Source organism: Mixophyes fleayi, chromosome 11 (assembly GCF_038048845.1).
Source record: "Mixophyes fleayi isolate aMixFle1 chromosome 11, aMixFle1.hap1, whole genome shotgun sequence".
Taxonomy (NCBI): domain Eukaryota; kingdom Metazoa; phylum Chordata; class Amphibia; order Anura; family Limnodynastidae; genus Mixophyes; species Mixophyes fleayi.
The window spans coordinates 2,266,223-2,337,078 of NC_134412.1; the positions used below are offsets into that span (position 1 = coordinate 2,266,223).

Here is a 70,856-nt window from a genome sequence, read left to right on the forward strand (position 1 = left end):
CCACCCCAATACACTGAGGATTACACAGGTAAGGTCTCTCCATTCACCGGGCTGGACGGCCGTGAGATCTGTGACCTTGGGGGAACATTGCTCTGTGCACATGGATAAAATAAATTGTCAGCTCTTGGGGCTAGCTGGCCGTTTGCTGCAGCGCTGTGAATGGATCATGGGACATATTGGAATCTCTGGTTACTTTGTAGCGTAGGCAGTATCGTAGTTATACTGTAACACTGAGGATCTATGTTTATACGGAGTTAGGGAACCTGTGTGGGGGAACTACAAATCTCAGCATGTCCTGCCTCTGTGTTATAGGAATTAGATTGTTCCTCTGTAGACACGTACATGGCAATGTCCAGACTGTATAACTGGCTGTTTGCAGGGGGTCTGGGCTGGGCTGTACCCTACACATTCCAGCCAGAGACCCCCTGCTGGGTCCCTAATTCCCAGACAGAGGTAAATGTATATATAGTAATATATACTGTACTCTGCATGGCTGTATACTGTATGGAGGTGATACAGGCTGTATATACAGGTAAATGTGTATATATATTAATATATACTGTACTCTGCATGGCTGTATACTGTATGGAGGTGATACAGGCTGTATATACAGGTAAATGTATATATAGTAATAGATACTGTACTATGGCTGTATACTGTATGGAGGTGATACAGACTGTATATACAGGTAAATGTGTATATAGTAATATATACTGTACTATGGCTGTATACTGTATGGAGGTGATGCAGGCTGTATGAGCAGGTAAATGTGTATATATAGTAATATATACTGTACTATGGCTGTATACTGTATGGAGGTGATGCAGGCTGTATATACAGGTAAATGTGTATATAGTAATATATACTGTACTATGGCTGTAAACTGTATGGAGGTAATACAGGCTGTATGAGCAGGTAAATGTATATATAGTAATATATACTGTACTATGGCTGTATACTGTATGGAGGTGATACAGGCTGTATGAGCAGGTAAATGTGTATATGGTAATATATACTGTACTATGGCTGTATACTGTATGGAGGTGATACAGACTGTATATACAGGTAAATGTGTATATAGTAATATATACTGTACTGTGGCTTTATACTGTATGGAGGTGATGCAGGCTGTATATACAGGTAAATGTGTATATAGTAATATATACTGTACTCTGGCTGTATACTGTATGGAGGTGATACAGGCTGTATGAGCAGGTAAATGTATATATAGTAATAGATACTGTACTATGGCTGTATACTGTATGGAGGTGATACAGACTGTATATACAGGTAAATGTATATATAGTAATATATACTGTACTATGGCTGTATACTGTATGGAGGTGATACAGACTGTATATACAGGTAAATGTATATATAGTAATATATACTGTACTATGGCTGTATACTGTATGGAGGTGATGCAGGCTGTATATACAGGTAAATGTGTATATAGTAATATATACTGTACTATGGCTGTATACTGTATGGAGGTGATACAGGGCTGTATGAGCAGGTAAATGTGTATATAGTAATATATACTGTACTATGGCTGTATACTGTATGGAGGTGATACAGGCTGTATGAGCAGGTAAATGTGTATGTATAGTAATATATACTGTACTCTGGCTGTATACTGTATGGAGGTGATACAGACTGTATGAGCAGGTAAATGTGTATATATAGTAATATATACTGTACTATGGCTGTATACTGTATGGAGGTGATACAGGCTGTATATACAGGTAAATGTGTATATGGTAATATATACTGTACTCTGGCTGTATACTGTATGGAGGTGGTGATACTGGCTGTATATACAGGTAAATGTATATATAGTAATATATACTGTACTATGGCTGTATACTGTATGGAGGTGATACAGGCTGTATATACAGGTAAATGTGTATATAGTAATATATACTGTACTATGGCTGTATACTGTATGGAGGTGATGCAGGCTGTATATACAGGTAAATGTATATATAGTAATATATACTGTACTATGGCTGTATACTGTATGGAGGTGATGCAGGCTGTATATACAGGTAAATGTATATATAGTAATATATACTGTACTATGGCTGTATACTGTATGGAGGTGATACAGGCTGTATATACAGGTAAATGTATATATAGTAATATATACTGTACTATGGCTGTATACTGTATGGAGGTGATACAGGCTGTATATACAGGTAAATGTCATATATAGTAATATATACTGTACTATGGCTGTATACTGTATGGAGGTGATACAGGCTGTATATACAGGTAAATGTGTATATGGTAATATATACTGTACTCTGGCTGTATACTGTATGGAGGTGATACAGGCTGTATGTGCAGGTAATGGAGATTACATTGTGCTAGTACAATGTGGGCGATAAGGGTTATATACTGGTTACACTGGGAATATAGGGATAAGAGTGGAGTAAATAAATAAATGATGATGATGATGAGTATGTGTTAGGGTATAAATAGTACATGATATATAATCGTATACACTTATAAATGTATACGTAGGATAAGCAGTGCAGTATAGTGATATATAGGATACATAGTACAATATCATCATCATCATCAACATTTATTTATATAGCGCCAGCAAATTCCGTAGCGCTTTACAAATGGGAACAACCAGTAATAAGACAATACTGGGTAATACATACAGACAGAGAGGTAAGACAATATGTAATATATAGGATACATAGTACATGAGATATGATATATACACTTATAAATGTATAAGTAGGATACGCAGTACAGTATAGGGATATATAGAATATGTAGTGCAGTATAGTGATATATAGGATACATAGTACATGAGATATGATATATACACTTATAAATATATATGTAGGATATGTAGTACAGTAAACTGATATATAGGATATGTGGTACAGTATAGTAATATATAGTATGTTTAGTACTGTATAATAATATATAGGTTATCTGGGGAATTATACCTAATGATGTGAGTGATTTGTATATTTCTTCTTTGGATATAATTCTGGTTCCAGCCTCTGGCCAGATAATTACATGCGGCCGGTAGGAGAAAACTAAGCTGTAATTAGTTTCCTTCCTGACACTTTGATGACTGTTTATATCTATGAGAGCAGTAATTTCCCTGCCGCTCTTTGTGGTGCATACAGGATACAGCAAGATGAAGGGTTATAATCTCCCAGAGTTTATGATTTGTTGCACCAAATCTCTCTCCCATATGTGCCAAATACACAATCCCAACACCGAGGACACAGACCCCTATCCCCCAACTACGTGTGTGACTGAGGAGTCAGATTCAGAGGGCCCATCTCTACCTCTCCACCTGGAGCGTGGGTCTCGCTTCAGTAGTCACCATACAGATATAATAATATAGTGCGCCCGTATCGCATATTTGATATAATTGGTTAGTACTTCTGTCTCACAGCGCTGGGTCATGGGTTTGATTGCTGACCACGGCCTTATCTGTGAGGAGTTTGTATGTTCTCCCCGTGCCAGGTGCTCTGGTTTCCTCCCACACTCCATAAACATTTGTGGATGTTAATTAGCTGCTGACAAAATTAACCCCAGTCTGCCTGTCTGTGTGTGTTAGGGAATTTAGAGTGTAAGCTCCAATGGGGCAGGGACTGATGTGAGTTTTCGTTACAGCGCTGTGGAATTGGTGGCGCTATATAAAGAAATGGTGATAAGGCCAATTGGGGGGAGTCAGACACCACAAGGGGTTTAATTTAATGTGGGCCGGGTCTCAGGTCTTCAGGGATCTCTAGTTTAACCAAATGATGCCGAGAGGTATCCTCTAGTTTACCGTCCGCTGCTCAGTTGTCTCGCCGAGTGCCGTGATCTGCGGGATTACGCAGCAAGATGGCGGCACCTGTAGAGCAGGAGAAGTTGACATAGGGTATGAAAGCAGTTGGGTGAAGGAAACGTTTAATGTAATGAAAGTGGTGGTACCAAGATGTTAGGAGGTTGGACTTTGATGTGATGTTCACACTTTTCATCATCATCATCATCATCATCATTTATTTATATAGAATTTTCCTGCACATCACTTAGGGGCTCTCCTACGTTGCGGATGGGTCTTCCAATAGCGGTGGGTAGGCGCAGACCTTGTAATGTGGTGGGCGGGACCATGCAGATGAGCTGCTACAAAATCAGTGCATTTTGTGGTGTACATCAGTCACATTTCCAGGGAATCTAGAAAAATATACTTTGGACTCTGGACAATCGTTCAGCATCTCAACGACAATCAGTAACCAGTCCTGGAATTTGGGTAATTCCCTTTGTCAGTCCGAGAGTCACTATGTCTTTTCTCCTGTCTGGAAATAGTCATATTGTCGTTAAATACCCAGGGCCCTGCAGATCTGTATCTTCATATAAGACTCATAAGGCAAAGTCTGTGCACTTTGTAACTAGTAACAACACCTACAGCAAACACACACACCCAGTCACACCCAACGCAGCTGTGTGATGACACAACACTCACATAACTGGGTGCAAAGGGCATCTGCCAGCGGGACCAGACCTTCTGTATCTGCTCTGCAAGTGGGGATGTATAGGATATAATTGTGTATTACTGCAGAAGCAACATATTCTGTGACTGTAAAATCTTATCGGATATATATGTAACTACAACAGGAAACAAAGCAGATCCTGGTCACAAAGAGCTTACAATCTAAAGAGTAAGTGAGAGAGGATGGGAGGACGGAGGTGTGACTGCCCTGCCGTATCACCAGTGTATGGTGTGCGGGCACTCTCAGACTGGCACACATCACTCTTTAATCATCCCACCAATAAAGAGCAAATTCCATCAAATTCGACCATTTACCCTTATACCGTTTTTTTGCCTTAAACCAAACAGATTTTTTTGGGGATTCAAATTAACAGCTTAATTCAATTCTTAATCAACATTCCAAATATCATTTACATTGTCTGCATGTTATTATTCTTCTAATTTTATTTATGTTATATTGCAGAATACCCATGTCTAACCTCTCTGGCATGCCTTTCTATATCTCTACGACTACTGTCTGGATGAAAGAGCCTTTTTTCCAGTCTAAACTCCAATTAATGAGACTTCAAACCTCAAAAGTCACGGGGGACTCTCATACAGCAGATCGATCACCCCCCTAGAAGTTTCCTCACACAAACTCTGTGTCCAATGCATAATCATTTCTGCTTCTTGAATAATTTTGTTGCCATTCTTATAAAATGATTAGAAGTCATCCTGTGTCCGAGGTCAGGCTGTAAAATGATTAGAGGTCAGGCTTTATCTGAGGTCATTGTGAATAGAGGTCAGGCCGTATCGGGGGTCAGGCCGTATCGGGGGTCAGGCCGTATCGGGGGTCAGTCCGTATTGGGGGTCAGGCCGTATGGGAGGTCAGGCCGTATGGGAGGTCAGGCCGTATCGGGGGTCAGGCCGTATCGGAGGTCAGGCCGTATGGGAGGTCAGGCCGTATCGGAGGTCATGCTGTATCCGCTCTTTCTGTATTTTAGATGTTGATAGGTTTCCCATCTTCCCCCAGCAGGAGATGTCTGGTAAGCGGATGGTATCATCGGTTCAGATCACGTTGGCTCCTCCCTGGAGGGCAGAGCTTTCACAGAAGAAGCAAACGCACATCCAAAGTTCAGAATCCGTACCAAGGCGGTCAGAACCGCGGGGGCCTGACCTCAGACCTGCACCTGAGGACTCCTGGTCGGGCCTTCCTGACCTCAAAAATGGAGATAAAGACTGGACGACAGGTATATGATGACATATAAGCCACCCCATGTTGTACCTGCTCAAAGAGAGGGCTCATACAAAGCTTAGCACCTGGCTGGCACTGATGGGCATCACTGGGCATACTGATAGGTCACAAGCAGTAGTGTTACCTTCTGCCCAGATGGCAAAGAAAACAGAGCAGAGATGCGACACCACAAAATACTAGGTGAAAATGTTGATGCTATGTGGGAGCAGCCAATATAAGTAAAAATTGTGTGGAAGCGCCCCCCCTTCCTCCCCATATATCCAGTATTGTCCTGTTTGAGACCGCTCCTCTCTCCAGGTCAGTCAGATGTTATCAGTGTGAGGAGAGATAAAGACATTAGGACATAATCCTATCACTCCCCATTGTTTCCTGGGAGGGCTGCATTCCTCAGAACCTGGATACCATTATTATATCTGCTTCTCATTGTAATTCCTGGAATTCCCCCAACCACTCCCAGCTCTGCCCCAGTGGTCACTGTCTTATGATGAGGAGGGGGTCACTCAGAGCCTGGGGTGAGACCATAATCAGCAAATCACTTCATTATCTCTCATTCCAAGAATGTACACAGGGACCTCTCCCTATAATATACACAGGGATCTCTCTTTTTCTGTAACTTACACAGCTATCTCTCTGTATAATGTACACAGGGACCTCTCACTATAATGTACACAGCTATCTCTCTGTATAATATACACAGCTATCTCTCTGTATAATGTACACAGCTATCTCTGCCGCCCCCCCCCCCCCCCACATAACAGCTGTCAGTATATAGAATCCATTAACCATGTCTTAAATGAACCGATATGCAGTGTTCTATCCGATATGACCACGGCGGTGATTGGTGATCTCTTTTCTCTCCAGATCTCCCATCCTTCCCTCACACGTTCCTGGATGATATTCCCACTTCAGAAGATTTCCTCAGCCCGGACCTCCCGCCTCCACTCCCAGTTCTGCTGCCTCCGTCTCCGAAGCGGATCTCTCTAGACCCCTCCCCCGCTCCTCTCCCAGACACTTTAAGTTTGGAGTTAGAGAAATTGGAATTGGCTTATTCACCTTCTCTCCAGGCAAGTGATCCAGCGACACAATATTCCTCTGTGAACCGCCCACAAGATGGCGTCCTGACATCAGTATGCTTGGCGCTGGGTCATATACAGCTCACTTTTACCAAGAATCCTCCTTTCCTTGTATGTAGAAACCCGTGATGCAGCCCTCGCCCAGTCCAGTCAAACCGCCGTCTCTGCACAGTAACCATCACAAGAGAGAGGATCCGATGCCAGCAAAGCAGAGTCTGAACGGTTACAACGCAAAGCCGGAGAGTTCAGGTACGGCATCCGGCGTTGTCGGTAACAATCATGTGATCATGTGACTTCCTCCTCATCAAACGATGCAAGAAGTAGTGTCGTGTCTACAACAGGGCGGCTGTCTTTGACAGCATAACGTATATATAACATATATAATATGCATCTACTTCACTAGTCTATATTTTTTATATGTGTGCTTTACCTCTCTGGGCCTGAGTCATTAAGGAACGTATCTGCTGTATTTTTGCTGTGTTAAGAATAAATCAAAAGCGTTTCCCGAGATAAATGGGGTATCTGCTGTTTTTTTTGTGTATCGTTTGCAAAAAATCACCTTGCTCATGCTCGGAACCGGACCATACGCAACAGAACGCTGCCACGTCCAAGTCCATCTCAGATTAACATAGGCAATATACAATAAATAGAGCAGACTAAACCTATCTTTAGATCCGTTCCTTGTTGACATCGGGAGTACGGAGAGCTGATTTACATGCGGTTTATGACTCAGGCCCTCTGTGTATAATATATTTTTGAGTTAACTTTCCTCTTAGCTAACTCTGATCTGCTTCTCCTAGGTTCTCTTTCCCTAGCCTATTGTTCCCTTCCTAGGGATAAATGGTAAATTTAAAGCGGCAATGGCTTTAAAGGCAAAACTTGCCGCTTTACAGTTACCATGGAAAGTTGCCGGATATCGGCGATTTTCAAAAATCACTATTTGATACATTTACCCTCTAGAGTCTATTTTCCTACTGTCTAGTTACTGCTGTGTCCCTAGTTTCTGCTTTTCTTAATTAACCAGATTTTTTCCTGGTTACTGGCCTTCCTAGCTCTTTGTGTGTAGGGGAGAAGGTGGGGGGTGGGCGGGGAAGAGATCCGGCTTCTTTACTGAGTTTGTGGAGAGAGAGAGAGAGAGGGAAGTGCTGCTCTTACTTTTAAATGTATGCCCAGCATGCCTTGAAATCGTGTGTGTGTGATGACATCATCAGATGTGGGTGATGTTATCGGGGTCATGGACGCACCCACCACACCTGAGGTGCGGGGGAGAGGAGTGGTTTCGCTCCTTCACAGGGAATCCCTTAAAAGGCAGCTCGGGTGTGCCCCATAAATGGAAGCTCCGGTGTCTGGGCAATCTGGAGGTTATCTGTGGTCTAGTCTACTTCCACAGAGTACAGGGGGACATCCAGCTGTCCTGTTTCTGAAGGATCCTCACTCCCTATCCTAAATATTCATCTCCTGCCTTGGTCCAGGGAAGTGACTTTAAACCCCCCACTCATGGTCCAACTATTGGGGAAGCTCAACTGCCCAAAAGGTAATTGTCAGGTGCCGTCTCCGCGCTCTCCACAGGCGCCGGAGATGGGCACCTTCTCTCCGCAATCCACGTCCTGTTGTCTAGCAGCAGAACTCTCTCTCTACTCACCTGTCTGCAGCCAGCATGTCTAAACCGCCTAAATCTCCCTAACCCAATCAGGAGGCACCTTAGAGTACTTAAAGCAGCCTCTGACACCTGTCTAGTGCCAGAGTATTGGTTCTACCCTGCTACAGCATTTAGTTGGCATTCCTGTTCCTGAACTCCTGTGTATAGACTTCTTGGCTTGTTTGACCTTTCTTCCGGATTTCCTTTGTACTTCGCTGCCCGCACTGGTTTTGACCTTTGGACCGTCCCTGACTACTTTTGCCTACTCTCCGTGGTACCTCGCTTCCTTGGTTTCGATTCGGCCTGTCTGACTACCCTATTCGCTGCACTGGTGACTTCCTGGGAGAACTGCGACCTGCACATCGCAGGCAGCCAAGCCCAAACCTCCTTGCGGGGATCCCTGGTGAACACCGGTGGTGTGTTAGACTCTGCGTCTCTCAGGTTAGTAGCGCTAATACCAGTCGGTGATATTCTCTATGTAAACGTGTGACAGAATACTCTGGCCATGAGCGGACTTATTACTTCACCTGGGTCAGAGAGTGGAACGACAAGAATCCAACCAGACACAATTATTGCAATGCATTCAGGGAGTCATCTCCCGTCTGGACTCCTTACAAGCATCGCCACCTACCACTCCTTCGGCCGCCACATCCTCTGCTGCATCAGATCCTACCGTCCCTGCTAGGGGTGCTACCGTCAGAGGCCTCCGTCTTCCTCCTCCCGAGAAATACGATGGCGATCCGCTGAAATGCCGTGGCTTCCTCAACCAGTGCTCTATTCAATTCGAATTGGCTCCGGAGAATTTCTCGTCAGAAAGAGCTAAAGTGGCCTATTTGATTTTGCTCCTCTCAAGCCAAGCATTGGCCTGGGCTTCCACTCTCTGGGAACGGGATGACCCTATACTGCAAGATTCTGTGGTCTTCATTGAAATATTCCGCAAGGTATTTGATGAACCCGGAAGAATCTCTTCGGCCGCCTCCGGTCTCCTAGGATTACGCCAAGGCTCTCTTACAGCTGGACAATATGCGGTGCAATTTCGGATCCTTGCAGCCGAACTCCGATGGAACGATGAAGCTCTCATCGCTACCTTCTGGCAAGGTCTTAATGAGCGTATCAAGGATGATTTAGCTTCTCGTGATCTTCCTTCCAATCTGGATGACCTCATATCCCTGTGTATTAAGGTGGACATCCGCAACAGGGAACGTGCTCTCGAACGGGACCGCACTCGCCGGCCATCTCCTCGTCTAGCAACCAACTTTATTCCTCCTACTACACCTGCAGAAGAACCTATGCAGATCGGCCGTTCTCGTCTGTCCCCAGAGGAACATGAGAGACGTATAAAAAACCGCCTCTGTTTGTATTGCGGTGAACCAGGACATCTTCTATCCGTTTGTCCCAAGAGGCCGTGAAACGCCACCTCCTAGGTGATAATAGGGAGGTCAACCTAGGACCCCAGTCCCTTTCTCCCTACCTTCGGAAGGAGTCAGAGTTTTTGATGCCAGTCACCTTGGTTTTCCCTAATGGACCATTTACTACCTGGGCCTTTGTGGACTCGGGGTCCTCAGGGAATTTCATCTCCTCCAAACTTGTGACCGAACTCTGTCTGGATACTATCCTTTTCGCTCAATATTTGATGCTCACTGCTGTGGATGGAAATAGAGTCTCCAATGGCTCAATCTCTCTCTCTACTTCCCCACTCCGGATGGAGATAGGAGCACTTCACTCCGAGAGTATAAGTTTCCTTGTGCTACCCCCAATCGTTTAATCCTATCATCCTGGGGCTACCATGCCTGAAGCTCCATTCTCCACAATTCGACTGGCAGCGAGCTCAAGTTATCCTTTGGGGTTCATCCTGCAATAAAAGATGTCTGAGATCCGTTTTCCCATCAAAACCCAAGCTGGCCTGTCTCTGTACTTCTTCCCTGGTGGGCCTTCCTGAAGTCTACTCTGAGTTCGCTGATGTGTTCTCTAAAACCGCTTCCGAAATCCTTCCTCCTCATCGGCCTTGGGATTGCCCCATCGACCTCACCCCTGGAAAGAACATTCCTAGAGGCAGGGTATATCCGTTGTCTTTGCCCGAGACACAGGCTATGTCGGAGTATGTTACTGAGAACCTCAGGAGGGGATTCATTAGGAAATCATCTTCTCCAGCAGGGGCAGGCTTCTTTTTTGTAAAGAAGAAGGACGGCTCTCTCAGACCGTGCATTGATTACAGCAGACTAAATGCCATCACGATTAAAAATCGTTACCCACTTCCTTTAATGTCTGAGCTCTTTGACCGTATTCGAGGGGCACAAATCTTTACTAAGTTGGACCTCAGGGGAGCCTACAACCTAATCAGAATTCGCAGAGGAGACGAGTGGAAAACCACATTTAATACCAGAGACGGCCACTATGAATACCTGGTGATGCCGTTTGGGCTCTGTAACGCCCCAGCGGTCTTTCAGGACTTTGTGAATGAAATATTTAGGGATTTGCTCTACCAACCAGTGGGTATTTATTTGGATGATATCCTAATCTTTTCCCAAGACCTGTCTACTCATCTCATGCATGTCAAAGAGGTGTTTTCTCGTTTACGTGCTAATCTCCTATTCTGCAAACTCGAGAAATGTCTCTTCAATTGCTCTTAAGTACCCTTCCTAGGATATATTGTATCAGGCTCCGGCCTTCAGATGGATCCAAGCAAATTGGAGGCTATTCATAATTGGCCTCAACCTTCCAGTCTCAAGGCTACCCAGCGTTTTATTGGCTTTACTAATTATTATCGCCAATTCATTAAAGGGTTTTCTACGTTAATCTCTCCTATTACTCTCCTCACTCGGAGGGGCAGCCAATCCAAGTCTTGGCCCCCAGAGGCTGTACGAGCATTTCTAGCCATTAAGGAGGCCTTCTTGTCTGCTCCCGTCTTATCTCAACCCGATCAAAATAAACCGTTTTTCCTAGAGGTGGACACATCCTCTGTTGGGATTGGAGCAGTACTGTCCCAAAAGAATTCTGTAGGCCTTCCTGTTCCTTGTGGTTTTCTCTCCAAAAGATTTTCGGCCAGTGAAGCCAACTACGAGATTGGGGACAAGGAACTTCTCGCCATCAAGACCGCCCTGGAGGAATGGCGCTATCTGTTGGAGGGGGCCCTCGACAGGCCCGCTGGTCGCTATTTTTTAACAGATTCCAGCTGATACTAACTTTCCGGCCCGGTACCAAGAATTTGCGTGCTGACGCATTATCTCAATCTTTTGACTTCTCCGATGTCTCGTCATCTATGGTTGCCAAACCTATCCTCAATCCTTCCACAATTGTAGCCTTGACCAATTCCTCTTTCAAGACTCCTCCTCCTGGTCGTTCTTTTGTACAGGAACATCTACGCATTAAACTCCTAAGATGGGCGCATAACGCCAAATTCGCTGGTCATGCTGGGGTTAAGAAGACAGTTGCTCTTCTATCTCGCCTTTATTGGTGGCCCTCATTGCCCTCGGATGTCCTGAAATTCATCCGCGCTTGTGAGGTCTGCGCCCAACACAAGATCCCGAGGAGACCCCCTGCCGGTCTTCTCCATCCCCTGCCCATTCCGGACCTTCCATGGCTTAGTATCAGCATGGATTTCATTACAGACCTTCCTGCCAGTCATGGCTTTAACACCATCTGGGTGGTGGTGGACCGCTTTTTGAAATTAGCTCATTTCATTCCCCTCAAGGGATTACCTTCTGCCTCCCAGCTGGCTCTCCTGTTCATCTGAGAGATTTTTCGCCTTCACGGCTGCCCGAGGGACATCCTTTCTGATCGTGGAGTCCAATTTGTCTCCCAATTCTGGAGATCCTTTTGCAAACAGCTTGGGATCAGCCTAAAATTCTCCTTCGGGTACCACCCGCAAACTAATGGGCAGACCGAACGGACCAATCAGGACCTGGAGGCATTTCTGAGGTGCTACTGTTCGGATCAACAGTCGTCCTGGAGTGAACTTTTACCCTGGGCAGAGTTTACCCATAATAACCACCAACACGAGTCCACGGGTAACTCTCCCTTCTTTACCATCTATGGGAGACATCCCATTCTCCCAACCTTCTCTGATCTTTCGGATTCCTCGGTACCTGCTGCACAGAATATGGTACACAATTTTCTCAAATTTAGTCCCAAGTACGTTCCAGATTACTACAAGCTTCTGACCGTTACAAACACTTTTCAGATCGGCATAGAAGGAATCTCCCTGTACTTCGGGTAGGAGACAAAGTCTGGTTAGCTACCTGCAACCTTAGACTCAAGGTTCCCACTATGAAATTAGCTCCACGCTATATTGGACCCTTTTCCATCTCTCATGTGATCAACCCTGTCACCTACAGACTTCATCTACCAGCTTCCCTGTGGATTCATAATACCTTCCATATATCTCTGCTTAAACCACTCATTCTCAACTAATTCTCCAGCAAAACCTCTCCACCTCCTCCTGTCAAGACTATGCGTGGTGAAGAATTTCTGGTAGAACGCATTCTGCAATCTCGTATCTCTAGAGGAAAACGCCAATTTCTCATCCATTGGAAGGGCTACGGCCCAGAGGAGAGATATTGGGTCTATGAAGAGGATATTCATGCTCCACGTCTGTTGGCAAGATTTCTGCGGGATTCCTGCACCACCCGTAAGAAAGGGGAGGATACTGTCAGGTGCCGTCTCCGCGCTCTCCACAGGCGCCGGAGATGGACATCCTTCTCTCCGCAATCCACGTCCTGTTGCCTAGCAGCAGAACTCTATCTCTACTCACCTGTCTGCAGCCAGTATGTCTAAACCGCCTAATTCTCCCTAATCCAATCAGGAGGCACCTTAGGGTACTTCAAGCAGCCTCTGACACCTGTCTAGTGCCAGAGTATTGGTTCTACCCTGCTACAGCATTTACTTTGCATTCCTGTTCCTGAACTCCTGTGTATAGACTCCTTGGCTTGTTTGACCTCTCTTCCGGATTTCCCTTGTACTTCGCTGCCCGCACTGGTATTGACCTTTGGACCGTCCCTGACTACTTTTGCCTACTCTCCGTGGTACCTCGCTTCCTTGGTTTCGACTCGGCCTGTCTGACTACCCTATTCGCTGCACTGGTGACTTCCTGGGAGAACCGCGACCTGCACACCGCACGCAGCCAAGCCCAAACCTCCTTGCGGGGGTCCCTGGTGAACACCGGTGGGGTGTTAGACTCCGCGCCTCTCAGGTTAGTAGCGCTAATACCAGTCGGTGATATTCTCTGTGTAAAAGTGTGACAGTAATCCTTCAGGAGACATTACCAACGGGGAGGGATGACTGACTGGTACCAGGAGCAGAGTAATCCCAGCAACTCAGTGTCATGAGGATAGAGATCAACCTGTGTAGAATTACTTACTATAGATACTTTTATATTACTGTTTATTAACACCCCTCAAGCAGTTGTCCCTACACATGTCCCTTCCAGTTTGGTCTTGGGAGGAGAATGCTCCTGGGGTACCAGTCCTACACTTATAATATACTGAATTTCCTATAAGATCCCTGTATTATATAATGCAGCATGTCCCTGGTATGTGAATATCACTAATACTGATATCCTCTGCTTCTTACATCAGAGATCTGCGCATTTTGTCACAAAACCATCCTCCCCAACGCAGCCGCAATTGAAGCCATGAAGAAGCAGTATCACGCCAGTTGTTTCACGTGCCGAAAGTGTCACCGGCTGCTAGCCGGGCAGCAGTACTACCAGAAGGATGGGCAGCCGATCTGCGATCACTGCTATAAGGTATACGTAGTAACGGAGGCCGAGGAAAGAGGCGTTGTGGTCATTCATAAATCTGTTTCAACCCCATTTATCTCGGGAAACGCTTTTGATTTATTCTTAACACACCAAAAATACAGCACCAGAGGCAGCCATGTTGCTTGTGTGCAGAGCGCAGCTAAAGCCCTTGTGTAGGCAGTATTTATGTAAACAGCGGTCCTGGGTAATTTTCTCCCATAAACGACGAACACTCTCTTCTAGACTCTGAACAATGGTTGACACACTAGACTATGAGCAGAGATTGGTGGATCTGATCCAGCACAACACATCATGTTCATCTAGCATTACAAATATACTGAGCTGCTGCTGATTGGCCGGTCTGAGATTCGGGTGGTAATCTCAGTGTGACATAATCAGCCGGGTCTGACAGTCCGAGTATGTTATGTAGTATAATGAGATAGAAGCACTGAACATGTTGTAGGAACAGACTGCTGACCTTGGTGTTTTGCTGGGTGAACATTTTTCCTATAATCTCATATTTTGCACATTTTCCCAGGGAATGAATTGCTGATATTATACAGAGATGATAGCAGCTAATCGAGTAGTAGATTAAGACATATTTGGGATAAACATAAGGATGTCCTAAATATGAACATAGGTTATGGATCAAATAGAACAATCCCCCAGTACACTGCTATGAACCATTAAGAGCTGTGTTTCTGATTGTAAATAAAAATGCAGAATTCTCATACAAATGCATGATAAGCCACCTGCCCCGTCAAGGCCCTTCTGCTAATAGGGTGGACCTAACTCTAAACAATGAGTCCCTATTTTTGAGTCATATATATATGTGTTTTTAAATTGAGAGCTGTGTAGGTCTCATCTGCCGGACACGTCTATGTTTCTAGGTACTGGGAGGTTGGATAACTGTCTATTCAGCAATCCTGGAGACGTTCTCTGGTTTGCGTCCTTGACTATAATCCACCATAGAGGTTCTGTTGTCCATTACTTTCAATGGTGTGTGCTCATTCTATGTACATAAGATAATGGAGGCGTAAAGTCCGGCCCTAATAAATCAGTCTAAAATTAAGAAAATAATTATGCTAGATATAGTGATGAGTATGTCAGGAAAATCACCAGATCTAGATCCCCCTCGTTATCACTATTTACTTTACCAAACTTTTCTTTTTTTTACCTACGAGATTTATGAAACCTCAACGACTGGTGAACGGCCAGAAATAGGTTCAAATTAACGTGGGGGGGGGTCTAAATGTACACATAGTACTTATCAGTTAGTAATAATAATAATGTTTTCTCCCTTGCAGGACACATTAGAGAAATGCGCCAAGTGCCACACAATGATCCTGCAGCACATTGTACGCGCCATGGGCGACGGTTACCACCCAGAATGCTTCAGGTGTGTGGTGTGTAACCGGATGATCGCTGATGAGAGCTTTGCCGTGGACGAGTACAATGACGTTCACTGCGCGGATGATTATTACAGGTACGCACTGTCAGGGTTACATCCAGACTGGGGAGCAGATTGGGGGATGCATGCCATACCACCACTTCTCTACGTCTTTCATTGTATAATTCTAGTCACTTATATTTTCCATACCACCACTTCTAAATTTCCACTTCGACCACTGCAGAGAAGTATACAGTGGCGCTGGCCATTACACAGTACCATATGGTATTGTAGTGGTCTAATAAAAGTTAATTGTGTAAATTTTTTTACAAAATTATGTCTTGAGATCAAAGTCTCGCTGTGCGTGGAATCCAATAGTAAAACACATTTTGTAGATTCCCAGAAACACATGGATGCCGAGCACTTAACACGTTTCTTCACCACGCATCTGATTTCATCAGATGTACAGGACATTACATACATGGCAGAGACGTGTATAGTGGTACAGGCCTTGACATGTATATTGTATGATATTTTACAGGAAATACGCACCTGTATGCAGTGTTTGTGAGGAACCCATAATACCCCAAAACGGACAAGACTCCTATAAGATTGAATGTATTGGACGCAATTTCCATGAGAATTGCTATCGCTGTGAGGTAAGCTTAGTAGATAATCGCAACGTATGGCCGTAAGAACCAACTTCTGTACATGATCTGTTCACCTGTTGGTCATGTGACTGTTAGAGCGTATTTACAAAGTACCTGTCACCCAATCACAGTGCAGGCAGCCATTGTCTAAACCTATCAATTCACTCATATGCCTCACACCTCATTGATGCCTCTAGTTCCTAGTGAATTACAGGACCAGTTTATGGTATTACCGAGTAATATATCATGGCACAGAATAAGTGGAATCCCTATATAGTACGGCTCATAGTGTATATCTTTATTTTTCCGCCATATTTGTATGTGTTGAGGGCACTACAGCTGGGTTGAGCATGTTTGTATTGAATGGATATTGTACATAGTTATTACATCTGCAGCCACATTCCTCTATTCTCATTACTTCTCCATTTTACGTTGCAGAGATGTCAGGTGCTCTTGTCCCTCGAGCCAACGGAGAATGGCTGCTATCCGCTGAAAGGCCATTTGTTTTGTAAGTCCTGTCACTTGTCATGGAGTGATGAGCTGTCTTAACTATTGGAGACGGGTAACGCCATTACCATGAGACCAAATTCACCAATCATCTCCAGAAAAGAGGACACCACATCCAACATCTCAACGACACTCCGCCTTTCTCTTATTTCCTCCGACAGAGACAAATGCTTCCAAATTAATAATACAGTGTTAAATCCAACAGCTGGACACTGGGCAAAGGGGATACACTCAGCAATCCAAAACAATGGTATCCATGGGAGGATAGAGGAGGCAAATTTCTGTTCCTTACCTGTGTGGACGTTGTCCATTAGCACCTTAAATACAGATTGTGCTTATTGTATAATTACTTGTCTGTCAGTCTATGTATAATATGTGTCCGTGCGTTGTGTACTTACACATTTCAAAATACAATCTGTCTGTATTTCACAATATGATATGAGCCCAGCCTAATGATTCATTCATTACTCATCAAAGTGAGTCCATTTCTGCAACCTTAAGATTCCCACATTGTCCTATTCTGCTCTGTGTGTGTGTTTGCTCCTGTCCCCCTATGTTGTTAAGTCCACATATTACATCAGGGAAAATAAATGTCATCAATGTAACTGCACCCAATATCAAAACATACCCTAAGATGTCTTGGGGGGTGATGTAAACAGGGGCTGGCTGGGCTGGCTGGGCTGGCTCACTTGGCTACCTATGTTTTGTTTTTTCCTTTAAAATGCTCCTAATAGGCTGCTGAGCCTAGTGTCGCTCCTGTGCCCCCAGGCTAAAAATTGCCAGCCAGCACCTGGATGTCCAAAGCACTATCATCATCATCATCATCATTTATTAATATAGCGCCATAAATTCTGCAGCGCTGTACAGAGAATACTTGTCATTCCCATCAGTGTCTGCCCCATTGGAACTTGGAGGTCTAAATTCCCTAAAACACACACACAGACTAGTGTTCATTTTGTCAGCAGCCAGTTAACCTACTAGTATGTTTTTGGAGTGTGGGAGGAAACCGGAGTACCAGGAGGAAACCCACGCAAACACGGGGAGAACATACAAAGTCCACACAGATAAGGCCATGGTTGGGAATTGAACTCATGACCCCAGCTCTGAGGGAAATCGAGGTGCATTGTGCTTTGGCCATCTCACACGTCTTTATTGACCTATATACATCAACCAGTGCAGTTTAAGATTCCTATTGCCAGAGGCATTAACACGCAGCTGACCGACAACAAATCCTGGTACTGACATCATTCCAACCAGGTATCTAGCACAGATCCCGGGGAACAAACCAAAAATAGAATTTTAATCTGCCAGACATATTACACCCATCCCTGCCCTTCCTTCCAACATCAGGCAGAAAAGTTCTGATTTTATCATTTATCTCTTATAAAAGGGTCCACGGAATAAAGCACACCTTCCCTAATATCATTTTTGTGACAAACTTGTCGGGAAGTCACTGGATTATGTCATTTGTAGGGATCAGCCAGTGGCATTTATTCAATATGTTGTACTAATGTTTATCTTATATGAAGGAGAAGGTGCTGTCTCCTCACAGCTTCCAGCCCCTACTGTGGCCCCTTCGTAATCATCATCATCATCACCATTTATTTATATAGCGCCACTGATTCTGCAGCGCTGTACAGAGAACTCATTCACATCTGTCCCTGCCCCATTGGAGCTAACAGTCTAAATTCCCTAATATAGACACACACTCACACACACAGAGAGGGAGACAGACAGAGACTAGGGTCAATTTTGATAGTAGCCAATTAACCTACTAGTATGTTTTTGGAGTGTGGGAGGAAACCGGAGCACCCGGAGGAAACCCACACAAACACAGGGAGAACATACAAACTCCACACAGATAAGGCCATGGTCGGGAATTGAACTCATGACCCCAGTGCTGTGAGGCAGAAGTGCTATCACTACGCCACCGTGCTGCCTAATAGTAATCCACCACTTGGGAGGCCTGTACATCCCCAACATCCTCCCGACCAATAAACACTTCAGTTATAGAGAGACTGATTACACATTGATTGCAGTAAAATAAAACATTTATCTAATTGGTCATTGTTTAATACCACGAAAAACACAAAAATCAGACTTTGAGATAAATTGTCCGAATTCTGAATTGATGGCACCAGACACGAGCAGCCTCCTCGTGACAATTAATCTACGCTGTGTGTGCTGAGCCACGTCTGGTTTATATCTTCTATTTGTGATGTCAAATAACAAACTGAAAAAATGTCATATTTTGCTGTAATAAATCTCTTTTCCGTACAGGAAGAAATGTGTCCATGAAAAGCATTTCTATCTGTATAAACGCCTCCATCTATCTGGTGCATACGTAGGTACACGTCCACCTTCTGCTTATTGGACCTCCCCAGGAAGAGCGATATGGAAAGGTACAAGGTGGATGGAGTACTAGTCATTACAACGCCCTGTCTGTATCGCTACAACACCGTCCCCGTCACTTACTGTAAACTTTACATTTATCTCCTAAATTACTGCTCATTCCAGCATCATTTATGCCTTAACCCCTTCATATCCAGAGGCTTTATCCCTTCACGACGAGACTGATTTTCACAGTTTGGTGATCTGCCAGTTTCACCGGGAATAACTGCTCTATACAGTGACATTTTATATTCTTTTTCAGTACAGATGGTGGGTAGAATATATACCGTTTTATTTTATGGGCCTTATACAGATTAGCAATCGTAGGGCTGACGGGATACGTAGTCCTCTCAGTAACCAACCTGGGAATATCCTATTATTATTATTATTATTATTCATTTTTATTTATAGGGCGCCACAAAGTATCCGTAGCGCCGTACAAGGACAAACAATGGCACAGTACAAGGTGAAACAGCACAGTACAAGTAACAGTAAGCACTATAACTCTGGGGGCTCAGGCACAGCATGAAAGAGAGGGAGGGAGGGGAAAAGTGAGTACAGGCAGGTAACTATGGCCCAAGAGGGTGGGCACAAATGACAGGTTGAGAGTCACTGAGGGGAGCGGAGAGAAGCGAGAGGAGACAGAGGGCAGAGGGACTGAGAGGAGGTGAGCTGAGTAGCTGGAGAGCGCAGTTAAAAGTGATGGAAACAGGAGGTAGGAGAGCCCTGCTCAAAGGAGCGAGCTATCTAAAGGGAGGGGAAGACAGACAGACACATGGATGAGACGGAGAGACGGAGACGGAGTCGAGGAAGGGGGAGAAGGGAAGAAGGGATGAGAAGAGAGGAAGCCGACCGGTGGGATTTTAGGCATGAGACTGGAAGGCTTTAAGGAAAAGGTGGGTTTTAATGTTCGTTTGAAAGAGGACAGATTAGGGGAAGTTCAGATGGAGCGGGGGAGCTTGTTCCAATGGAGGGGAGCGGCGCGGGAGAAGTCTTGGATACGTGCGTGAGAGGAGGTAATCAGAGGGGAAGAGAGGCGACGATCATTGGACGATCGCAGTGGGCGGGAGGGAGTGTGAATAGAGATAAGGTTAGAGATGTAGGGAGCAGTGGAGTTGGCGAGGGCCTTGTAAGTCAGAGTGAGGAGCTTGAAAAGGATTCTGTAGGGGAAGGGGAGCCAGTGAAGGGCTTGGTAGAGTGGGGAGACAGAGGTGGAACGGCGAGAGAGGAAAATAAGCCTAGCAGCGGCGTTAAGTACAGATCTAAGGGGAGCGAGATGAGAGAGGGGGAGGCCGATAAGGAGAAGGTTGCAGTAGTCCAAGCGGGAGATAATCAGAGAGTGGACGAGAGATTTGGTGGCATCCTGGGAGAGGAAGGGCCGAATGCGGGCAATGTTGCGAAGCTGGAAACGGCAGGATTTGGCGAGAGAGTGAATGTGAGGGGCAAAGGAGAGAGAGGAGTCGAGGATGACACCTAGGCAGCGGAGTTGGGGAACAGGGGAGATAGATGAGTTGTCAACATTGATAGAGAGGTCAGAGGGGAAGGAGGTACGAGAGGGAGGAAAGACAATGAGTTCAGTTTTAGCAAGATTGAGTTTAAGAAATCTAGAGGAAATCCAGGAGGAGATGGCAGAGAGGCATGCGGATACCCTGGAGAGAAGGGAGGGAGAGAGATCAGGAGAGGAAAGGTAGAGTTGTCCTATCTAATAACTCCCAGGAGGAGCTTGTCTGACACCGGTGTAAATGGGGATAAGCCACTGAGCACCTTTATTATGTCAGGACAAGCAATAGAAAATATGACTTACAATGAATATCTGATCATTTAAAAGGGAAAATATAACCAATTGTAAAATAGGTTTGAGGAACAAAGGGAATAAAACATTTACACAGGTCAGTGTAGTGGGGTAATTACATTGTGCTGGGGGGGCATGTCACGTTGTGCTGGGGGGCATGTCACGTTGTGCTGGGGGGGCATGCCACGTTGTGCTGGGGGGCTTGTCACGTTGTGCTGGGGGGCTTGTCACGTTGTGCTGGGGGGCTTGTCATGTTGTGCTGGGGGGCATGCCACGTTGTGCTGGGGGGCTTGTCATGTTGTGCTGGGGGCGCATGCCACGTTGTGCTGGAGGGGCTTGTCACGTTGTACTGGGGGCGCATGCCACGTTGTGCTGGGGGGCTTGTCACGTTGTGCTGGGGGGGCTTGTCATGTTGTGGCCTTTCGTCATTTTAAAATCCAGGTTTAGAGAACATATTGCATCCTGATGCTAACCTTTCAATGGAATATTTCAGACTCTTTGGTGGCTGGTCATACAAGGGGGCTGCAAAGATATGAGTCAGAAACTGTACAAAAAGAGCACTGTTTGACCATGTTCTGTATTATTCCATCTGTAACTTCTAGAAAGATTGCTAGTACCTCAAACTAGTGTATGTAACTGTCTTTAATAGGACACTTGAGCTAATAAAACATCACTGCTTCAAGATCCAGCTTTGACGACTACTTACCTGCTGTAATTCCTGTGACCACATATTAGACCCAAATCTAATCCGTTAACCGGTTGTTCTGTGGTTGGATCCAGCATCCAGTACCAACACTCTGCCCGCTACCTGCAGCTCTGGCCGGAGTGATAGACCAGGTGGAACCATCCACAGCAACCCTGATCTGAAGACAAGAGGTCAGGGGTACCAGCCCAGGTGTACTAGTAAGGGGGTACACTAGCAGCGAGAGTTACCCAGAAGGAAACTAAGAAGCCTAGTGGTGGCAGCAGGCTCCTCCTACTGTGGGCACAATTTGGGAGCGATCCCCAGCAACAGACAGGGGGCATAGGGGGTCCATCCTGTCAAATGATATAATGTGTGTATATACATGATATACTGTATATAGAGTGTATAGACTGTATATAGAGTAAAGCTGTAGTACAGCACTCAGTCCCCTGTATAATGTGTCTGCCTGCTCCATATATCACCCACCCCCTGTTCTCAGCCCTCTCCTCTGTATTTTTCCCAGCTCACAGCCTCCCCCCAACTCTCACAGCCAAATGTCAATGCGCATGCGCAACGAAGGGAGCCAACCGATGGCATCTGCGCAGACTGGGAACTGAGCTCACCGCGCAGGCGCGTAGCGGCCACGCCCTCCTCCACCCCCTCAGCTCCCCATTCACCTCAGTGGCCGCCGCGCATGCGCAGAGCCGGTGTCGGCGCCGAGGGCTGGATGTGAGTGTGTGACCGGGACACGGCGGAGACCGAGAGACGGAGACCGATACCGACAATCCGCTGTGTGTGTGACAGGAACCCCGCCCGCCAATGCTGGGCTCAGCGGCCCACCTCCCCCTCCCTCCGTCTGCATGAGCCGGGACACCGACCAGCATGGTCCGGGAAACCAGGCACCTGTGGGTGGGGAACCTGCCCGAGAACGTGCGGGATGACAAGATTATCGAGCATTTCAAACGGTGAGTGACGGATTATCACCTACCTGCCGGGGCCTGGATGTGGCCGGGGCCCGCGCTGCTGCCTCCCCGCCTGGGGGCCCCTGGGGCCACCCCTTACCCTAATACTGTACCTGGGGCCCCTGGGGCCACCCTATACCATAATACTGTGCCTGGGGGGGCCCTGGGGCCACCCCTTACCCTAATACTGTACCTGGGGGCCTCTGGGGCCACCCTATACCATAATATTGTGCCTGGGGGCCTCTGGGGCCACCCCTTACCATAATACTGTGCCTGGGGCCACCCCTTACCATAATACTGTGCCTGGGGCCACCCCTTACCATAATACTGTGCCTGGGGGGGCCCTGGGGCCACCCTTTACCCTAATACTGTACCTGGGGGCGACCCTTTACCATACCTCTGTACCTGGGGGCACCTGGGGCCAGCTTATACCATAATACTGTGCCTGGGGGCCCTGGGGCCACCTCTTATCCTAATACTGTACCTGGGTGCGACCCTTTCCCCAATACTGTGCTAGGGGGAGACCCTTACCCAAATACTGTACCTGACATCCCCCTACTGTACCTGGAGGTGACCCTTAGCCCTATACTGTACCAGGGACCCCTAATACTTTATCTATGAATGATCCTAATACAGTACCAAGGGGTGATCTTAATAGTGTACATGGGGGTGACCCTTACCCTAATATTGTACCTGGGACACCCAATACTGTACATGGGGGTGACCCTTACCCCAATACTGTACCTAGGACCACCCCTTACCCCAATACTGCGCCTGGGGGCGACACTTTACATAATACTCTACCTGGGACCCTCAATACTGTACCTAGGGACGACCCTTACCCTAATACTGTACCTGAGACCCTACATACTGTATCTGGTAACCTTTACCCCAATACTGTGCCTTGGACCTGAATACTGTGCCTGGGGGAGACCATTAGTCGAATACTGTACGTAGGGACCCCCCCATGCTGTGCCTGGGAGTGACCCTTACCCACATCCCAATACTGTCTGCATTCCCCCTAACACTGTACCTGAGACCTCCCCATACTGTGCCTGGGTGAGACCCTTACCCCAGTACTCTACCTGGGACCCTAATAGTGTGCCTGGGGGAGACCCTTAGCTGAATACTATACCAGGGACCCCCCTATGTTGTGCCTGGGGGTGACCCTTACCCCCCATCCCATCCCAATACTGTGCCTGCATTCCCCCTAATACTGTGCCTGGGATCCCTGATTCCCTCCAGTACTGTGACTGGAAAACCCCTCATTTACACTCCCATCAATATTGTGCCTGGGACCCTTCATTTTCCCCCATAATGTACCAGACACAATCTCATTTCCCCTTACCCAGGATCCTCATCCCTCTGCCCCATGTTATGCCTGGGACTTTCCCATTCCTTCCACCCAATACTATTGTGTGGAAACTCTCATTCTTTTCGCCGGATACTTTACCATTGGACCTTCTCATTCCTGCCCTGAGTTGGTGAATTGGGTGATCAATGGGATCACTCAATTCACTCCCCGCAGTACTGTGCCTAGTACCACCCCATTCACGTTCACCCAGATAATGTGCTTGGGGGTGTCTCTTACCTTGTATAATGTAGGGGTGACCTTTGTTCCCCCCTCCCCCGGTATTGTGGCAGTAGGTTGACCCTTACCCCCACCACCAATATCCAGTATAATGCTGTATGTCTATAATAAGAAAGCAAACTCTTAAAACGCAGTGGTTGAATACACCAGCAACATCAGGTACTAAAGCTAAAAAATAATATAATTAACCAATAGTATATAAAAAAAGTAAAGAAAACTTATATTAATATGTACATTAACAAATCACACTGTCCATCTTTTATGTGATGGAGACCACAACATCTTAATAGGATAGAATCAGTAAAACACATTCCATACTGCCAACATCTATATTTTCATTGCTTCCTTTAAGCTATAATGGTCTCAGTCTAAAGCTCCAGAAAGCTTCAGGTTTGCAGAGTTGTCTGAATCTGTCACCATTTCTAATTGTAGGTGGACCAGTTTCTATACCAGTTACTTTTTGATGTTGTGGGTTGCCACCATGACAGACGTCGATGACATGTCAGGGGATGCTATGTGTAGTCCATTTCTTAATGATAATTACAATGCTACAGGAAATTACATTTAAGCTTTCTAATAGTGCGACCCATCTATTTGGTCTTCAAATAACGTTCTCTAGTATCACGATTTATACAAATCTTAATCACAAAGGTTTCTCTTGTCAACATACGAAGAGAATTCACAAATTGTATCCAAAATAAAGCTACTACATTTATAGCATCCATCACCTGTAGATTTAGAACAGGGCTCCATAGTCCCTAGGAATAATTGTGGAACCTTTAAAAAAAAAAAAAAAAAATAGCTGACATCCTGTTTTTTATACTTTTGTCTTTCTTGAATGTCACTATAGGAAATTCTGGTAAATTTTCCCTCAATGAAGTTTTATGTTTTAAAATACTATAATGCTTTTCTTAACATTTGGAATTCTATGAGGTAAGAATATCTAGAAGACAACTCTCTGGATTCCTTCAAAGTTTTCTCGAAGTCTGTCTCTATTTTTTTTTACATTTTTTGGATAACCTCTTTCTAGAAAATAATCTTTTTGAAATCCACCATTGAAGAACAGTTAACAGAGGACTGGAAAAGAGCAAATGTAGTCCCCTTTAGTAAATGGAGTGCACTCACAGGAGGGAAAGGTCACCGGTGGAGCACCCCAAGGATCTGTACTTGGACCAGTGCTGTTCAATATCTTTATTGGTGACATTGTAAATGGTATTGAAGGGAAATTATGCCTTTTTGCAGATGACACAAAGATATGCAACAGGGTAGACCCACCAAGAGGGGTAAAACAAATGATTGATGATCTAAGTAGACTCGAGGAATGGTCATGAGTGGTAACTACAGTTTAATGCCAAAAAATGCAAAATCATGCACGTGGGTCTCAAAAACCCAAAGGCTAAATACAGTATTAATGGCACTATAATGGGAACTACTGAGGAGGAAATGTAATAGTAAAAAAAAGTAATAATACCACTGTATAGGTCATTGGTACGGCCTCATCTAGATACTGTGTTCAGTTCTGGAGGCCGTATCTCCAGAAGGATATAAATACATTACAGACTGTACAAAGAAGGGCAAGTAAAATGGTGCATGGCCTACGGCACAAAACTTACCTGGAGAGACTAAAAGATTTTATATGTATAGTTTGAAGCAGAGAAGGGAAAGGGGGACATGATAGAAACTTTCAAATATATCCAGGGTTTTAACAAGGTGTAGGAGGGAAACATTCTACAAAGGAAGAGAAGTATTAGAACACAAGGACATGTTAGGAACCCCCACAGCCAGCAACACAAAACCCGGAGTCTGCTCAGAAGTCTGGTTTTCACTGGAGCCCCTAGTGGTGGGGACAGACTTGGCCGCAGACAGCTGAGGGTCGTGTATTGTGCGCAGACTGGGGAGAACCCAGTGATAGCAGATGGGAGAAATAGCAGAGTGAGGTCAGGCAAGGGTCAAGGCAGGCAGCAGAGAGAATATCCAGGACACGAACCGGAGTCAGAGGGCACAGGCAAATCAGCAGTGTAGAAATCCAGGCAAAGGGTCAAAAGGGCACAGGCAATCAAAACGGAGTCAGGAATCAGGCAGAAGGTCAGCAACGAAGAATCAATCCAACAAAGGTACAGCAACCAGGAACACGAGCAGGCTAGTCAGCAGAAGCAGATACTATAACCGGCAGGGAAGGATTGCCCCTCCCTGCCTTAAATACAAGTACTTGCCAATAGGAAGTGCCAGAGGCCCAGGAGTAAGTGGCCAGCTGTTTCTATTTAGTTTGCGCACGCGCCCGGCTGCCCTGGATGCCGGGACGCGGCGCTACACAAGGAAGCGTTCCGACCGTTGCCTTGCCAACGGTCGGGGGGTAAAGCGGAAATGACGTCCCGGTCGTCATAACGACGGCCGGGGTGTCCAGCAGCAGACGGGAGCGAGTCGCGGCGGTGCCCAGAGCCGCCGCGGCTCGTAACACATGCACTGACACTGGGGGAAGTAGGTTCAGAGGAAATTACGCCCCATCAGAGGTGGTAGAGACTAATACAATTTAAACATGCTTGGGATAAACATAAGGATATCCTTCTAAAGAACGAAGGATCAAATAGGGTTTGAGATTACCATAGGTTAAAAAACAGGCAGACTAGATAGGCTAAGTGGTTCTTATCTGCCGTCATATTCTATGTTTTTATGCACTAAATAGTGGAATAATATGTACCCAAGATCTATGACTGTTTTTGCACTGTAACAACAAGAGAATAAGTCGTATCGGGAGTATAGAGGTGTGGGCACAGACTATTTGCTAATCCAGCTGCTGGAGACTAAAGTTTCAGTTGCGTATCTTAAAATGTGCAAAAACACATACACCACCCTTTACTGTTAAATGGAAGAGATCTACAGTGCCTTGGAGAAAACAGGGCTGGAGTATACATAAAATGTTAAGGTCATCCTAGGTATAAAAAAAAAAGCACAACAAAAGGATTAAGGAAACAATATGGTATATTTGGATTCCAAATTGAGTTTTAGTGTTGCCGTTTGATGAATTGGAAGCCCATCTGCTACTAGTGACCTCCCTTCTGGTGAACCCATTACTGCTCAGCCTCCTGCAAACTACCAGCTGGATAGCTGCTCTTCCACCAGTTTTCAGCCTAATACTTCTGAGTGTAAATATTTATCAGTGTAAGTAATCTGCCCTGGTTTAGTCAAAGCAACAACGATATTTTCCTGATTCACAGGGGCGTATTCAATTGTTAGCGTTATTGCTAACAAACGAGCGCTCGAAAAATCTTAGCGTTAATATGGTAACTACTCGCGGAATTTCAGCTTGCTGCTCCCTGAGCTGCGAGCTGAAATTCCGCGAGTAAACTACCGTATTAACGCTTTTCGTGCGAATATTTTTCGAGCGCTCGTTTTTCACCGTTAACGCTCACAATTGAATACGCCCCACAATGTTTTAAATTGCTGTGTGTGTGATTGTTTTTGTTGAAGGCTGGGTCCTGGTTTCAAGCTCTTCTGTCCTTATTGGTAATTCTTCTACACTCCTCTGTTTTACAAATCTTCCAAATATGAACAGGAAAAGTCTGCCTGTCATTTTGATAGAAACATCTAACTTCTCCAAAAAAAAATCCAAGCGTGAGCTGATAGCAGCATGTGATTTAAGAAATGCTCTAATTCTTCTATATGTTCTTCCTTGTCTTTTGTTTACTCCAGATATGGACGCATTGAGAGTGTCAAAATTTTACCTAAAAGGGGAACTGATGGTGGCGTGGCAGCTTTTGTGGATTTTGTGGATGTCAAAAGTGCACAGAAGGCGCATAATGCTGTCAACAAAATGGGGGACCGAGACCTTCGGACGGATTATAACGAACGGGGCGCTGTCCGTGTTTTGGATGAGGCAGTTTCCATAACCTCTCGTAGTAGAGAGGTTTCTGGGTTCAGAGGAGGTGGTGGTGGGCCTACTTATGGTCCTCCACAAACACTTCATACACGGGAAGGACGTTATGAGCGGAGACTTGATGGGTAAGTTGTAAGGTTTCTCTAGGCAGGTATTTTGTATTTTATATGGTGAGAAAAAAAACAAAACTCTCTTAGGTTCCCCCCGATGGATTTAACATTTTGGGAAATCTATATGCTTCCTATTGGGTTTGGAAACAAGTGATTCCTGTGGCTGGGATCTTGTTGATCCGTAAAGGAGTCTTCCTATAGCTGGCTGGATGTATGTCCTGATTTTCTGTGAACTGAAGTATGGTATTTCTTCACATGGATTGTCCTCTATGGGCTAGTACTGCGGTCCTTGTGGATGTATCCTTGGAATTACATGGTACCGCTGGGCGTTATGTACAGGTAATTAATGGAATTGGCCTTGGACATGGATTGTTAACCACAATGGGACATATCTGATATTCTCTGGATTGTGAATTCATCACAATGGAAATGGCTTCTGAAGACTGAAGATTATGCATCTTGGATCTACACCGATTGCGTCCGCTGGGATTATATTTGCAGTTACTATTACTGGGTGATATAAAACAATGTTATTTGGAATGGAATATGAAACACCCCCGGAACAATGGACTTAAGGATGATTGAAACAAGGAATAGTATTTAATATTAAAAATAACAATGTCAGATCAATTAATTGAGTTCATAGGGCTATTTTACACATACCTGTTGGCAGGAGGTAATTCATTCCCCGTCCTGGCTTAAGGATTATGTTCTACTGTTCTCCATAACTGGAGTGTGTGTTCTCCCCATGTACACACGCTCTGCGCCCACCCCCTGCTCCTGCTACAGCTGGAGCTCTTAGCTTGGGCGTGATGTGTTTTTCCTTGGGTTAACCATGGGCCAGTGCAATGTTAGGATTTACTACAGGGCAGGGGTCCTGTGTCGCTGCTCTCCACTACCCAAGGGGGAATTTGCGTTACAACTGCTCAAATCCAAGCAGTTCCCCTTTCTCGATTCTCCAGGGTCATGACCCGATCGGTCTCAAAACAGAATGCCAATAGAGCATCTAACCTCTGTTCAGCATAATATATAAAAGTATAGGGATAGATATAAAAAATAGCTTATGATAAATGAATGTTTAAAAAGTTTGACAATGCCCTGGAACTGTGAGGATATGAAAATTTTGTGGGTTAGAGAGAGGTGTAAGTGGGTTTATTTGAAACCCTTTGTCCTTTTTGCCTCATTGAGAAGGTGGATGTACCCTAAAAAAGGGACCAAATTGGGGAAGTTATGTTCTCAAATCACTCCCTAGATTTAATTGGGATTGTAGGTCGTGTTTCCTCACTCGGAAAAGGTTGGTATGTGCTGCCCTGTATATATTCCGCCCTTCTCCTAACCCAAAGTCCTCCTGTATTTCTACTAACCCCTATAGAATGTAGCACTAATAGATACAGCAAGAGCTTTGTCAGAACTTAGTCTCCTGAGCCTTACTCGCTTCCTCTTCTGTTACTCTTCTGTTACTCTTCTGTTACTCTTCTGTTACTCTTCTGTTACTCTTCTGTTACTCTTCTGTTACTCTTCTGTTACTCTTCTGTTACTCTTCTGTTACTCTCTTTATACCAGTTGTATTGATGTGTCTGTCATATCTGTATCACTAAGCATCCTCCCGTCTCTCTTCATTTGGCCTCCATCCTCTTAATGCTGAAGACAATCTAAACATAAAATGATTTTTTGGCACAGTATCAGCAGAACCTGAGAAGCATTGAATAATAAGATGGATATTGTCACCACAGTGATGTTTTAGATGCACGAACATCTTACATCTTGTCAAACCCAGTAGATGATTCCTTCGTATGATTCTATGTCGGACAGCAAAGGACAGGCCTAAATGGCAGTGGTCAAATCTCTGGTGGAAAAACATCTCCACAAAAAAAGCATTTTTCTTGTAATTTACTTTTCGAAGAAAAAAAGTCTTTACCGTGAGACCTGCTGCTGTTTTGCAGCAAGTGGAATGTAAATTATAAATAGAACAATAGGAATCGCTGCATCTAGGTCTGTACAGCTCATACATCACTGTTATCTGTCCTGATAATAGGCTAATAGTTCAAACAAATCCTCAGTTCATACCCCAGCCCTGAACTCATACTTTACTGTGGATGGTTGTGGTCAATTACCCTAGACAGGCTGACTGACCACACTTATTTCTAATTTCCATTTTTCTCAAAATAAGTAATTTGATAGATTATAGGTTGTAAACATCTAAAATCCTGTAGTGTCCTCAGCAATTATTAATTGAAGCAGTGTTGTAAGTTATGAAATATGTAGCACAGACATAAATTCATGGTAGTAGAAAGCAATACTGATACATGTGAACGACTGCATGAAATATTCTATTGTTCGACAGCAGGTCCCCTCTTGGCTCTGGTTTTATCTTTAAATCTCACACTCAAACTGTCCTCCAGGTCTTTGTCACAGGGGTCTAGCTCCATCTCCAAGCCAATTTTGGTGCAAGGAGGCTGGCAGTCAGATCATGGGACAAGAGTTTACTTTTCAGAACTCTGGTGTGGTGTTGTGTCTCCAGGGACTTCCAGAATGCTTCCTGGTTCTGTAGAACCTGTTCTCTCCCATCCCTGATCTTGGCTGACGATGGCCAACCGCTCTGCCTTACTACAACTCCCCTGCTCTAATCCCATGAAGAGTCCTTCTCCAGCAGTGTTCTATATTTTGATTGCTAATGATGGGAATTTTTTTACCGGCTTCTAAAATGGACATTATTTTTGGTTTAACATTTTTCTACACTGTGGAAAATAATTTAAATGTATTAACTCTGGCGGGAAATGAAGCAAATCCTGGACGGTGCCTTCAGAGTGGCACAAGAGGAGCTTTTAATAAATAAACGAGACACATTGGCACCTGAGAGTCCCGGGAGGTAAAGCTCCGCAATGGAGCCCATATGTCTTCAGGTGTGGCAGCAAAGAGACTGCTGCCCTTGGTTCTGGCTACCAACATGCTCGAGAGGTTTTTGGCTTGCACGCGGAGCTAGACCCTGGAGTTAGTTTGGGTGGGAGATCAGATTAAATCTCCCAGCCTGGACAGAAGAGCCAGGGTGAAGAGGGGGCTGAGGCGAACACCCTCCCCCATACGCTGGTAGTGTGTAGTCCGTCACTGAGTATAATGTCAAATGAAGATCATGAGCCTAATTGATCCATGTTTTAGGTTGGAGGATCAGTTGAGACTGGGTAATAGGACATGGGGCTGGATTACCCACTGCCAGTATGTGTGTGTGAAACTATATAACCGGTAAACAGCCCAATGTTGGTATAAGTCAATATCTTCAAGTGTTGTATGTAACAAATCTTTCAGAGCTATTTCTGAGCAATTTACATCCCTGCTAGTAGAGATCCTGCTCTATTCCTGTAAGACGCCTATACCTGCTGTATTCCTGTGACCTACAGATCTACACTCTAATCCATCCCTGTTCCTATGCTGAGCCCAACAATCTGCCGCTACCCTGCACTCCTGATCCAAAGCCGTTGTCAAGAGGACCTAAACAGAGTAACCAGCAAAAAGGCACTGCAGCAGTTACACGGCCAGAAGCAAGTAGGTCCAGGTGCCGGTGACTGAGCCTGGTGGTGGCAGCGACTCTCTTCCTACAGCTATGTTGTTGCGCACTTGACACGTAGTTGGTGAGTGGCTGGTTTGGCTTAGAGGCAGTAGAAGTGATCAATAAACCATCTGCCTTGTTTGTCATGATTGGTCGAGACTAAGGTTTCGGTTGCTTATCTTAAAATGTACAACCCTTTATATTAAGTGGAAGATGTCTACACTGCCTTGCAAAACATGGGGCTGGGGGATGCATACAATATTAAGGTACTTTTAGCTATAAAAAATAAATAAACTACAGCATCAATATATGGTATTACATTTGAATTCAACAGACAATAATATTATCGCTTTTTGATCAAACGGAAGCCCACCTGCCACTAGTGACCTCCGTTCTGATGAATCCATTACTGACATTGAATATATTTCTGGACAGTGAACATATCGGCTGCCTCCGACAAACTACCTGTGCGATATAGCTGGATAGCTGCACATTCACCAGTTTTCAGCTCGATACCTCTGAGCGCAAATATTTGTTTTCCAATAAAAAATAATCTGCCCTGGTTGAGTTAAACAATGAATTTTCCCTGATACATGATGTTGGAAATTGCTGGTGTGTGAAGGTTTTGGTGAGAGCCGGGTCCTGGCTTCCAGATCATCTGTCCTTAGTGGTAATGCATTCTTCTGTCATATTGTAGATGTACACGATTCGTCCTATCGGCGCTTGTTTGAAGATAGGGTTTCTTCAGATCACAGTACTGACACAGAAATACTCCCAACAATATTTTATTTTGGAACAAGGTAGTAAAGCAGGAACAATAGGAGGGTAACAAGTCCAGTAAAGATGTTAATGTCCAATATGATAGAGTCCAGTCAAGGGTTAAATTACTCCGATCAGGGTATTGCTGCTAGTTCCTGTCTTTCTCCAAATCGAACACACCCTCTTTCAGGACAAGCTCATTTAAACCCCATCCCAGGACCCCATGAGAATTGACAAACCCCTATCTGTGGACATTTTTTGCAGACCCTTACCTCCCCCAGGTGACATGGGTTAGATATCCATCCACTGGAATGGCTCAGCTAAAGCTGGAGGTAGCCACATTAGCACAGACTACATGGCAAATAACAAAGGTCAGGATAATTACATCAGCATGGTAATTGGTATCCCAGTCAAAGCTTTTAGTCTGTTATCACCTGACTTTCGCCGTCTTGTCGCTTTGTTACCCACCTGGCTTCATTTAAACAATACAAAAGGCCAGTCTTAGCAATAAAACCATACTGTAACATTTCCACCAACCAGTCCATACTAACCAAGGCAAATTAGTTACAGCAGTTTTGGGACAATGCTATTATTATTATTATTATTACTCTGCGCTGTACATTGAGGGGATCGTGATACAAACAATTTACGTACAGTAACATGAAATCAGTGAAGATGTAAAGTGCTACGGAATTTGCTGGCGCTATATAAATAAATGATGATGCTGCCCAAATAGATATACAGTATGGGGTGTGGAGTACTCTTCATTACGTGTTTTAGGAAATGTAAAATTTGAAGTCTCACCTCTAGGATGTCTGCTATGGTATGTATGTGAATAGTATATAGGGACACATACATCTAATGCAGCAGAAAAAGAATAATATATCTTGGTTAAACTGGAAATTACCTTTGCAAGTGGTTAATTAATGAGGTTAGTTATTAATTGGTCATTAGCGTATTTGTCTCCAAATAAATTAACTTTGTAAAATATGTTGAAAATTTAAAAAAGAAGAATCCTACAAGAATGTTTATAGAATACTGTTAAACTCTATTCAATCTTCAAAATATCATGACCCAAGGTAAGGTTTTTATTTAGAGAGACATTACACCCCTAATACAGAAATGAGAATGTGACCAGCGAGTATGTATTGTGTGATTTTGGAAATGTTCTAATTATTTTGTTTTTACTTTTCCTTGTTTACTCCAGATATGGATACATTGAGAGTGTGGACATTTTACCGAACAGGAGATTTGATGGAGACGTGGCCGGGCTTGTGAAGACTAAAAGTGCAAAGGCGCATAATGCTGTCAACAAAATGGGGGACCGAGACTTTCGGAGGGATTATAATGAACCTGGCACCATTCCGGGCACTACCCGTGTTTTCGATGAGACCGCTTTTATAAGAACTCCGAGGAGAGAGGTTTTGGTTTCTGGTGGTGGCAGTTCTTATGGTTCCCCACAATCCCTTTATACATGGGAAGATCGTTATTTACGAAGATTCGATGGGTAAGTTGTGAGGTTTATCTAGATAGGCCGTTTATATATCTCAGCCATCCATTTGGGGGCACCGGGAACCTTTGGGGTATAGTGTGAGAATCCAGCTTAACAGTCCACCGTAGCCACTGCCCATCTATACCCTCTCCTGTAAGGCCTTCATTTAGTATAAATGACAAGCAGTGTGGTGCTTGTTTTTAACTGGGACTGCTTGTCAGCCTTCTATTTTTTTATTATTTTTTTTACTTGTTTTGTATTGTGGGGCCGCGCCTGCGGTCCTCTAGTTCCTCGCCGTTGGCACCGCATTACACAGTGCGCAGACAGCTATGCCCTGCTACAAGAGGAGATCTGAAGTACCGAGGGGAGCTCAGCACTGCTGCTGTTGTCTCACTGTGCACTGGTGGAGCTGCAGATGAGTATAACCCTCTCCCATGAAGTCCAAATTGACTTCATCCCAGCGGATGATCTTTTTTGGGTCTTTTCAACACCCGGAAACGGTGTTCTTGCCATCCGTTAAGATTCAGGCCTTACAAATGATGGTAAGGTCTCTGTTGTCTGTCAGACTGACTTCAGTACACTTCTGCATAAAGGTACTGGGCAAGATGGTATAGATTTTAGAGAGAATCGCTGCAGTGGTTGCCCATTCTCAATCTGGAATTGGACTTTGGTGGTAACGTATGCGAGCCTTAGGGATTGGGGAGCTGTATGTCTTCACGTCCGATAAGTCTTCACATCAGAGTCCAGGGCCTTTGGACGTTGAGAAATCCAAGCTTCCAATCGTTGTGTTGGAGCTATGAGCAGTGTTTTGTGCTCTGGTCAGTGCGGAACATTTGGTGCAGGGCAGTGAAGATACAGTCGGACTATGCCACGGCGGTGGCATACCTCAATCACCAGAACTGCACCAGGAGCCATTTAATCATGCGAGAGACACACAGGATCTTTCAGTGGGCCAAAAAACACTGGCCATCATGGCAGTTTTTTGCCTTAGCTCTCTTAAGGTTCAGGAGTCCGCTCTTTTGTTCTTTTTTCAAATAAGACTGGCTCTGATGCCTGTCGTGCAGACGTTCTTGCAGGGTGTGCTTCGTGTACAAGCTCATTATGTTCCAGCGGCTCCTTGGGATCTAAACTTGGTGTTGAATGCTTTGCAGCATTTCAATTTTGAACCCTTGGACTGTCTTTCATGTAAGGAATTTCCCAAAAAAAGTTGAATTGAGGATAGAGAGAGGTTTGGTCCGAAAAACCAATTTTCCAACCTAAGGTGTTGTCCAGATTCCACATTAACCAAGACCTTGTTATCTCGGCTCTGAGGACAAGGGCTCTCTTCCTTCTCTGGATGTGGTCAGAGCTTTGCAAACTTATGTACATAGGACTGAGGATCTTTTGATCCTCTCTGATGCGCACAAAGTGCTTGCTAGCCTCTATCTAATGTTACCATTGTTAGATGTGTTATGGATGTAGTGGAGCAGGGCAGCCTGTTCCTAAGAATCTTCGGGCTCACTATGCTGGTTGGTGAGTGCTTCCTGGGCGGCCTAGCAATTCGCCTGAGCAGCTGTCTGGTGGTTACCTGGTCGTCTGATTCTACCAGATTCTACAAGTTCAATGCGTTCAATTGCTGTTGTGGGAGAAAGGTGCTTCACGCATTCTTCTGAACATTCTCACCTTTGGTGGCAGCTTTGGGACGTCCCCAATGTACTCGGAGCCCCCAATGAATGCAGGAGAAAATAAGATTTTTATACTTGTGTTAAATCTATTTCTCTTAGTCCATTAGGGGACCCTGTGCACCCATCCTTGATGCTCTAGGATCTACTTTTGATGTGATATGTTTGGTTTTGTTTGTTTGGGAGGATGTTGTTGTTCTCTCCTTTCTGTTCGTTTCTCAGTCTAATTTTCTCTTTTTCTGTGGGACTTGGCTGAACATAAACTGAGGCCTTACAGGAGAGGAGTGTTGAAGGGGAGGAGCTATGGTGAGCTGGTAAATTGTATGCCAGGATCTCTACAGTATACTCATTGTTTCACAGTGTCCCCCAATGGACTAAGAGAAAGGATTTAATGGAAGAATAAAAAAATACTATTTATGTATGGTGAGGAAAAAACCCACTTGGGTTCCCCCGAAGAATTTAACATTTTGGGAAATATATATGCTTTCTCTGGGTTTGGAAAAAAAGTGATTCCTGTGGCTTGTATCGATCAGAATGGCAATGTCTTCTGAATATTGCGCCTCTTGGATCTATACAGAATTATTTTAGGAGGCGATATAAAACTGCATTATTTGGAATTTAATGTGGGATATAAAAACAAATTCTATTCAAAGGGATGATCAAAAAAGTGTTTTTAATATTAAAAATAACCTGACCCCTTCCAATGTCAGGACAATTATTGTAGTTTGCAGGAATGTCCAAACAATCCTACCCTTCCCCGCCTTGCACCTTGGTTTCCCTGATCTCCCCTCACCCTGTAATTCTTCTCTCTCCCCTGTGTATATTCTCCCCCACCCAATTTGTAATTCATTCTCATCCCCCTCTCCCAGTGGTGCATTTTATTCATCCCCTAGAACACAACCAGAAACTATTACTCTGAATGAACAAGACCCTAGGCAAATAAGGGGTGTTTGGAGTCCAATTTACACTAAGTTGACAATGTGAAAATACCCTCTGTTTATATTGTGGTAGTGCCAATCCTTTCACCCAGGAGGGTGCCCCTCCACAGAAGATCACGTGGAAATAAGCAGACCCTGGTGGCATGTCTGGGACATTCAAATGCGCTCTCAAGTATCTAATTTGATTTCCACTGCGGCCATAGCCAAATGTTATGTCTCAAATCCCCTACAGGTTACTTGATAGAACCTTGAAGATACCACCTTTTATTCTAGGTCTGTTGAAGTTTTGTAGCTTAGGTCTTCATGCAAAAACACCTATTCCCTTTCCTCAAAAAGGAGGTTCCATTTTCTCTGGAAACTATCCATGGAACTCCCATTGCCTCAAGTCCTTTCACCATGGAGACCCTGGTATGGAGGTCCAATTTCATTGTAAAGGTTAGGAATTGCTCCTTCTGGATGTGGTCGGCTCTCTACATTTTCCGATTACTTTATAGCTCTTACTTACTTCATAGCTATTGCTGCTTCTAATATTACCTGGAATGAAAATGATCTTCACAAAACTAAACCTCAGAGGGGCTGTAATCTGTTCAGATTAAGAGGGTGATGAGTGGAAGAATGCGTTTAGAACCCAATATATACATTTCAAATATCTAATAATGCCTGATGTTTGCAATTGTCTGCCCACTTTTCAGTTTTTTTCAATGCCTTGTTTATAGATTTAGTTGGATCAATTTGTAGTTTGTCTACAAATTGGACATCATGATCTATTCTGAAGACTGACACACTGGAAACATCCAGATCATTTTGTTGCATCTTCGTCAACATTATCTGTATGGCAAACTGGAAAAATTTACTTTTGAGAAGAAGACGATAGTCTTTCTGGGACGCTACAGGGGGTTCAATTCTGAGCGCAGTCCCATCAGAACCTCACGTGATGTGTGTCTGTGTACATGCCCTGGTATTACAGTATCTCTTAAAGGTGCAAGCAAAAATAAGCAATGTTCTAGTACCCTAATATACCATGGAGTCTCATAACGCAAGGTTCCGACAGAGTTGAATTTCCCCGTAGTGACCCGCAAAAGTATTCAAATGGATCCAGCTTAAACCAAGGCCATAGACCAGTGTTCGGTGGCCACTGATAATTGTTTCGCCAACTACTATAGAATGCACATATAGAACTTTTCCACCATTGTAGTGTCCAAGAATACTTCTTTAATGCACAAGAATATTGATTTTAATTTGACATCAGCCACACAGGAAGTATTCACCTCAGCATCCATCTTGAGACAACCATTAAATCTTGGAAGTTGATGTATCTGACACGGCTACAAGGGTCGTCCTTTCTCAACGGATAGGAGACAACTTGACCCTCTGATCCAGCAACTTTTTCTTTTAAGCATCTCCTACCAGCAGAATTTAAATATAGTTTAAGATGGCGTTTTTTCTGTATGGCGACATTTGCTTGAGATATCACACGTTCCAGAATGAGCATTGTTATTTGCCTGTTTCAACTTTCATGTTACTTACTGACCTGATAGAAAGACATAGAGACCATTCTCCTTTCTCAGAGCTTCTTTGCAGTACTTCATTCCCCAGTGCTGCAAACAAAAGTAGTGGCTGTAGCAGGAAGTTTTCTTCCCTTTCCTTCCCCACATAGTTTATTCCTCCTTCTGACTGATCCCATTTCAGTTTTATTCATTTGTAATTTTTTTCAGAATTAATATATTATAGACTGGGAACATCTAGTCCCGTAGTGTTCTTTACCAATTCTGAACGGGAACAGGGTTTTTAAGTATTGAAATTCTTAACACAGACCTACATCCACATGCACTGTTTTACCTAGCGTAGTAGATAATGTTACCTATACATGTGAATGACTGCATGAAATGCTCTCTTAGATTCTATTATACATCAGGAGACTGAACGGTTTCTCCCTCTCTTACCACAGGACTTCTGAAACACGGGAGCGAACATATGAACACAGTGCCTATGGACACCATGAACGTGGGACTGGAGGGTTCGAAAGGACACGACACTATGACCAGGATTACTATAGAGACCCACGTGACCGGACCTTACAACATGGAATATACTATAGTTCTCGCCGCAGTCCAAGCCGCTTTGATGCTCATGATCCGCGCTATGAGTCTAGGACCCGGGAGCAGTTTACATTGCCCAGTGTTGTACACAGGGATATCTACAGAAATGACATTACCAGGGAGGTACGAGGGAGGCGTCCTGAACGGAACTACCAGCACAGCAGGAGTCGCTCGCCCCATTCATCCCAGTCTCCGCGGAGACGGGCCAGACGAGCATCAACACCTGCTAGGTCACCCAGCGGCAGCGGCTCCAGGAGTAGATCATCTAATAGTCGCTCTCTCAGTAGCAGCCATAGTACAAGAAGTAGTACAAGTAATGACAGGTAGGTCCCACAGCTGCTGAGCTTGTCGGGATTTGTTGGATTATTTCAGCTCATGTCGCTTTCTCTGGTGCAGGGCATTTTATTGTGTTAATATTCTATCGGTAGGCAGTGATGAGATACTTTTCAGACTATACTTATCTGTCTGTAACCGTGGAGTGCTTGTTGGCATGGTGATGTACAGGAGCCTGGGTCTGTAGATGGCGGATGAGGGAACGTGGTTGAAGTAGGCGTTTTCGGATGTGAGGTGCTAGGGGGGCGAGAAATGATATCTTTAGTAATGAATGATGTATATTGTGACCAGGATTTCTGCTGCGTTTGATGAAAATTTATATAAGCAATTAGGGTAAGGATAAACTAAATTGATAAAAGTGAGTAAACCATTAAATAAGATGTGTAAAGTTGAAATCAAACTGCTAGAAGTGCAGGAGTGGTAACACGCGTTTCGCTATAGGCATGTGGGCTCTTCAGTCTGTTCTCACTTCAAATCAAATTTCTTTTATGGGGAGGTAATTCAGTTTGAAGCTGGTTCTGTATTTGGTTACAATACAGCGTAATTTTACCTTGACTTGACCCCGTATCTATACCCTTATAAAACGCCAGCTTTGTGTGTCACATTTTCTGTGTCTCCCACTGACACTCTATATTTGGGCTTTCCCTGTGTAATGTGTGTGCAGGACGAATGTCTCTAGGCCTGAACTAGATATCTCAGATTATCATGTAGTCTGTTTGCAGTGATGGATGTGCTGTTAGGCCTGCCAACTACAATGTATTGTACATTACTGGTTTATATATAGATTAGAAACTCTCCAATAATTTATGCTGGATAGCTCAGGATTGGGTGATGGGTTACCCTCCTCTGATGCAGCATGTCTAACAGATATTGCTTTCTTACAGCCGCGATTGCAACAGTACTTCAGGCGATGAGTGTGCTGCTGAACCGCGCAAGAGTTTTGGGATCAAAGTTGAAAACCTCCCCATGCGCTCTTCAGGTAGATATGGTTGTGATAATTATTACTCTACATATAGCATGACGCAGTATTTGTACAACACAAATTCTCTTTAGGTTGGCAACACAAAGTGTGAAATTCATGTTTTATTCTTGACTTATAAAATGGTTTAAAAATGTAAAGCCGCTAAAATAAAACACTTTTTTGTGTTTCCAGATAAAAGCCTAAAAGAAGGCCTTTTTTTTGAGTTTAAGAAGTATGGGAAGGTGACGTCTGTTCAGATACACGGCGAGCGCGAGGAGAGATACGGTCTGGTCTTTTTCAGGCAGCAGGAAGATAAGGACGACGCCCTTAATGCTTCAAAATCCAAACGTTTCCTTGGCATGCAGATTGAAGTGACCGCGTGGGAGGAACCAGGTATGTTACCCTGTGTGCCATGAATGGGTAAAGGTGCACCAGTGATGTAGATCCATCCCTTGACTCATTTTTCTGAAATCAACAAAACATTGTCCTTTGTATGGTTCTCTTTATGGAATATATATGCTGTACACTGTAGGGACCCTCCTCTAATTCTCAGTGTTAGTAATAAGAGCTGGTGCTTATATTCCCTCCAGAGACCGTAACCATGAATGAATTACGACCTCCAGAAGAGAAAATGGATGAATTTCACCCCAAGGCTAACAGGACTCTCTTCGTTGGCAACTTGGAGGAGACCACTACCTGCCTTGACCTACAGAAAGTTTTCGAGGAATTCGGAGAGATTCTGGTACATCTGCTCTGTTCAGATTAGATATATGTTCTGTAACCTGTGGTCAATTAAGTAGCAGATCCCGTCCCTTGTAGTTTAGGTCACTGAGTACACACTCTGATCTCAGACTTTCCGCAGTCTCTCCCCAGACCTGCAATCTGATCCTTAATTTTGGCCCTTACTTCAGATTGATTCGTCTAGCTGTATTTTTCTGTCTCTCCATTCATAATATAGTTTTAATACTTCACGGCTGGGTGTATATTCATGCTGTTATTGATTTGACTGTATTCATTCTCTCTGCTGTCCAGAATATTGACATTAAGAAGGTGAATGGGGTTCCTCGGTATGCGTTTCTACAGTACTGCGATATCACAAGCGTCTGTAAAGCCATAAAGAAGATGGATGGACAGTATCTTGGGGAAAACCGTTTAAAGGTATATATATATAGCTGAATACTGAACCAATATATTTTTTTCTTTCTATCTGTCGATGCAGTTGACCCTGGAAACATGAAACTAATAGCATTGTCATAGGCATATCAAAATTGAGGCACCTGAACCTCTCTAGAGTTGGATCTTTCTCTGCTGGGTGGCACAATAGCTGCAATAGTTATATTGTAAACTGTCCATCTTATAATGAAACACAAACGTGCCTGAAAATGTCAGTAATAGCATTACAGTCTTATAGTGGGTCCTTCACCACAAATTACCATTTTCCGTTTCAATAACTCATAAACAAACTTTCCTAAATATCACTCTAACCTTTAGAGGCATATTCAATTGACGGCGGGATCGCCGAAAATCCCGCGCTCCAAAAATATAACCGTTAATACGGTAATCCTGCGCGTAAATTCCGTTAATACGGTAATTTACTCGCTGGATTTCAGCTCGCAGCTTAGAGAGCTGCAAACTGAAATCCAGCTAGATATTACCGTATTAACGGTAATATTTTTCGAGTGCGGGATTTTCGTCGATCCCGCCGTCAATTGAATACCCCCCTTACTGTTTTATTTGCTTCTAGTTACTTTATCAGTCTCATTTGCAGTCAGTCGATCCTTATTTTGTATGCAGATGAAGCAGAAGAGAGATGAGAAAAGGCTTTTATAGCTGTGGTTTTGTGGAAATATTCAAAGATTAATATAGAATATGTTGCATGAATTATTGTAGTCTACTTTCCAAACACTATAGCAAAATTAAGTAAAGCTTTGAGTAAAAAGCGCCTTTATACTTTCACTTGTAATATTATAGTAGTGATCTTACATACTGACCCTTTTATTGTTCACAGGTGGGATTTGGGAAATGTATGCCTACCAACTGTGTGGGGATACACGGCCTGTTCTCCACAGTCCCTGAAGAGTCTTTAAGATGCTATTTTAGCCGTTATGGGCCTGTGTTAAAGGTAGGTTGGGTTACAATGAGCTGATAATGCATCCCTGTCCTTTCATTACAATTGCAAATATTGTCAGACATAATGGCCACTTTTATCAGAAAAAAATAGATTACGTATTGAAATTGATTTTCTGTAGATCACATATAGAAACAAAAGCCTGCTCCATCTGTATTGCCGATGACACTAAACATGCGAGCTTCAGCTTTTCCCTGACAGCGGTTTGTGGAGAGGGTGCAGCATACATTATACATTAATAGATATTGAGTGCTGCAGCAGCAGGAGGACAACACCTCTAGCATGACAGACAGGCTCAGTCTCTTCCTTTAACACAACCGAGCAAATGTCCAGGTCCCAAGGCTGCTGGAAAACAGATCACATGCCAGGGCTTTTCCCCCACCCAGGAAATTCTTTTGTTTTTGTTTTTTTTTTGGTCATAGGCATTATAGAAAGAGATTATGTCTTGGACCTCTTAGGACCTCCACCCTGGCTGTTCTTTCCCTCTCCCTTCCAAGAAACAAGACCAGTAGTTTGGCCCTTCAGAGGGCCATTCAGAAAGTGATTGTCACAGACATAAATGAGCAGAAGGGTTTGAGTTATTACTCAAACCTATTTCTTGTACAGAAACCATACTTGACTTTTTGGGCCCATACTGTATCTGTAATCTCTCAACAAGCATCTGTGGGTGGACAGATTCAGGATGGAGACTTTATGATCGGTACATCAAGTGTGGAAAATTCTCTCTGCCATGTACATAAATACATGTTAGGAGGGACATCAAAGCCTCTTAAGGTTTGCAGTGGGAAAAACCCATTATCCATTCAAAGCTCTGCCCTTCGATTTAGCCACAGCGCCAAGAGTATTTAATAAAGTTATGGTGGTCATGGAAGCTCTTTTAAGGGCAAACAAGGTGACGGTCATACTGTACCTGGACTACCTTCTGATGAAAGTGAGCTCTGCCTCTTCTGACACATTTGCAGATGACAGCGGAAATGCTGGAATCACATGGAATGATTTTTGTGGGGCTCCTCTTTGACAACCGATGCCAGAGATTATTTTCGCTGGAGGAGAAGATTCTGGCCATTCAGAAACAGGTGAAAGATCATTTATCTTTCAAACACGTATCGGTCATCCACCGCATGAAGCTAATGGAAAGAAAGGTAGTTTGCACGCTTCCACTCTCTGACCTTCCAGACCCAAATTCTAGCCAGGTGGTCAAGCTCCAACCTTTAGTTTAACACAGACTTGTCCGTCCATTCTGTGCAGACAAACTCTCGGCAAGGGTTGTTGTCCACTTTCCATCTGGAACTGGATCACTGTGACCAGAGACTCCAACCTGATGCTGAACGGTGAAGCTGAACTTCCAACTAGAGGGACTTATACCAAAAGGAGGCAAGGCTAACTATGAACATTCTCGCGTTCATAATGGCTCTAAAAACTCTGCTGTAACTTAGTCCCTGGAGCAGACCCATTTGAATTCCATCGTATAACGCCAAGGCTGTGACATACATAAACCACCAGGTGATGACGGAAACATCAAAGATATTATGTTGGACAGAAGACTATGTTCCAGCGATCTCTGCCATATTAGTCCCAGGGGAGGACAATTGGGAGGCTGACTTCCTGAGCAGTGCCATTCATCCCAGGGAGTGGTTCCTCCATCTGGAAGTCTTCAACGAGATTGTGGAGAGGAGGGGTCAACTGGAGGTCAACATGGTGGACTCCCTATTTGGCCATGGCAAGTAAAGAATTTCTCCACTTGTTGGATGTGGTTAGAGCCTTGAGGATTTATGTAGACAAATGGTCATCCTTGTTTAGGACCGATGGCCTCCTAGTTATTTATGACGTGCACAAGAAAAGAAGTTCAGCAACAAAATAAACAGTGGGTGATAAAGATATAATCCGACAGGCTCGTCTCTCGGGGGGACATTGGCTCCTGATAATAGTACAGCAGACTACCACACTACCCGATTAGTGTGCACCTCCTGGGCAGCATGGCATGGAGCCTCTGTTGAAAAGTTGTATTGGGCAGCCACCTGGTCCTCTGTCCATACTTTTACCAAATTCTATAGGTTCATTGTGTTAGTATCCAAAGGCGTCTGCTTTGGCCGAAGAGTTTTGCACACAGATATGTCCCCCAAAATAGAAGAAAGTGAAAAGGTTTCTAGTACCTACTGTTAAATCCAATTCTCAGGTTTTTTTACTCTCTTTTTAAGGTTGAGTGGTGGTCATGTTTGATTGGTTAATTCAGTACTATCCTATGGGCTTTGTTCGTTAAAAAGAAAACTGTGAGTTACCGGTGGAGTATAGTACGGAAGGAGTTTGTTTCACAGTTTAAACTTCGTCCATTTTGCTGTATGAGATATAAGATGGCCATTGAGTCAGAATCCTCATTGATGGAAGCAAGACGTATAGATGATAATTTACCAGTGGACAAGGCTCTTTTGTACCTGTTCTTTTGTTTTTTTCCCAACAGGTGGTGTATGATCGTGTAAAAGGCATGGCTCTGGTTCGCTACGGTGACACTACATCTGCCAAAGCAGCTGTAGATGGGAGCAAAGGGAGAAAGATTGGTGGGAATTCAGTGAAGGTGCGCAGAGACGATTTCAATAAGTGAAACAAAAATGAATGAATTAATAACAAAGCTTCTCCATGACATTAGGCAGGCGTGAATCACTTGTCGCGGAGCGACAACCTTGTCTCTCTGTGCTTCTTGGTGTTGTCCTTTCTATATACTTTGCTTATAAAGTTTTGTGTGTGGGCAGTGTAAGATTGACGACTGCTGAGATTCCATTGACGTATAATGGTATTTTATGTTTACATAAATTTATTGGTATTCTTGTTTCTTTTTAAGGTGGAATTTGCAAACCCAGAAAGTCAGTTAGCTTTCTATGGCCCCATGGAGTCTTCCAGACAGGAAGTACGGGAAAAATATGAAACAATATCCGAGACGAGGTAAGTTGTTGCCATGTCTACGTGAGCTCATGTCTATGAGACTGCTAAACCCAAAATGCATATTGAGGTCTATAAATGAACTGGGAACTAATATACATGGACAAATGTGAGGAATTAGTAAAACCTAAGCTATTTGTGTAGGAAAAACATTATTCCTTTGTACGTCAAACCTATCCGAAACTGTTAGTCGATACCCGATCATGAAGGACTATAGCTTGCAATCTTCTGCTTAAGGTTAATTATCTTTGTTTTGTTGTTTTATTGTTGTTGGCCAGTAATGTTCTTATAACACACATACTTCCTGTCGTGTGTCGGCGGACGTGACCTACATACTGACGGGTTAGTTGAGGAGCACAGATAGGATGTCGTCAGACAGTTTGTCAACCTTGTAGCTCTATCCATATTTGTACATTCATTTGATATGGAATGTGGCCTAATCTTCACCTACATCTCCTGAAAATCAGATGGAATAAAGTACTTTTTTATTGTTTGTCTTTAATACATCGATCAACTGTTAATGATCATCTATCTTATTAGAATCAGTCCTTTACATTTCTATTCATGCTGCTGATGGCTCCGGCAAGGGATGTTGAAGCAAATCCTGGTCTTACCCTTTCTCCAAATGCCGATATTGAGTCCCATAAGGGCTGTCTGTCATCCAAGTAGATATCAATCGTCTAATAACCAAACTGGAGGAAAGTTGAATTTTGCATTAACCTAGTCGCAATTCATTCATGGCCATTTAAGGATATTCATTTTAGGAAATATCAGACAAAGAGAGAAGTGTTACTCTATGTAGAAGATGCCCTGAATTTCAGAAAGATAACGCCTGTGCTTCCTGTATTTGAATACTTATCATTACTGGCATCTATCGGCCCCCTGAATCCGCTCTGCGGCTGCTAACTGATGACCTTTATGGGCAGCATTGTTTCTCCAAATTCAAAAAGTGTGTTGTTGGTTTTTGGGAAATGTAATCTGAATTGGTTGAACCACAGAAACAGCAAATTATGTGCCAAATTTAAATCACTAAATTTATTTAATTTCCCCAACCAGCAAGGACCTATCTCCGTTCCTTCAATCATTCTCTCCTGGCCTGGATCCTGTCTTAGCTGACTCTCCTGCTCTGGTATCTGACATTATTGGAGGTCATTGTGTATTGTGTGTGTAAAATCAAATCCCTCTGCTGACAGAAAGGATTTGAGCATTTACCCTTAGGCAGGGGGTGCACCTGAGTCCAAATAAGTACAATGTCTGATCGCTTTTGTAGCTTAGGAAAATTGATAACTGGTATATCCATTTGCATGTAATGCTAATAATCTGCACATTTGGAATGTATTTTGGGTTCATTGCTCGTTCATATATACTGCGTTGGGTAATGTGTGGCTGAGCAGCAGGTTACACAACTAGAAAGTATAACAGGTATTGTTTTGTTAGCAGCGATACCAGCAGTACTTCAGGCGATGAGTGTGCCGCTGTCCCAGCTTCTCCGTCCCAGCCCCTCCTATCTTCGGATGAAGATGAACCGCGCAGAAGCTTTGGGATCAGGGTTCAGAATCTCCCTGTGCGCTCTTCAGGTAGATGCATGTGGTGATTACTCTGGATATAGCAAAATGCGGATTTATACAAAACGAAGTATTTCTCTTTATATTAGAGACACCAAGTGTAAAATTCACGTTTTATTTTTGGCTTATAAAATAATTTTTCTTTAAAAAATAGTAATACTTAATGCCACCAAAATAAGACACATTTTCTTAATTTATTGTCGTACAGGGCAATCTTTTTTTTTCTTTTTTGTATTGAAAGCTTTAAGCCTTATTCAGACGATCCTTCCAAATGGAATGTGCTCAACCGTACGCGACAGCCGGTGTTTCATCACCTTTGCTTAATGTACAAGGTTCTACAAATATACATGTAGACATTTCACTTAGTGATGTATGGAGATGGTCATGGGGGAGGTATTGTTTCATTTGTAGACCAGACTTCCTGTATATCCTCCTATGGAAGGTTGTCCGAGAGCCATATATAGGTGATAATAGAGGAACTTGTCTTTCACTGTATAAATGGATTACAGAGTGACTTCTCCTACTGGCTGGATTCTGTTCTGTATTTTTGGTATCTTCAGTGTTTGCGTTTTCCAGTAGTGTACTGATTGGATTATTCAGTCCTGTTCTGGTTGCATAACGACAGATTTTGTTTTTTAGATACAAGCCTTAAAGACGGCCTTTTTTTTGAGTTTAAGAAGTATGGCAGGATGACATCTGTGCAGATACACGGCGAGCGCGATGAGAGATACGGTCTGGTCTTTTTCCGGCAGCAGGAAGATCGGCAGAATGCCCTTAATGCTTCAAAATCCAAACGTTTCCTTGGCATGCAGATTGAAGTGACCGCGTGGGAGAAACCAGGTATGTTACCCTGTCTGCCATGAATGGGTAGAGGTGCATCAAAGATGTTGATCCAACCCTTGGCTCATTTTGGGTTGGCTAGGTGTGTTGCAGACTCAGTTGTTCCAGCCTGCCGTGGTAGATGTTTAATCTGTGAAGATGTAGAGACTGAGAGAGGCGAGGGAGAGGGCAGAGCAGAAAGAAGAAAGGATGAATTTAAAGTGAAGGAAGTCGGCCAGGGAACGAGATTTCCTCCAGAGGCGAGGTCCCATCTAAGACAAGTCCCCAATGGGAAAGGGATGATCTTTAATAGTGGACTACATGAAAATTAATTGTATGTGGAGGAAATTTGGAAGAATCACAATAACTGCTATTAATCCTCTACTAATTAAAGTAATTTAACAGTCTTTATTTCTTATATCTTCCTATAGATGTGTATAAATTTCTTTAAAAAGTATAAATTATGCTAATCTAATACTATAAGTATTATAAGTTTTTCACAAGATTACATCCCAGTAAACATTTTTTCTGTCTAGTTTCAAAGAAGTCTGTATAGACTCATAGTTAGCAGGCTTACAGGAGAACTTTGCAGACCTGTGTTTAAAATCTAAAAAAAGAAAATAAAAATAGAAAAAGTTGTTTTTTTTGTAACTTAGAAAGAGAATTATGTTGTCTGTGCAGGGTCAGTAAATTGGCAGTTAAAACTTGTATTGTTCATTTAAAATTTTGAACTGGCACTTAGGATTACCTCGAAATCTTAAATGAGTAATCTGCATATCTTTGTTCTTAGTAATCAATAGCATTGTTCTTCCTAAAAGGATATGTTTACTGTATAAACAGATACTACAGACCATTGAATAGGGCCGGACTATTCCCAGTCACTTTGTTTTTTTCCTGAGGGTTTTTTTTCAGAAACTCACAATGGAACTACCTTTCCTCTGACCTTCCCTCCATAATACTTGGTGACTTTAATATTCCTATTGACAACTGTTCTGACCCTGCCACCATTAAATTTCTCGCCCTCTCCTCCTCCCTAGGCCTCACTCAGTGGACCTCTTCCCTCACCCACTGTCTTGGTCACTCCCTTGACCTTGTCTTCTCTCATCTCTGTGATCTCTCTGACTTCTCCAACTCTCCCTTCCCACTCTGACCACCATCTCCTCTCCTTCACTCTCTCCTCCTCCCCTGCTCCTGCCTCGCCCAAAGCCACCCTCACCAGGCGCAACCTTGACAGTATTGACCGTAGCTACCTCTTTCTCCTCCTCTCTTGAAACTCTCCCATCACCCCTTACCTCCCTGGTCTGTCCTGACCAGGCGTCCTCTCTCTACAATCTCTCCCTCACTACTGCCCTGGACGCTGTCGCCCCGGCCTCTACTGTCAGCAGACGCCGCATTATTCCCCAGCCCTGGCACTCAAAACTCACCCGCTTCCTCCAAAAGTGCTCTCGCACTGCTGAATGCCTTCACTTTAAATTCATCCTCTCTTCTTTCTGCTCCGCCCTCTCCCTCGCCAACCAATCCTTCTTTAAGTCCCTCATTTCTTCTCAGTCCTCCAATCCCCGCCGCCTCTTTGCCACCTTCAGCTCCCTACTCTCCGCCCCTCCCCCTTCTGTCCCGTCTTCCCTCTCCGCTTCTGACTTTGCCACCTTTTTCTCTTCCAAAATTGATGCCATCAGACTGAACATCTCCTCCTCCCCTTCTCCCGCCTCCCTCTTTCACCTCCCACCAACATCCAACTCTGGTGCTCCTTCTGCCCTACAACAGGTGAAGAAGTTCGCTCTCTCATTCTTTCCTCTCCACCCTCTACCTGCCCCCTCGATCCCATCCCCTCTCACCTCCTTCGCTCTCTTTCTCCCACTCACTCTCCTCTGGTGTTGTACCCTTCTCATTTAAACATGCTCTCATCTCTCCTATCCTCAAGAAACCCAATCTTGACCCCACATCTCTTGCCAATTATCGCCCTATCTCTCCCCTATGCCTCTAAATTACTTGAGCGGATTGTCTGCAGCCGCCTAACCAGGCACCTCTCGGACAATTCCCTCCTTGACCCCTATCGGCCAAATCCAAGGGTCATTTCTCCCTACTCATCCTCCTTGACCTCTCTGCAGCCTTTGACACCGTGGACCACCCCCTCCTGCTGCAAACTCTTCTCTCTCTCGGCCTCTCTGGTTCTGTCCACGCCTGGTTCACCTCATACCTCCCTAACCGCTCCTTCTCTGTATCCACGTCTGGTTCTTCCTCCTCCCCCTACCCTCTCACTGTAGGAGTCCCACAGGGCTCCGTTCTCGGCCCTCTACTCTTTTCGCTCTATACTTCCTCCCTTGGTGCTCTCATCTCCTCCTTTGGCCTTCAGTATCACCTTTATGCTGACGACATTCAACTCTACATCTTTTCACCTGATCTTTCCTCCACCCTCCTCGCTCAGGTATCTGACTGCCTCTCCGCCATCTCCTCCTGGATGTCGGAGCGCTTTCTCAAAATCAACATTTTCAAAACTGAACTCATTGTCTTTCCTCCTCCCAACCTCCCATCCCACCATGACCTGTCCATTGTCGTTAACAACACTACCATCTCCTCTGTCACCCAACTCCGCTGCTTGGGTGTCACCCTTGACTCATCTCTCTCTTTTGCCCCCCACATTCATTCCCTTGCCCAAGCCTGTCGCTTCCAACTACGCAACATCCCCCGCATCCGTCCCTTTCTCAGGAGGCCACCAAAACCATCATACACGCACTCATCATCTCCCGCCTGGATTACTGCAACCTCCTCCTCACTGGCCTCCCCCACTCCCGTCTCCCCCCCCCCTCCGCTCTATATTCAATGCAGCCGCAAGACTCATCTACCTCTCACGCCGCTCCTCCTCTGCCTCCCCCTACACTGGCTCCCCTTCCCCTACAGAATTATTTTCAAACTCCTCACCACCACTTACAAGGCTCTCTCCCACTCTACTGCCCCTTATATCTCCAACCTCCTCTCCATTCACGCTCCCTGCGCTCGGCCAGTGACCGCCTCCTCTCCTTCACTCTGATCACCTCTTCCCATTCCAGAATCCAGGACTTTTCCTATGCAGCCCCCCTTCACTGGAATGACCTCCCTCGCTCCATCCGCCTCTCTCCTACTCTGTGCTCCTTCAAACGTGCACTCAAAACTCACCTCTTTCTCAAAGCCTACCACCCATCCACTTAACCCCCATCTCCTCCGCTCATTCTCCCCTCTCTCCCATTGCCTCAACTGGCTCCTCTTGTGCCTGGTCTGTTAACCCTCTCTTAGGATGTAAGCTCGCATGAGCAGGGCCCTCTTCCCTCCTATCTCCTTACCCGTTCTTCTGCTCCGTGTCTATTGCATCAGCCTGCCTGGAGTTTCTAAAGTATTGGTACTTTTTTTTTATTGTTCTGTACTGTTATACCCTGTATAGTCTACTGTTTGTACTATGTGCGGCGCTGTGGAAAACTTGTGGCGCCTAACAAATAAATGATGATAATAATATTCACTAATAGACAGATCCATTAATACTTTGCTGAACCCTCGGCCCTTTGTAGTCCAGAATGTAGGACTATTTTCATATTTACTATGAGTACTCTGTTCCCAATTAGGTTTCTATCTGTAACTTTGTTATTGTGGTTTGATATGATTTATAGTGAAGACTCTTCTGGTGAATGTTCACCTGGCCAGGACATAGTTGTTATGTTTGACAACTTGGGGTGGGCTGAATGTTTACATTTTATTTGTGGTACCACGTATCTCTTTATCTCAGTCTGGTATTGGTGGCTCAAAGTCCCCTGGTCCCAGTGGACTGAATTGCGTCCAGTTGTCCTTTGGCAGTTCTGGCTTTAATTCTTGTGGGTGATGATGTTGATGGTAGCTGGCACTCTTGCTACGGTTCCTCTATCCTAACTCATTCTCCTCTAGTACTCTGTCTGACTTCTAACCATCCTGACTGATATACTTATATTCCCCTCTGTTTAGTCACTAATCGTTTTCCTGTTGTAGCCATTTAGCTCTTATTCCTGCGCTGTGTCAGTTTGGTGATTACTCTTTCTGACTTATTATAAATACGCTGACTGATTTACTTCTGTTAAACTGATGGGCTTTCTGACCAAAACATTAACTAGCCAGCTATAACAGAGTTACTATTGTCATGCTGACTAGCATACTGATAGTGACTGACTGTCTTTTGCTGTTTCATCTGCCACTGGCCCCATCTCCTCATTTCTAGGACTGTACACTATGCGGACCCTTCTGTAATCTTCACTGTGTTAGTAAAGAGAGCTGATGCTTTTATTCCCTCAGAAACCGAAAGTGAGAATGAATTCCGACCCCTGGAAGAGAAAATAGATGAATTTCACCCCAAGGCCACTAGATCTCTTTTCATTGGCAACTTGGAGAAAACCACCACCCGCCTCGAACTACATAATGTTTTCCAGCGATTTGGGGAGATTGTGGTACGTCTGCTTTGTCGTGTCGTATAAGATATTTCTTGTGTAACCTTTGGTCTATTCAGAAGTCTGTGGACCATTCTGCTGGGTAATAACAGGAGGGAGTTGAGGTCACTATGTACACCCTCTGTTCTCAGACTCTCTGCAGTCTCTCCCCAGACGTACAATCTGATCTTTGATTTTGGCCCTTACTAGAGATTGATTCGTCTAGCTGTATTTTTCTGTCTGTCCATTTCTAATCCAGTTTAGTTGCGGCCCTCACGGCTGGGTGTATATTCATGCTGCTATTGATTTGACTGTATTCATTCTCTCTGCTGTCCAGGATATTGACGTTAAGAAGGTGAATGGGATTCCTCAGTATGCGTTTCTGCAGTACTGCGATATCACAAGCGTCTGTAAAGCCATTAAGAAGATGGATGGAGAATATCTGGGGAAAAATCGTTTAAAGGTATATAGCTCAATAGTGGATACAACATTTTAATGTTTTTTTTCTGACCGGGATATTAAAATTAGACTTGAGGTACTTGAACCTGTCTAGAGTTGGGGTTCTCTCTGCTGAACGACACAATAGCTGCAACAGTTGTCTTCTAAATCCGTTTATACTATATCCTCCAAAAAAAATGTCTTTCTCTCTCATACCATTGGAATACACTGTGGCAGTGGGTAATAGTAGGTGGACTTGGAACAAGGGCACTTTAAATCTCAAAGTGTTGTGAGGATATCTACTCCCCTATTGTGCTCCTCCTTGATGGAACCATCCTCAGATTTTTGTAACTGCCCTTTAGAGTATGGTGTTCTTTTAAAGCTCTCTTGCCCTGGATTTTTCTTCTTTTTTATTCATTTACTTTTTTGTTGAGCTCAAGGACACTTCCCACAGAATTGATAGCCTGTGGACCTCTTTCTCTCTGGGTCCTTGGCTTTCCTCACTGCCAATGTGTTGTAGCAGCTTCCTCCTCTCAGCCTGCTAGAGATTGCCAGTGGCTGCACAGATACTTTGTTCAAGCGGCTGGTGCTGACAGCTGCGGCTCTGGGAGGAGAGGTAGAGCAGCGGTGTCTGTGGTCAGGTCCCACTTGACAATGAGCAGCTCTTCAAGTGGAGAGAGAGCCTCGGCCGAGGGAGGGGGCGGCCACAGCAGATCTCCGTTGAATCGGTGCGTATAGCTGTGCTGTGCTTTCCCCAGGAGTGACAGGAGAAGTCAGCGAGGACACAATAAGACTTCCTGTTCCTTGCTGGTGGTTAGTAGGAAGTGGAGGGCTTTCTCCATATTCCCCTTGGCGGGCTTCTTCAGTGGAGATGCCATTTTCTATCCAGTCTGTCATCTCTCCTGCTGTGCTCCTCCTGTAGTTCAGTTTTTTCACACTAATGTTAATCTTAAGTAGTGTGAGGGAGCCCACCTATATATCGCTCTTAATTTTATAGTTACTGAATAGGGGTCCATGTTTGCTTTATATAGGGGTATGTCTGCTTTATACATTTTCTGTGTTTATTGAAAATATTAATTTCTGTCCTTTCTCTGTTAATGTTTGTGTGTTTAATTTTATCGCTATGGCTGAGAAATTAACGTCCAAGACTAAGGGTTCAACTGCAAAGTACGTACTGTATTATACTTGTGCAAAATGTAATGCTAAATTGTCTTGTGGACAGTCGGACCCACATGCCCTGTGTGCAACGTGTGAGGCAGACTTCTGTGATTAACGGTTGCCTGTGACTGGAAGAACCTGCTTGGCTTGAGTGTCGAACGACGTCCATTGGTGGACTCACTCTGGTAATATCTCACAGAGCGGTAGGTGACTCTTCTTTTTAAGTACTGCTCCACAAATTTCGCCTTCGCAGCTGGTACTATCCACTAGTGGGGTGTCCCAGGCTAAGTCTGGTTTGGCGTTGTCTCTTGCTTAGTCCGCCCAAGGTCTTGCTAGAGCCTCTTTCTCTTTGGAACGCCTCCTTAGCGCCCCACATAGGAGGACGCGTAAACGTCATGTTCCAGAGACGGTTCAGACAATTGTCTCTGATTCTGACCTCTCTCTTGAAGAAGATGGTAAGTTGCTTCAGGAGTCTGACGGAGAGGACTGTTTTGGTGTAGATGATTTCTCTACTGCTCAGAGCATGAATGACTTATTTTTGGGGTATGGCAAATGTTAGGGTTTGTGGATCCTGAGGTTTCAGACTCTGCTGGCTTCTTCCTTTTAAAAAGCAGAATAATTAAGTGGTCTGTTTCACTCCCATCTTGGTCGGTTTTGGTGGTTTGGCAGAAGCCTGACTGGAAGTTCCATATACCAGGAAAATTTTAATCACTTTACCCATTGTCATAGGAGGAGTCTGTGAAATGGGAGAATTCTTCCAAGATAGATCCTCCCGTTGCCCGCCTAACCAGAACCACTGCTATTCCTGTGCAAGGTGGTGGTTCACTCCCGGATGCTACTGATAAAAATTGTGATTTTCTGCTTCGCTCAGCTTATGTCGTGACTGGCAGCTTGTGTCGACCATTATGTCTACAGCCTGGATTAACAAGGGTATTCATGCATGGGCAGAAAAGTTGGCTAAGGGTTTGCAAGAGATACTACCGCGGGCTAACTTGCTTGTGTTAGGCAGAACAGGGGGAAGCGCACTACGGATATGTATAGGTAGAAGCAGCGGAATATCTGGTTAGTCCAACCTGAGATAGAGCATTAATACAGTAATATTCTGCGCTAAACCTAGATAATGGAATAATATTGATCAACCTAGTGTGGTAAAAATGCCTTTATCAACTGGTATTGGATATACATTCAGTGGATTACAGGTCATGAGAACCATATAAAGGGGTGCAAATGAACATCAAATTTACATCATAGGTACATCATACATAAATTGAACATAATCATATGATTAATAGGGTGCAATGCTCCACTAATGCTAAAAGGTAGTGGAACAGATGGTGAAACAATTTTGAACAAAATAAAATCCTGCGGATGTAAGATGTCCAGAAATGTAAAGGGATCCAAAGAGAAGGGGGAGGAGGAGAAAAAACAACGACAGTTGCATATGAAAACAGTCTCAAGTAATCCAGCAAGATAAAATGTCCAGCGGAGGGGATACAAAGAAGAAAGGGGTGATATTACTTGCGCTTGAACCAATGGAGAGCAGAGTAGCGAGCGGGATGGTGGCGTGCGTGCCAACTGTGGAACGCACGCTTCCTGACTGTCACGACCGGATGTGCACAAACCGGAAGTGGTGGGTGATAGGCCGACGCGTTTCGTCTCCTAGGTGACTTTTTCAAGGCAGTGATGTATGTGTAGGGGAGGGCGGGTCTTATATACGCTGTGCTGGAGTGTTCAGACCTTCTGAGTCACATGTTTTATGTGATTAGCGTTTCAACATAGTCTGTCCTTTCGCGTTGATAGGTGTAGATTGATCAAAAATGGAAATAAAACATTTCAAATGTACATATATCCAGAGGACTTGATTGTATGCAATACTTATATAAGCCAGAGTGCAGGAATAACCTATATATATATAGCACACTTGAGTAGACTAACATCGTAGTAAAGCTATAATCATATGATTATGTTCAATTTATGTATGATGTACCTATGATGTAAATTTGATGTTCATTTGCACCCCTTTATATGGTTCTCATGACCTGTAATCCACTGAATGTATATCCAATACCAGTTGATAAAGGCATTTTTACCACACTAGGTTGATCAATATTATTCCATTATCTAAATAACTTGCTTGTGTTAGCTGAACACATTCTAGAGGATTCTGATATTTTAGGTCAAGCATATTTTGATGCGGTGTCCATTACTTCCAAACTTTCACTGCCTGACCTTACAAACATCCACTTCCCTTCTCCATTACCAATACCATTAGATTCCGAGGACTCTACAGTCCTGACAGTGTCATACTCCAACAGTACTGCAAACCCAACAAATTTAACTCTATAACGGCAGGCATTCATTGTGGCCCCTCTCTTGGTCAGCCTTTGATGACCGCACCCCTCCTGGATAGACTGGTATTCATAGTAACCTTTTGATGGGGTGACCTTTTTCGGATCCCAGCTGGACTAGATCAATCAAGTAGCCCCGGTTGGTAAGAACTCTGTTCTGCCTGTCACACTAAATCTAAACAACCCAGGTTTCGGTTCTTTCATCCTTTTATTAGGGCAAGGGGGCTCCCACTAATGAGCAGTCTACTTCCTCTGGGGGCTGAATAGCGAGCCTCATTCTCGGATGCCCGAGTTCGAAGGGTTGTCACTCGGGGTTATGTTATTGACCTGGGGCATTTCCCTCATCGCTGGTTTTTCACCACAGATCTGCCCTCGTGCAGTCTCAGGCACAGGGCATTGCGCGAGGCTATCCAGAAACTTCTGGTTTCAGGAGTATAATTCTGGTTCCTCCTCTGAAAAGGGGTTTGGTATTTTACTCCAACCTTTTTCTTGTTCCGAAGCTGGGCGGCTCATTCCGTCCGATCCGGACCCTCCAAAACCCTTAAACAAATGGGTTTAGATTCTGGGTTTTAACATGGAATTATTGTGGTTCATGATCGTGGGCATGGAAATGTGAGGAGTTCCTTGCTTCTCTGGACATAAAAAATTCTTACTTCCATTTCCCCATCTCAGAAGGGGCATCAGTGTCCATTTTGCTTTGCAATCTGCAATGCAAATTATCAGTTCCGGGACTTCGGCCTAGCTACCCATGGGCTTTCATAAAGATTATGGCTGTCGTTCCAGGCGTTCTCAGGGTGTCATTATTTTTCCTTTTTTAGTCAATCTGTTGAAAGTTTTGTCACATTCTGTCCTCCAACAACACATTCGGCTTAATATGCAATTTCTGAAAGGACAGGAATGGATCCTCAACCTGCCTAAGTCGTCTTTAAGTCCTGCACAAAGGATGTGTTTTCTTGAACTCAACTTCGACACAGTCTGGCAGCAGGTATTCTTTCCGGAGGTTCTATTCAAGACCAGGTCCCTCCTGGCTAAGCGGAAGGTCTCCCATCTAAACTGCTAGGAACCATGGTATCCGTGTATGAAGCGGTACCCTTCACCCAGTTTCATTCTCGTCTGCTCCAGAGGGAGCTTTTCCAAAAGCAGTTCATCAGGTTGTCCGTGATCGTTCGTCTGTCACTCATGTAGTGGCTGAACATGTCAAATTTCACCAACGGTCCTTCCAATTGTGGGAATATACCTTGGTTATTATGAATGCTAGTCTGCCTGGGTGGGGTGTGATCACCGGTACTCTCATTACAGGGCTTTTGGGCTCCCCAGAAGGCACTGCTGCCCATCAACATGCTGGAACTCAGGGCGATGTGGTGGTTCCAGAATGGTCATGCAGGGCATGGTACTCCGACATCCTCAGGATGACCGTAGACCCACCCTTTCGGTTGCCTCTTCATCCCAGTCTTCTCATCCAAGGCCCTCATTCAGGTGGCTAGGTCATTGAGGATGGACTTGAAAGCTAATTCGACCATGGCTGTTGGTTCTTTGTGGGCGGCGCATCAAGGGGCTGCAGCCGAACACTTGTGCTGGACTTGCTACTTGGTCGTCTTCCCACACCTTTTCCAAATTCTACAAGATGGAGAGCTTTGCGTCTCGGATGTTAGCTTTGGGAGCCAGGTTTTACGTGCAGCTGTTTCAGAGCAGACCCTGGCGTAAGGACAGCTTTGGAATGTCCCTATTGTTGCAGTGTCCCCCAATGGTATGATGGAGAAAAGTGGATTTTATACTCACCCGCTCCCTCCCCTTGCTCTGATTGATGCCTGTTGACTGTTTTTGGTGTTTCTTTTCCGCCTTGTTAAGGCCCTATCTTCTGGGCTTTGTTTAAAAAAATAACGAAAAAAAAAACCCAGAGGATAGTTCCATCTAGGGTGGACATAGTAGAGGAGGAGCTGTCTTCTCAACACTTTGAGATTTAAAGTGCCCTTGGTCCTAGTCCACCTACTATACCTCATTGTCGTAGTGTCCCCCAATGGACTCAAAAGGATTTTACGGTTAGTAAAAAATCTTCCTTTGTTCCTGTCCAGCTTATAATAAAACACAAATGCAACATTCAGGTTTGAAAATGTCAGTATTAGCATTACATTCTTAAAGTGGATCCTTCACCACAAATTATCATTTTCTGTTTCACCCTAAACTTTACTGTTTTATTCGCTTCTAGTTACTTTGTTAGTTTCATTTGCAGCTAGTCGATCCTTACTTTGTATGGAGATGTTTAAGAAAGAGAGGGATGAGAAAAGCTTTCATAGCTGTGGTTTTGTGGAAATATTCAAAGATTAACATTATTTATGCAGCATTTATTTATTGGTCTACTTCCCATACACTAGGGAACTTTTTATTTGTCTTAGAAATATAATACTTTCTCAAAATACAACAGCTTGGGGGGTCCAGCAGCAGTGGATGGGTTTAAGGTCAGTAGGTGTGAAAGTATTATAGCCTATACAGAAAAAACATAAAACAATTAGAGAAAAGGTTTGAGCAAAGAGCTCCTTTATACTTTCACTTGTAATATTAATATACTGATGTTACATACTGACCCCTTTGTTGTTCACAGGTGGGATTTGGGAAAAGTATGCCTACCAACTGTGTGTGGATAGACGGCCTGTCCTCAAGTGTCACAGAACAGTATTTAGCACGCCATTTCAGCCGTTATGGGCTCGTGCTGAAGGTAGGTGGGATTACAATGAGCTGATAATGTAGGAATTCCTGCATCATCTTAATTCTTTCCTGTCCTTTGATTACAATTATATATATATATATATTGTCAACATAATGGCCACTTTTATCAGAAAAAAATAGATTGTTGTATTGGACTGGATATTTTGTAGCTCACATATAGAAATAAAAGCATCCTCTGTACAAGCCCATAGCTGTCTTACCAGTAAAAATAAATGCAAAGGATTTTAAGACGAATTATACTATATTTTGATTCCCAAAATGGGACAAACCATAGCACTGGCCCACTCATCAAGCCAATAACGGAGATACAAGATGGTCAATAAGTCAGAATCCTCATTGAAACAAGACTGCACTATGCCGCAAAGTGGCTTCACAGCGGTACTAGAGGTGCAGATTCAAAACATAGTAACCAGTAGTGTGCACAGGCAGACACTGCAGTGATGTCTGGCAGTATGCCTCTAAGAATTGAATTCCCCTCCGATGATCTCTGACGATTGGCTTTTATGTATACTTTTTGTTTTCCCCGACAGGTGGTGTATGATGACCTTAAAGGCATGGCTCTGGTTCTCTACAAAGGAATTGAATGTGCCCTAACAGCTTTAAAAGAGACCAAGGGGAGGAAGATTGGTGGGAATCTTGTTAAGGTGTGCAGAGATGATCTTAATAAGTGCATGAAAATTTAAATCCTGATTTATAATTCTGTTGTAAAGTTTGCGGTCCCCCAGCAGGCTGTTCTTGAACTTATTAGTACAGGGACAGGTGACCTCTATATCACGTGACCTCACCTGCACAGTACAGGGAGGTCACATGGCATACCCGAAGGAGGAAGCTCCTCTGTGCAGTCCCTTTAAATACTGGAGTACCGATCCTGCAGCATAACTCCCAACTGTCACTGCAGTTTGTTTAGCATCCTGGCTGCAACTCCCAAAATTCCTTGCGACATGTAAATAATTTTCCACCCTTACTCTCCGCTGGTGCAATTAATTTTGCCATTTTTCTCTGCACCGCCCGATGCAGGTAATTTCTTACACTCTCTCTTTCTTCCCTATGCATTCATGTTCTGTAGTTCCTTTCTCCTCCTTTTATTACCTTTAGCACAACACTTTATAAAAATAAGTATAACTTTGTTCCTCTTCCATACTGACTGGTGCCCTCAGTCTTCCTAGATTGCACTCACACTGCTAAATCTTGGCCTCTTTCTTGAGGTGTGTTGTGCAATGAGGTCAATGCTTCCCCATGCAGAGAGAATATGAAATCCCTCTACTGTGCAGAGGGATGGTAATTTTCGGGGATGCTGGCGAAAAATATTGTAATTTTGTTCCAGTGACAGATTATGCCAGAGTGCCCGTTCCTTTTCATCCCATGAGCCTCTGCATATACAACACTGTGGAGAGTTGGAATATAATTCTAATTTCATATGAATTATTGCTATTCTCTTTTTCTTTTTAAGGTTGATTTTGCAAATCAAGGAAGTCAGTTGGCTTTCTATAGCTCTATGGGACTTGATGTACAGGACGTCTATGAAATAGTAGAAAGAAGGTAAGCTGTTACCTTTTCTGCGTGCTTTTGGGAATTTTAATATTCTCATATTTAATTAATATATAATAAATATTACACATGACCTTGAAGGGTCTATATTCTGGTATATCATGTCCGATAACTGAGAGATTCCACGTCCCTTGGGTTTGGGAGGTTTTCTTGGTAGCCACAGTCCTAAAATGAGAGAGCTTCCCAGAAAACATGAAATAGATATTGTAGCTTTACAAGTTGGGTTGAGGAGTCATTAATCCAGAAGAATAAAATTGAATATCTTGCAGCTGCTAAGGCATCCGAATCCAGATTTGTGTTGTCGCAAGCACCGATGACCGGAGGAGAAGTTACAAGTCATTCTGCATCTGACATTACGTTTCTTCCTTGAGGAATTTAAATGCAGTCTTGTTTACTTTTTTTTAGAATAGAAACAGATTTGCTGCAGGTAAATTTAATTTTGAACATTTTGTTTTCTGTGTTTGCACTGTTGATAATTGGTATTGAAAGCTTATATTTCAAAATGCCGTTCTCCAAATTTCTGATGTGATCGTTTTCCAGCTGTGTAATAAATCTTCTTGTGTGACACAACTCTGTCTCCAGCGCCCATTTATTGCTGAGTCTGTGATGGTGAATGGAGTGTAAAGTAATCTGTGTTTTTCATATCCATGCTGAGTATATGTAATATATAATGTTTATATGAGGACTTGTAGTGTTTACTGGACAGTGTAGGAGATCATCATAATTTATTTATATAGCGCCAGCAAATTCCGTAGCACTTTCTAATTGGGAGATGAGAAGATTATGCAAGTTGACAAGGAGGTCAAATCTAAGGGTTTTGGGATATCCGATATACAATCAAAGTGGCATTAAGTCCCTGGTTTCAAACAATGCAAAGCAACCCGGTACTGGTGCTGGATTGACATCTGTTTTTTTTTTCTTGGTGTTGTTACAGCTCAGTGTATTGTACTTAATTATTGATTGCCAAACTAACCATGTTTCAGGAAAGAGCGGGTGTGTAGAATAAAGGTCGAGATCTTCCAATTTTGTGTATGGGAGAAATATTGGGAGCCCCCCTGGTAATATTGCCGCCCTCTCTATCGTGTGATATGAGGACATTGTGACCTTTCTGCTATTCTGTATAATGTAATGGTGTTTATAGACAGCCAGGCCAATATCCTCTTTATCTCTGACTTAGTCACGTTAATCTTATACCCATAAAAGTGACTGAATAGTTATGTTGTGTCACAAATAGCAGGTATAGAGGACACGGGGCGTTGTAATTTGCCAAAAAATAGGCATTTTATGTTGCGTGTGACCAAACGATATTCCCGATTTAGTATGTATTTGATCTGGTTTATGAGGTGAAAAACCAGAGAGCCTGTCTTGCGCATTAGATGTCTTGTAGGCTCTTTAATTAGTTTATGGTTATATTCTCTAGCGGATACAGGTCTTGAGATCCTAATTGAAAAGTCTCACCGTTCACACAATTCATCTTTGTTCTGAGAAACCCCTCTTTTGAACCTCCCTTTAACATTGATGTTGGGTGGAAGCTTTCAAGGTGTAATAGGAATTGGAGGTCGTTTTCTTACAATATGTCAGTAGAAAGGCTACCATCTTCCATGATCTTGATGGTCAGATCAAGAAAAGTTACATCTTTGGATTATTTCACTGGTCAGTTTGAGATTGAGTTCATTATTGTTTAGACGTGTCACAAATTCTTCAGAAGAGTGTTTCATCACTCCCATATTATAAAGATATCATCTATATATCTAAGCCATAAATTAATGTAATCTGTAATTCTTATTGTTAAAAACACATGTTCCCACATCCTAAAATTAGATCAGCATAGGTTGGTGCACATGTGGTGCCCATCGCAGTCCCTCTGATGTGGAAGAAGAATTTCTCACTGAACAGTCTTTATTGGTAAGATAAGTTTCCAGGGATTTGAGTAAAAGATTAATATCTTTCCCCACCCATATTTGAAAAGTACTTCTCTGCTAGTATGCTAATGTCATGGTTAATACTTGTATATAGAGCTACGTTGCATGTACATAGACCCAATTTTTTTTTTGTCATGTATCCTTTTTAGGACAAGAAGTGTATCTTTGTTATAGCATGCTATGGATGTAACAAATTTACATGGATGTTGAACTACGAAAATAAAGCTTTTTCATTCAGGCTCCCAATTCTGAAATAATTAGGGGAGTGAGTGAATAAAATATTGGAAGTCTTGAGTTAATAATGATCCATCTTATAATCAGATTTTGGTATATTTTAACTAGTTACTTATTGAATTCATTATCAATCACTGGTGACATGACCATAGGCTTCTGTTTAAATATTGTTATTTTCTCCATAAAACTATATTTACCCCTTAAGTGGGTACTTTTATACCTTTCCTCCCAGCATTGGATGTATATTAATGCCAATTGTTCCTTTTTGTTTAGATTTCTTATAACCCCTGAATCAGATTTGTATTGTTCTTTAAATCATCCAAATCCACATACACCCTGATCTGGGGGCAAATAGAAAAGTCTGGAACAATGTTGATGACATTTTAAGGACTGGTCTGTTATTCTTTTCCTGAAAATTTGTCAGGATCAAAGGATTATTATGTTCATCCAATATTCAGAGAGCAAAAGATTGTCTGGAAAATATAGCTCAATTTAAATACAGACCTCAGGAATTTGTGAAACAGAGGTTGTGTTTTGTACTTGGAGACAACGGTGGTAACCGCCTTTGTATGGCGCTGCCAAACTTTTGTGGTGCCTTTTAAATAAAGGACAGTATTGCCAGGGCATATTTCTCTGCTGCTTTAGTAAGACTAGTGCACGATATTAAAAACCTAGGAAATATGAAGAATAGATGGTCAATCTGAAAGCTAGAAGTCACCTAGCCAATTGGGTATAGCTATTTTTAATATGAATTTGCGCCTACTATCAAGAAGAAAATCTTGTCATGACGCACTACTGAAGTTGGCTAATCACTGTTAGGCTGCTAGTGGTCAGATATTGAACCTGCAGAACAGGCTGGCGGAGGTCTTCGCCTATAGCAGCCGCCTTTCCTGTAGAGCTAGACGCGCTCACAGGTACTCGGATGCCCCCAGGACTTAACTCCAAAGTAGTGTAGGTTCGTTATACTAACCGCAGCGCAGGCCTGGAGACAATACAGATGGTAAAGGATGGTGAAACGAAAGCCAAGGTCATGGGTCATTTGCAGGGTAGAATAGTCAAAAAACACGCCAAGGGTTGGGGACACGAGCAGATCAGCAGAATCCAAGGTACAGGCCAAAAGGTCAGGGTCACAGGCAATAAGACAAGGTCCAGAAAACAGGCAAAAGGGTCACAACAGAAGTCCAACAGTATATCAAGCAGGTCAGCACAAGGAACAAACCAGGACGCTATAACTGGCAGGGAGCCTAAGCTCTTCCTGCCTAATATACTGACATTGGCCAATCAGGGCTTAGCCCTGTAATGATTAGCAGGCTCAGACTAAATCACTAAATTGCAGTGCTTAATTAGCCCGCAGGCTGTAACTTAGCGCATGCGCTCGGCTGCAGCACTTGCCAGGGTGCAGCGCTTAATACACTCGGCGCCCGGCCGTTGCGGGGCCTGAGTAACAGGAAGTGACGCCCCGGTCGTCACGGTGACGGCCGGGGACGTCGGTACAGGGAAATAGTGTTGCGGCGGTGCCCCTGGCCGCCGCGGCTCCTGACAGTACCCCCCCTTGAAGAGGGGTTAAGAAACCCTGACATCCTGGTTTTCCAGGGAATTTTTAAAAAAATTCCTTAAGTCTATCCGCATGTAGACATCTCCGTGGCACCCAAGAACGTTCCTCCAATTCACAGCCCTTCCATTGAATTAGAAAGTGAACTTGTCCCTGGACTTTCTTGGAATCCAGTATTTTTTGTATCACAAATTCTCGGTGTCCTTCCACATTGACTGAATGAGGCCTCCGAGTGTGAACACGTCTGAAGTTACTAGAGAAGATTACAGGTTTGAGTAGGGAACAGTGGAACGTATTTGGAATCTTCAAGGAGTGTTGAGGTTTCAATCTAAAGGCCACCGGATTTACTTGCTTGATGATAGGAAAGGGACCGATGAATCTGGGACCAAGCTTTCTACAAGGTTGTCTGAGCCTGATATTACAGTTAGAGAGCCAAACCCTCTGACCCACTTTCAAAGAACAGCTCCTACGGTGTTGGTCCTAAAAAAAAAAATTGAGTAAAAAGGAGGCCTGTTTTAAGGCAGTGTGAACTTTTTTCCAGATGTTCTTCAGAATCGTAGCTGTAGAGCGGATGCCAGGAAGCCCAGAAGAGTCAAGCACAGTTAACAAGTTGGATCTAGGATGAAACCTAAAATTGCAATAGAATGGAGAGGTACAAGTGGAGGAGTGACAGGAATTGTTGTAGGTGAACTCTGCCCAGGGTAACAGAGTTGACCAGTTTTTGAAGTGATGTAAAAATTGTTCTAAAGACTGATTGACCGCCTCAGTTTGTCCATTGGATTGTGGATGATATGCCGAGAAGAGACTGATATTTGTTCCCAGGAGGCTACAGAAGGACTTCCAGAACTGAGCAATTAACTGTGAACTGCGGTCAGAGAAAATATCCAATGGTAGACCATGGAGCCGAAAGATGTGTTGGACAAAAAGTGAGGCCAAGGTCTGTGTACTAGGGAGTCTGGTTAGAGGTATGAAATGGGCCATTTTATTGAAGCGGTCGACCACTACCCAAATAGTATTGTGGCCTGCTGAGGAAGGGAGTTCCACAAGTCCATCGACAAGTGAGTCCAAGGTCTAGTAGGGACAGACAAAGGCATTAGCTGGCCGGACAGACGACTCCTAGGGGTCTTGCTTTTAGCACAAGTCTCACATGACAAAACAAAATCTCGAACATCAAAAGACATGGTGCGCCACCAAAGAGAGCGTGAGAGATTTTCTGTGGTTTTACTGATACCCGGATGTTCGGCGGTTTTGTGGTTCAGTGAGGACAGCCTTCTGGAGATGGAGTGGTACAAATAAGCTGTTTGCAGGGGTCTCAGAGGGTGCCAATTTCTGGAATCTGAGGAGGGTTACCCCCAAGTCCTGCGCTAAAGCGGCATTAAGTGAAGGTGGTAAAATAGGCAGTGGTTTAGTAACTGATGCATGATGAGCAGAAAAGCTTCTGGACAATTCATCAGCCTTAGTGTTCTTAGATCCTGGTCTGTAAGTGATAAAGCGAAAGCGGGTAAAGAACAATGACCAACGAGCTTGTCTTTGATTTAGTCGTTTTGCTGTTTTAATATATTGGAGAATCTTATGATTGGTAATAACTGAGATGACATGGACGGCCCCTTCCAGCCAGTGACGCCATTCCTCAAAGGCCCATTTGATGGCTAAAAGTTCTCGATTACCAACATCATAGTTGGCCTCTGCAGCAGAGAACTTAGGGGAGAAGAAAGCACAGGGAAACAGTCGGTGGTTACCAGGATCCTTCTGAGAAAGTACAGCGCCTGCACCAATGTCAGAAGCGTCCACCTCCACAATGAAAGGCAGCTCCGGATTAGGATGCCTTAAGACAGGAGCAGATATAAATGCTTTTTTTAGCGCCTCAAAGGAACGGCTAGCCTCAAAAGACCAATTATCAGGAACTGCGCCCTTACTGGTGAAGGCCACAATAGGAGCCACCAAATCCGAAAACCACTGAATAAATCTGCGGTAGTAATTAGCGAAGCCTAAGAATCTTTGTATGGCTTTCAGGTTAATGGGTTGCACCCAATCTAAAATAGCTTGCACCTTATTCGGGCCCATAGAAAAACCAGAGGAGGATATGACATATCCCAGGAAGGATACACTCTGGACCTCAAACTCGCATTTTTCAAGCTTGGCGAATAAATGGTTGTCCCGTAACTTGAGGAGTACTTGCTGGACATGAAGCCGATGTTGAGACAACTAATGAGAGTATATCACTATATCATCTAGGTATACCACGACGAATTGATCAAGAAATTCCCGAAGGACTTCATTAATAAGATCCTGAAAGACTGCTGGTGCGTTGCAGAGACCAAAAGGCATAACTAAATACTCGTAATGGCCAGACTGAGTATTAAACGCTGTTTTCCCACTCGTCTCCATCCCTTATGCGAATGAGATTATATGCCCCACGAAGGTCAATTTTGGTGAAGATGGTAGCACCTTTGAGCTGGTTGAACAGTACTGAGATGAGAGGAAGCGGGTAGGTATTTGACAGTGATCTTGTTGAGACCCCTATAATCAATACAAGGATGTTAGTCCACCATGTTTTTTGGAGACAAAGAAGCAACCAACTCCCACTGGCGATTTTGAAGGCCCAATGAGCTTTTCTGTAGGTTTTCTTCAACATATTCCTGCATAGCTTTGGTTTCAGGACCAGAGAGTACGTACAGTCTTCCTTTAGGTAATTTAGCATCCGAGATTAGGTCGATAGCACAATCAAAGTCCCGGTGAGGAGGCAGGGTGTCGGCAGCCTTTTTAGATAATACATCCCTGAATTCATGGTATTGCGGGGGTAGTAAGTCAGAAGCAGGCTGTAACATCCGAAGCGGTAACTTTAAACAAGACTGAGAACATGAAGGCCTCCACTGGATAAATTCCCCTAGTGCCCAATCGATTACAGGATTATGAAGCTGCAGCCAGGGATGCCCTAATAAAACGGTACAGACGGGCAATTAATCAGAAAGAGTCAAGGTTTCTGTATGAAGTGTTCCTACTGTTACACCACCTCACCACCGGGAAGTGATTCCTCGTCTAATCCGCATACAGTAATAACTGTACTGACATTCTGGAAAGGAATTCCTGAAGACTTATCAAATCCGATATCCCGAAAATTCCCTGCGGCACCGCTATCAATAAAGGCTGAGGTATTGACAGAATGGCCACCATAATTGAATTGCACTTGAACCAATAATGCATTTCTTGAGGAGACAATCTGCAGACCTAGGTCGACCTCCTCTATCACTCCTAGGCCAAATCTTTCCCCGGCTTGTTAGGGCAAGTACGGGAAAAATGTCCTTTGGTGCCACAGTAAAGACATAGTCCGCCTTCTAGTTTTTTCTTCCGTGGAAAGGCGATACACTCCTAATTGCATCGGCTCTTCAGGCTCCAACGGTGCAGAAGCAATTACAGATGAAAGACCGGACCGTGTTTCTCTCTCCGCCTTTCTCTCCCTGATCCATCTATCGATTTTGATGGCGAGTTGCATCAGGTCTTCCAATGACGTTGGCGAAGGATACTGTACCAACGTGTCCTTGATCTGTTCAGAGAGCCCTAAACGAAGTTGACTGCATAATGCAGGGTCGTTCCATTCGCTGTCTGTAGACCAACACCTGAATTCGCCACAGAACTCTTCAGTGCTATGCCGGCCCTGTTTCAGGGCCCCAAGATGAGCCTCGGCTGACGCCACCCGATCCAGATCATCATACAGTAGGCCCAAAGCATTAAAGAACGCATCAACGGAGAGTAGCCAAGGAGTTGTAGGAGGAAGACTAAATGCCCAGGACTGGGGGTCACCTTTGTGGAGGGATATAATAATACCGACCCGTTGCTGCTCTGACCCAGAAGAGCGAGGTCTTAACAGAAGATAAAGCTTGCAGCATTCTCTTGAGCAGACAGCCGGTGCGAAAGTCCTTGGACCATCTGGGACAGAGTTTGGATCTGTCCTGCGAGGACTTGAGCTGGAGAGGGGTTCGTCCCGTTACTTTCCATGAAGACTCCTCCCGACAATTCACTGGCCGGTTATAATGTTAGGCTGCTAGTGGTCAGATAACGAACCTGCAGAACAGGCTGGCAGAGGTCTACGCCTATAGCAGCCGCCTTTCTCGTAGAGCTAGACGCGCTCACAGGTACTTGGATGCCCCCAGGACTTAACTCCAAAGTAGTGTAGGTTCGTTATACTAACCGCAGCGCAGGCCTGGAGACAGTACAGATGGTAATGGATGGTGAAACGAAAGCCAAGGTCATGGGTCATTTGCAGGGTTGAATAGTCAGAAAACACACCAAGGGTTGGGGACACAAGCAGATCAGCAGAATCCAAGGTACAGGCCAAAAGGTCAGGGTCACAGGCAATAAGACAAGGTCCAGAAAACAGGCAAAAGGGTCACAACAGAAGTCCAACAGTATATCAAGCAGGTCAGCACAAGGAACAAACCAGGACGCTATAACCAGCAGGGAGGCTAAGCCCTCCCTGCCTAATATACTGACATTGGCCAATCAGGGCTTAGCCCTGTAATGATTAGCAGGCTCAGACTAAATAACTAAATTGCAGTGCTTAATTAGCCCGCAGGCTATAACTTAGCGCATGTGCCTGGCTGCTGCACTTGCCGGGGTGCAGCGCTTAATACACTCGGCGTCCGGCTGTTGCTTCGGCAACGGTCGGGCCCGCGTAACAGGAAGTGACGCCCCGGTCGTCATGGCGACGGCCGGGGACGTCAGTACAGGGAGGAAGAGAGTCCTGACAATCACAAGTTACTATAATCTATGACCTGATCATAAACGCATATATATTAAAAAAAAAAAGTGAAAGTCCTCTTTTAGGAGGGGTTCAATTCCCCGCGGTTTTGCCGACCAGCAACTCTGGAACAGTCATGAAGGCACTCTGTGAGGATGTAACATCACAGATATTTCTTCTGCAGGTGTGCAAGAAAATTCATTATGTTCGGTTACCCAGAAATAATCGCTGGGATGTCATCACGGAATTTAATTCACTCCTTCGAGTCTTCAATCTATCTTATAAGACTCTAGATCAAACACAGTTGAATTTACTGAGAGGGGTTATAACTTTTTCCAGTGGGAATGAACATTAGTAAAACAATACTGGGTAATACATACAGTATGTCTGAAGAGGTGGGTTTTGAGAGAACGCTTGAAGGTTTGAAGACTAGAGGAAAGTCTTACTGTGTGAGGGAGGGAATTCCACAAAGTGGGTGCAGCCCGAAAAGAGTCCTGTAACCGGGAATGGGAGGATGTGATGAGCGTGGAAGAGAGACGCAGATCTTGTGCAGAACGGAGGTGTCGAGTTGGGAGATATTTTGTACAAGCGAGGAGAGGTATGTCAGTGCAGTTTTGTTGATGGCCTTGTAGATTAGTAGAACAATTTTATATTAGATTCTTTGAAAAGCAGGCAACCAATGTAAAGACTGACACTCTGGTTCAGTAGAGGAGAACTATATCATCATCATTTATATAGCGCCACTAATTCCGCAGCGCTGTACAGAGAACTCATTCACATCAGTCCCTGCCCCATTGGAGCTTACAGTCTAAAATCCCTAACACACACACACACACAGACTAGGGTCAATTTGTTAACAGCCAATTAACCTACCAGTATGTTTTTTTTTACTGGAGTGTGGGAGGAAACCGGAGCACCCGGAGGAAACCCACGCAAACACGGGGAGAACATACAAACTCCTCACAGATAAGGCCATGGTTGGGAATTGAACTCATGACCCCAGTGCTGCAAGGCAGATGTGCTAACCACTACGCCACCGTGCTGCCCACGTATGCTGCTCCTGTCTCCATCATATGCCACATTCACTTCACACCTCCCATCTACAGGAGACTATATAACCTTCCTTTTGAGCATCCGATACAGCAGTAAAATTGCATTAACTTCCTATTGACATTGCAATGGTTGAATTGCCTATATTATATCCACTGCTGGTTGTGCCCACATGCCACAAGATGGCGATATGATCACAGGATAGTGCGCGTATTCTGCCTAGTTTCTAGAATAAACATGTGACCAGAATTACATAAGCAGTTGTAACCTATATTTATATTATCACTATAGTGTAGTTATATTTAACTACCAGTAAGAATCCTGAAAATATCACTATGCAACCCTGTAAAATCCAAGTACATTTTATTAACATACATTCTATACACTGTACTAATATAACTATATAATACTGTCGTTTCTAAAAAGTATCATTTATTTAAATTAAAATATCTGTACACCCTAACTAAATACAGCCAATGTTGCAGGAACGTGATTCCTCCTCCTCCTCAGACTACATGGGTGATTCTCAGCCATAGTCACATGCAACCACCAGATAAAATGGTCACCTACATATGCTGTCATATCCCGCCCCATAAGACTGCATCACATTCATTTGTAGCCTCTTGTTGTATGGAAGAAACTGCAGTAACAAAATCACCAGTGTAGCCCTAAACGGATCAATGAATGTAAAAAAAATGCATCTGTGATGTAAAATGCACAGGCAACAACTAGCCAAAATATCTGATTTATAATAGAAAAAATATACGAAAAACTATCTCTGTCTTTAAATTGAGACATTTTTTTTTAATTCTCACAATAACCCCCAGAAAATCTGCAATCAGGAGAAATGGTGGGTTTGTAATTATGAGGATGCTGCAACTGGGATATGTCTGTGCAGTGTCCAGTGCCCATAGAAGTACTGGTGCCACCAGTGGGCTGGGTATATCTATGTATACACCATCTTCTATAGGAAATTTCTGCCCTGTTAAACTATTTCACATTTCTGAACCTCAAGTTTATTTTAGAAATAGTAACAATATAATGTATTCGTTTGTCATACTGCTTTACCAAATAAAATAAAGAAAGAATTGAAAATATTTCTGACACTGCAGATGAAAACCTTTTATTTATCTTTGTAAACAAAGACCTGACTGTTATTTGTATGAGTAGATGTCAGAAAATAACAATATTCTCTGCAGCAGACAGAGCTGTAGTTATCCAGCTTCCTGGTAATTTTTCATCTGCGTTCCTGGGAGCAGCGTTGTCATCTGTGAATACATTAGAAATTGCTGGAAAAGCGGCAGAGGAGTCAGCGGGCGATGTAACGTGGCATACGTGCTGG

General features: G+C 43.9%; 2 protein-coding genes and 1 long non-coding RNA gene across 10 annotated transcripts in view; 2 read left to right on the forward strand and 1 right to left on the reverse strand.

Moving 5' to 3' along the window:
* FBLIM1 (filamin binding LIM protein 1) overlaps window positions 1-17,177 on the forward strand; it is a 17,281-nt gene extending 104 nt beyond the window's left edge. The window contains exons 1-8 of one of the 3 annotated variants that reach the window (XM_075190978.1): window positions 1-28; window positions 5,526-5,742; window positions 6,609-6,811; window positions 6,940-7,069; window positions 14,033-14,202; window positions 15,504-15,682; window positions 16,128-16,245; window positions 16,675-17,177. The exon at window positions 1-28 is cut by the window's left edge and continues 104 nt beyond it. In XM_075190978.1, the coding sequence (XP_075047079.1) occupies window positions 1-28; window positions 5,526-5,742; window positions 6,609-6,811; window positions 6,940-7,069; window positions 14,033-14,202; window positions 15,504-15,682; window positions 16,128-16,245; window positions 16,675-16,785 (1,156 nt within the window). In that variant the 3' untranslated portion in view covers window positions 16,786-17,177. Of the gene's footprint in view, window positions 29-4,136; window positions 4,274-5,525; window positions 5,743-6,608; window positions 6,812-6,939; window positions 7,070-14,032; window positions 14,203-15,503; window positions 15,683-16,127; window positions 16,246-16,674 lie in introns of those variants that run through there. The other 2 variants (XM_075190979.1, XM_075190980.1) reach the window with 2 other exon arrangements.
* A 5,107-nt stretch (window positions 17,178-22,284) lies between these two features.
* Window positions 22,285-60,588, forward strand: LOC142106970 (msx2-interacting protein-like). Of its 6 annotated transcripts, none has more exons than XM_075190049.1 (19): window positions 22,285-22,576; window positions 27,855-28,163; window positions 33,659-33,958; window positions 38,491-38,964; window positions 39,859-39,953; window positions 40,128-40,328; window positions 40,526-40,677; window positions 40,968-41,093; window positions 41,944-42,057; window positions 44,522-44,635; window positions 44,900-45,000; window positions 46,435-46,574; window positions 47,202-47,402; window positions 51,672-51,823; window positions 52,140-52,265; window positions 58,346-58,459; window positions 59,001-59,114; window positions 59,921-60,009; window positions 60,288-60,588. In XM_075190049.1, exons 1-19 carry the CDS (start codon window positions 22,494-22,496, stop codon window positions 60,292-60,294), a joined length of 3,012 nt encoding a protein of 1,003 aa, XP_075046150.1. In that variant the 5' UTR covers window positions 22,285-22,493; the 3' UTR covers window positions 60,295-60,588. The 6 variants fall into 6 exon arrangements, with proteins under 6 accessions (XP_075046150.1, XP_075046151.1, XP_075046152.1 ...); XM_075190050.1 differs by having other exon boundaries at window positions 46,438-46,574; XM_075190053.1 differs by lacking the exon at window positions 22,285-22,576 and adding an exon at window positions 31,544-31,774 and having other exon boundaries at window positions 28,069-28,163.
* Window positions 60,589-70,609: 10,021 nt separating this feature from the next.
* The window catches only part of LOC142108010 (uncharacterized), a 3,013-nt gene continuing 2,766 nt past the window's right edge, over window positions 70,610-70,856 (reverse strand). Inside the window, exon 2 of the long non-coding RNA XR_012680069.1 lies at window positions 70,610-70,856. This exon is cut by the window's right edge and continues 10 nt beyond it. This is a non-coding gene — a long non-coding RNA (uncharacterized LOC142108010).

Bases quoted from the DNA above. Each gene is read 5' to 3' on its own strand.
- LOC142106970 (XM_075190049.1), top strand. From the start codon at position 22,494: ATGGTCCGGGAAACCAGGCACCTGTGGGTGGGGAACCTGCCCGAGAAC. The intron at 33,959-38,490 runs GTAAGTTGTGAG...CTCTTACCACAG, and splicing joins TATTTACGAAGATTCGATGG to GACTTCTGAAACACGGGAGC. The intron at 39,954-40,127 runs GTAGATATGGTT...TTGTGTTTCCAG, and splicing joins CCTCCCCATGCGCTCTTCAG to ATAAAAGCCTAAAAGAAGGC.